The sequence below is a fragment of the Momordica charantia genome, assembly GCF_013281855.1.
Source record: "Momordica charantia cultivar OHB3-1 chromosome 4 unlocalized genomic scaffold, Mcharantia_2.0 BLBB01000004.1, whole genome shotgun sequence".
In the NCBI taxonomy this organism is placed as follows: domain Eukaryota; kingdom Viridiplantae; phylum Streptophyta; class Magnoliopsida; order Cucurbitales; family Cucurbitaceae; genus Momordica; species Momordica charantia.
Window position 1 is genome coordinate 19,965,698 of NW_028275162.1, and position 70,531 is coordinate 20,036,228.

The following is a 70,531-nucleotide window of genomic DNA, read 5'->3' on the forward strand; positions in this document are numbered from 1 at the left end:
TATTTGATTTTTTTTCTTTGAGGAGATAGATTTTATTATTTTCATTTAAAAAAATGTTTCAAATATCATTTAACGGAGAAAAAGATCTTCCATCCAAACTACTATGTTAGAGGTGATTTCTCACCAGCCATGTGTCAACATCTGACATGCTCAACGATAGTGAGTCAATACAGTGACTCATACATGATATGCTCAAAGGAATTGTAGCTCAAATATTTGTAAATGTCAAGTTGATTTATTGGAGATGGTCGCGACCTATGTTCCATACTAAGTCGACCAAAGTCTTGCGTCTTGACCGCTTGAGATATCCGCTGAGCCGACCACAAACTTTAACCTTGGTTGCTTGAGTTACCAGTCAAGTGACTTATACTTACTTATGTAGGCACAAACCTCCAATAGAATCTACGATAACATGTCACAATTCTCAGACTGTCAGAGAACTGTCGGAAGCCTCGCCTATTAAATAGGACCTCCCGCCTCATTTTCAGATACATAAAACTATATTCTCTCTCGAATATAGATTGTCTAACTACTAACTTGAGTGTCAAAGTATTTACTTTATTTTACCGGTTTTTTATTTGCATTCACTTCGACTCTTTCAAGAGAGTCAGCTTGTGTTGGGACGGTGGATCAAAATGCTACAAAATCCAAATAAAATTTTAAGTTACTTTACTTTTAAAACAAAAATATATATATATATATATATATATATATATATATATATATATTTACTTTTCCACACTTTTCCATATGAACCAAAGAAATGAAATGGGTTTTGCTTTGCCCAAAAAAAGAAAAGCATTATTTTATCCACAATTTCAATTAATGAAGTAATCATGATTTTGTTAGAAAATAAAGTACTATTACATAAAGGTTTATAATTTGATCATTATTGTTTTTCGTTTTTCTCCAATTTCAATCTAGCTCTCATTTTTATGTGATGGGATAGTTGATGGATTTAGCTTTTTTTCAAACCATCTTATCCTTTTCCCCCCTTAATGTTATGTTGAATTTTATTTTATTTCTCTTACATTTTACGTGAAAATATTAGAAAATTAAAGGTTAAATAATTTCATCTTGTTAATCTGTTAAAATTTTTTACTGGTTGGTATATGGGATTACAAAAGAATCTCCTGCTCTATTTTAGTGTTCATCATTATTGGTCTTCTTTCTATGGCCTTTTAGGTAAGATGAAAAGCAACCAAGTCGTAGAAAGCTGTGTAGTTTAGTCTGTTTTTCTTTTTCATGGAGAAAGTAAATGGAATCTCACCAGAAATTTTTCGACATCCATGAAAAGTGGGAAGTCATGAAAGGCTACCTTAGGCACATTGGTCCATGTCTTATTTGTCATATGATCTATAGGTTTGTTCCAGCTACCAACTTTATGATCATTAGATCAAGATTTGACCCGATGCAAAATCATTTAGACGCTCCCATAAATTTGCAAATGATTTCAACCTTCCATTGTAGCGGCTAGCCTGAACTTTAATTTTCCGATGCCCATCGCGATAAACAATAATTATATTAATATGTTATTGTTATGGTTTATTAATGATTTAAAAATTATTCACAAACAATATTGTTTCTGATGATTATATTTTCTTTTGATAACTTTGACATATTGTTATGACTATTTGCTTTTTATTTTCTATTTTCAAAAATTAAGTTTGTAAATACTATTACTACCTACCTGTTACTTAATTTTTTTTTTTTTTAAAAGACATGTTACTTTATATTGTGATCTACTATTTGAACAAGTTAAAAAAAATCTAAGCTATAATTTGAAAATTAGATAAATAGAATTTGTCTTTAAAAAAGTAGGGGAAAATTGTGAGAAAGCAAATTTGATTTTGAAAACAGAAAACAAAAATCAAATCTTTTGGACTGCCATGTTTCAATGGACGTGATTTATGACAATTTCAATCAATCGAAATAAGTTTGGAATTGTTCCACATGTGATTATAGGTTAAAAAAAATATTTGGCACTATTTACCAACCATATTATTATTTGTTGAATTTCTCAAGACCACACATTATAAAATTTTGGTAATGATCATATTTTTAAGTTGGTTAAATTTTGTCACGAACACCCATAATTTTTTTCTTTCATGACATAATCCTAAAATATAACAATCTTTTTAGAACAAACGTGAAAGATCAAGATTTGAACATTTGATTTCAAGAAAAAAATAGTAGAGAAAGTGATAGGGATTTGATTCTTACATTTCTAAAGGTATAATTTATAGGAACTACTTAGTTTAGTTTTTTTTGAGGTAGTTTGAACATAATTCAATAAATAAGATCCATTATTTTCTTTGAAGTTGAAATTTCAATCTCCCACCCCATATTTATTATACTATTTAAAAAAATTTAAATCATACCTACGAAGAAAGATAGTTGAAAGTATAGAATGAAATAAAACAAAATTTATTTTCTTCCTTCTTTCTCAATTTAAAGATTAACTTGTGACATACCGTTTCCCAACCCAACTCAAAATTAGAATATTTTTTTTCTTTTGAGTTTTGCAGGTAGAGGATCAAACTATCGACATTTAAAATGGTTATAATATCTTATAGGAACTTGTACTTTACACACCGTGATAATTTTTGACTGACTTTTTTCTCTATAAGAATTTGTACGTTATACCCGTGATAATTTTTTTAATAAAAAAACACCATGAAATTATCAATGAAACAAAAGAAAGTAGAGAAAAGTAGTGGCTATTGTTCACCTTTTTTTTTTTTTGAGAGAGAGATTGATGTTTGATCATTATTTTACATATTTGTGTGCATAGTATTCCAAATGGATCACACATAAAAAGCCATGAACATGAAGGTCCCCCCATTTGTGTGAAAGAGAAATACACAAAGGAACAATGAAATGACCCTTTGTGCTTAAGGTCACATCTTGTTGAGCCAAATTATTCCATCTTCCATCCTTCCAATAACTCTCCCCTTGCCATAAGGCCCCCATTCTTTCCTATATTTGCATCTTTATCCTTCCTCTTTTTACACAAACACCCCTATCCAAATATTCTTCGACCAATTATTTACTTAAAATTATATCGTCTTTGCTCTTGTTCCTGCATTTTTACATTATTTCTTCTTCGTTATTATACTTTAAAAATTTCTAAGTTGTTACTGCATATAAACTTTTGTGGGTCTTGTTGCTAATAGGCAAAAAAAAAAAAAAGACATTGTTGACCTCACAATATGTACCTTGTTAGTCTCTACATTAATACCATCCAAATTTTACTTTGTATTTAACACTATGATCAATAATGAATATAAGATTTTTAAAGTGTAGAAACAACTAACTCGATTCAGAATTCAATTAATCAAAATATTTTTGTCAAAAAAAAATATCTAGTAAAATCATTTGTAACTTTCTCTTGGGTCATAGGTTTAAAATCTTTATAATTTAATCAAATTATAAAAAAATGAAAAAAGAAAAAGAAGGGAAGAGGCGTCCAAGGGTATGATAGTAATTGCAAAAAGGGCAAAAGTTCATATAAAGTAGTGGAGAAACATGCAAAGGAAATATGCGGCAATTAAGGAGGGGATCCCTGGAGGATGCTTCGAATATTTATGATTAATTTTTTTGAAAATAAAATAATATTTCACAATTATAAAAATGCTATTAATTGTTTGGAAATAATATTAAAAGTTTATTCTCGTCTTTCTAAAATCATTGTTTGTTTTTTAATACTAAAACATATTTAATTTGGATAGCGATATTTCTAAAATTAAGAATTTTTTTTTTTGTTGAAGAGGGCTTCCTCGAATATTCTTAGAAATAATAATAATAAAAAAACAAAGCGAACGAACAAGATAATAACATATGTGTCAAAGCGAGCATAGCTCAGCGATAATTGACATATACTTCCAACCATGAGGTTGTGAGTTCGAATCCCTCCCCCAACATGTTGTACTAAAAAAAGATAATAACATATTTTAAAATTAAAATATTAAAATTAAAAACCACCAAAATATTTTTAAATTTACTTTTCACATATTTTATATTGTGCACTTATTTATTTTTTATAGCCATTTTAAAAAAGTCTTATTTTTATGGAATCATCAATTTAATTGTAGTTATTTTTCTAAAGAAACCTCAAAATTCGATCTCCAACCCATACACTTAAAAAAAAAGAACCATGGATCAATTTTTGTTCATTTTAATCCATGTATCTTGAACCATTTATTTTAGTCATTGCACTTTAAAAAAGTGATCTATTTTAATCTTTTTCACTTTTATATTTTTATCTCATTTATTTCAATTAAAATTTTACCATAACACTCTACTAAATTTCTTGAAATATACACAAATTTAAATTAAAAGATTTTTATTACTCTAATATGTATATTAAAATGTTTCAAATATGGATACAAGTAGTTCATTTTTAAAGTACATGACTAAAACAGACGTCTTGACACCAAATATAAATAGATTAAAAATGAACAAAAATTAAAATTACAAGAATCAAAATATACATTTCAAAAATACAAGTATTATAGTAAACCAGACCCACCAAAATTATTTAAACCTAAATTCAAATTAATCTTTTAGAAAAATTCTACAATAAAAATTGTTCCATAAGAAGACATTGTGAACAAGTGCCCTTCCCCCTCACTAATAAACCATTTCCCAAAAAAGTAAAAAAATAAATAAAAAACAAATAAATATAAAACTTATTTGTCTCTCTTTGACCATCTCTCTCTCTCTCTCTCTGGTTTCTCTCTCTATCTCACTGCTCCCTTTCTGCCGCTGTTGCAGACTCTCTCTCTCTCCTCATCTTTCTCTCTCTACAGATATTAAGGAAAAAAAGAAGTTACGCTTTTGCTCTCTCTCCTCCCTTATCACACAGATTAAAGAAAAACAACGCAGAATTTTGTTTTCTTTTTTCTTTCTCTCTCTCTCTACTGTTTGAAAAGCCTATATTTTGCTTTTTGATTTTTTTTGATTTCCCCCTTTTCTGTGCCGAAGCAGCAATCAGATGGATTTTATTTGATATGGGGTTTTTGATTTTGGTAATAATAATTTAGGGATTTGTTTATTCGTGTGTGATTTTGCTTTGCCTTTCTCCATCTTCCTTCTTCTTTCTCTTTTTCTCGCTGCTTTCTATAACTCCCATTATTAGACTTCCACTTTCTCTCTTTGTTCTCTCTCTTTCTGATCTGACGGCTACGATCCCTTTGTCCTCCAATCGTACGGCTAGGGCACCCCTTTGTCAGCCCACCCCCGTTTCCCTCTCTACGTAAGTTGCCTTTGCCTTTGCTGCCTCCTCTACAGAACGAACTCGCACCAAAAAGAAAAACATTACTTGTTTTCTGTACCCAAATACGCCTTTTCCTTTTTCTTCTTCTTCTTTTATTTGGGTTTCGTTTGCTTATCGATTTTGTGCGATTGATTATGGATTCCATTTTCTGCGCCGATTCCTTGTTTGTTCTTTGTGATTGAATCTTTATTTCTCTTTCGTGTTCATCAGTTCTAGAGCTCTCTCGCGTGTTCTGCTATTTTTCTTTCTTTTTGCTGCGCGATTTCTGGGCGATTCTCTAATGGGTTTTAATTTTACATCACTTTCAATAATGGGTACTTTATATTTTCCAAGACATGCAACGGTTTCAATTAAGGGTGGTGTTATTTCATGGTGGGGTCCCCCCCCTCCCCTTTTTGCTTTCTTTCTCTCTACAGTCCCATATGATTTTTCCTTTTTTTTCTTTAAGGTTTTTTTTAATCATATTATTCTTTTTAATTTCTCATTGACTTCTCCACTGCTTAATTGCACTTTCACACTTCACCCTGGCCTGCAGGTTTCTAATTTATATTTATGTTTTCTAGTTTTCACTGTTTTAGATTTGTGCCATGTATGTGTCAGTTTTGTTCTCTAACTCATTTAGTAAGCAATATATTGTTGGGTCTGATTCACTTTTTTTTTTTTAATAATTAAATTATGCCATCTCCTTGGATGATGCTCTGGGATTTTTCCTTTCGAAAGATATATGCAAGAGGTTGAATCAAATTCTTTGTGGATACTGAATGAGTTTCAGGTTTGAGGATTTGTCTTGGATCCCTTTGTACATCTTCATCAATCAATTCCATTATGATATATTAGGCTGTGGAGAGGAAGGGATTGAAGGGCCAACATTGCAGGTTATTTTATTGTAGTTTTACGTTTCTGTTGATGAGGTTGCATTAAAAATCTTTGACCACTGCTCATCAAATCTCTACTCTGATCACTTAACAAGGGCTATGAACGCATAGCCTTTGGCATAGGTTATTTAAGGCATTATTAGGAAACAGTCTGTAAAGTTTGGAGCATTGTGTGGGATCATATTTGTGGAAAAGTGGTTTTCCCTTTCGATAAACAAGTTTGACTTGAGATTTGAGAATCCCTTTTGGACTTTGAAGGATAGGTATCCAATTGATGGGTGGAATATGGAAGTTGTTTTGATTGGACTTGATTGGAAGTTCATTGTGAGACTATTGTGATTGGTCATGAATGTCACAATCAGCCAAAGGGAAATCTGTAGGGACCATTCATTTGGATGGGCATAGAGGATTAGATTTCACATGCTTCTATGGAATGTTTTCTTAATCATATCACCTAATGGCTCTTTCTGCTCACCTTTTTTGACTGGAGCACAATGATCTCATTAATTTCCTTGTGTGAATATCTATAGATTCTGTAATGATTTAGAGTATCAGATTTTCATTGCTAAGAAGGTCTTTCTTTAATCATGTGAACTTCATCCGAGGAATAATGTTTCTATTTATCTTTAGAATGTCTTTTTAGTTTTTTCCTTGTCCAGTTATCATATTTGCCCACCATTGTTGGCTTAATGAGTTTCATGTTTATCCGTGATTCATTAGTCGGTTTTTGTTAATCAATATATGCCACTCTTTGACATACCTCCATTGAATTTTTTTTGGAAGGTGCCATTTTCAGCCTTTAAATCTTTGTAACAGTACTTGTTGCTTCTTTACTTGTTAAAGGGCTAAAAAGAATGGACTTCATTTCTAGAATTATGTTTAGTCTAGTCTAAACACAAAAATAAGTAAGCAGGACCAGAAGTTTAATTTGAAAATGATGAGATCATATTGGGAGGTAAATATCAGAATTGGAACTTGAAGGTTTTCAATGTGTAGTATGGTAAATGAAAGTTGAGTAAAATTTAGTTTTTCCAAATAATCTAGAACGCACATGTCATTTCTATTATTTTGGAAGTATATGATTTGGAGTTGAGTGTTTCGAGCAGCTGAATACTTTTTGATTGTCCAACCAACTTTTGATTTCTCTACTAATATATTTTTATCATTGAGGCGGGCATGTATCACCAAATTGTATTCTCTAGTCGTACTGCCTTACCTATTTATAAGGATGGTATTTCTGTGTTCTGACTAAACTTCTGCCTGGTGTTCTTAAAGGTGCTTATGTTCTGTCACTTTTATAATGCCTTTTTGCCCCTTTCATGTTCTAAGCTGCCAATCACTGTACAAGGAGGCAACCTTTGAATCCTTTTACTTGTAATTCTTTAGTATGTTTTGGTTTTAAAAAAATGGTTACACCATTATATTTATGATTTGCAGTTAGCAAGCTGTATAGTCTCAAGGAATGGCCATGGAGCCTGATGGACCTAAACGAGCGAGGAGAAGAAATCATTTTGTTCAAGAAAATGGTGACTCTAATTCATTAAGCATGGGTGAAGATCTTGATCCCTGGACTGCATGGGCGTACAAGCCTCGCACTATTTCGTTGTTACTTATTGGTGCATGCTTCCTTATGTGAGTGTTTTGTGCAATAGGTAGTTTCTTATCATTAAATTCTTTTGACTAAGTTTTTATGCATTTGAAGTGGTTTATTTCAAACTTTTTTTTAGCTTCCTAACTATAATCTGAACAGGATCTCTTTCTCCGTGAATTCTTGCTTCCTGCTCCATCTAATCTGTGTTGGTCAATTATAAAAATGTGAACTATATGGGCGTACAAGCCTTGCAATGTTTTGTTGTTACTTATTAGTGCATGCTTCCTTATGTGAGTGTTTTGTGCAATAGGTAGCGTTTCTTACCATTAAATTCTTTTGACTAAGTTTTTCTGCATTTGAAGTGGTTTATTTCAAACTTTGTCTTTCGCTTCCTATCTATACTCTGAACAGGATTCTCTTTCTCAATGAATTTGTGCTTCCTACTCCGTCTAATATGTGTTGATCAATTACAAAAACGTGAACTATATGATTGTTACAGTGTTATTTTTAGAGGTTTAAATCAAATGATGACCTCTTAGTGTTCAAGAACTGCCCAGCTGATCATTGTGATGATGAAAGGTGTTGGATATATTGTTAATTTAATACTGAAATTTTACGCACAGCTGAAATTTGGTTTTAGATGCACCTGCTGTGTATTGCATGAGTTGTTTTCTCTTTTGCAATAGTTGATTAATTATGTGATTTTGCCGTCCTCCTTTTGGGTTAGCAACAGAAGTTTTTTATTTTCTTCTGGTTCTAATAACAAAATTTCCTTCTATAATGTTTAGTCGTTCCCTCGAATTGAAGCTTCTCTTTCATTTATTTTTGTAATTTGTACTTCGTAGCATCGAGCAGTAGATGTCGGGACGTTCATATTTGTCCATTGTTAGCTAGTAGGATATACATATAGCAACCGGCATCATTTACTGCAGTTTATAACCCTCTATTTTAATTTAACTTTCTATAGACGCCTGCTAATTGAAATTTTTTTTATTGCCTCACTTAGTTCATGTTACCTTTGTTACTTATTTCTTTATTTTTGCTCGCTCCATTAAAATGAGAGATTTGTAGTTCTGGAATGTATTAACATCTAAATGTAAGCACAGAATGGATAGTGAGAGATAGGGAGACTATCAACATCTGGTTTCACTTTATGCTTGGAAAATTGTTATGGCCTCCAAGATATTATATTGTTCTGCTGTATTTCACCCCCTGTTTTATTTGAAAAAATGTAAATGTTTCTAGCATTTTTTGAAGGAAACTACAACACATTTATTTTTCATGATTTTCAAACTTCTGTTTTATTTACCTTTTTGCTTGTCCTAACCAGCTGGGCCAGTGGAGCCCTTGATCCTCAAAACGCCACACATGAGGATAGCGCTACATCGGTTAAAAGGTTTGTGCCATATGCACAATGTTGTGTTATAGATGTTTTGTTTCCTGTCATAAGCTCATCCTACTATCTGCTATTTCATGTAGGGGTGTATGGGCAATGATTTCAGTATTTCTTGCCTATTGTTTGCTCCAAGCCCCATCGACGTAAGTGGTTGTTTTTTATTGAGTATATGAACGTAGGATATTGATATTCTCATCTCTTGTATTGTACATAAATAAAATCTAATGATAATAAAACTTGTTCAAAAGCTGGAATGTTAAGGAACTCAAAAGCTGGAATGTTAAGGAACTCTAGATTTCATTTGTTCCGTTATGCATGATAAAGCTTATCCTTCATTTGCGAGTCGTTTACTGAGAAATTTTGTTATTATTGATTCTGGTATTTATTTTGATAACAACTTGGGTATGGTTCAAGTAGTGAAGTTCTGATGAAGTTTTTTCATGATACCATTTTTTTGCACCCCTCACAAGTGAGTTTATTTCTTGCAGGATTTTGATTAGGCCACATCCAGCAATTTGGCGTTTGGTACATGGAATGGCCGTCATTTATTTGATAGCGCTTACTTTTTTGCTTTTTCAGGTCACCTATCCTTTAAAGTGGCCCTTTCCCCTTATTTTCTTTTCTACTTTGATATTTACTGTTATTCCTTAATTAATCTGTAAAACAGAAACTTAATTGAAAACATTAGCTTTTTTAGTTTTCCTTAATTTTGTTTATACGACTTCTATATGTTCTTTAAATTGAAAATTGTCAGGTTGAGAGAGATCTAAAATTTAGATTGGAGTTGGTTGATTTACAGATTATTTATCTTTTGGTTGTTTAAAGGTTTTATAGAAATTGTCTATTGTTAATGTTAACATCATGACATAATTGTCTTTCAGAGTCGCGACGATGCTCGACAGTTTATGAAGTTTCTCCATCCCGACCTTGGTGTTGGTAATGCCCTTCATTTTTGTTAAACTGTTATCCGCGATAACTATACACACAGCGATGGATATGTCGTGGTCGGAAAGTTTTCCATTTTGATATTCTTGAAGAATTTAGTTTTTGACTAACATAGTGCACAAGTCATTATCAACCTATTATTTCATGCAGAGCTTCCGGAAAGGTCATATGGTGCTGATTGTCGCCTTTATATACCTGATAATCCCAGAAGCAGGTTTAAGAATGTTTATGTATGAAATCTTTTGCCTATATACTCAAAATGTACCGCTGCAATATTTTTTTTTCTGTGTCTACAATACTGAGAGATTCATCATACATGCCTTGCTTATCTTTACTCCCAGGAGACGCTTTTCGATGAATTTGTTCCAGCTCATATCATTGGATGGTGGGGCAAGGCTATAATGATTCGTAACCAAGCTCTACTTTGGGTATTATCGATTGGGTTTGAAATGATGGAGGTTTGGTTTTTCATTACCTTTGAATTTTGTCCTATGATCTTGATCGAAGCTTGGCCTTTTAAGTTTCCTTTGTCCAATTTCTTGGTATAATTGTAACTTAGTTCTCTTGATTTTCAGTTAACCTTTCGCCACATGTTGCCAAACTTCAATGAGTGCTGGTGGGACAGTATCGTTCTTGATATTTTGATTTGTAACTGGTTTGGTGAGATCTTGTTTTTTGTTTAATTTATGCCCAAATTCTTCTTCTTTCCTACCTCCCAAATAACCATATTGCATCAGGGTAATAATTAGAGATTTTCCTTCTCTGTCTGTTATCTGATCTTTCGACCTTCGACTTTTTGTTGGTTTGAAATTGCTAGATTTCTGGAAATTGAATCTTCTTAAATAGACAAGGATGGTTCTAGTTTTCTCATAGCGTGCTACCAACTAAATATTCATAGTTACCTTTTAAAACAAATACAGTTTTCTGATTTCATGTATGACTAATTTTGCAGGCATCTGGGCAGGAATGCGTACGGTTCGGTACTTCGATGGTAAAACGTACAAGTGGGTCGGTCTAAGTCGTCAACCTAATATTATTGGAAAAGTATGCTTTAAACGTTCATCATCAGTTTGATATGAATTCTTCATAAGTTTTTCTTACCAATTATTTAACTTTTATAAGAGTTATTAGTTGTGCTGATGCTATATCTCTTCTTCTAGCTCCTTCCCCACTTCCCGAAATAAAAGGAAGAAAAGGAAGAAGAGTCAAAGTGAAGAATCAAATTTCCGATTTCAATTGATTTACGAAATTTGGAATCATTGGCATTACTATGTCTATCAAAATCCATTATCTTTCTCTTCCCTTTCATGGCATGCTAGTTTAGGAAGAGAAGAGATGAGAAGTCTTACCATGAGATAAAAGTACCTTTGAAACTGCATCAATGCTTTGCACTTGTTATGGGCGTGCTATTTCTCCATTTTAGGTCAAGCGGACACTGGGGCAGTTCACACCAGCACAGTGGGACAAAGACGAGTGGCACCCGTTGCTTGGTCCATGGCGTTTCATCCAAGTTATCAGTCTTTGCATCGTCTTCCTGACGGTAGAGCTCAATACATTCTTTTTGAAGTTCTCTCTCTGGGTGCCCCCTAGGAATCCTGTGATCATATACAGGCTAGTCTTGTGGTGGCTAATTGCAATCCCGACAATTCGCGAGTATAATTCCTACCTACAAGATCGGTATTCTCTCCATCTCTACCCCTGTGAATTCATATTCCCCCGTACAAATTCATCTGTCTTGACTAATGATATATATTCCAGGAAGCCCGTGAAGAAAGTTGGCGCATTTTGTTGGCTCTCGCTTGCAATTTGCATCATTGAACTTCTTATTTGTATAAAGTTTGGACATGGTACATATTTCGATATCTTTGACCTCTGTAATGGTTTAGCTTCAAGCTTGTTGACATTCTATAAGTAATGTGAACTTATAATATAGAGTTATTGCTTAACCCGCTGCCATTGATGGATGATATTTATATTCTTTATCAGGTTTATATCCCAAACCAATGCCCCTTTGGCTGGTACTCTTCTGGGTCACCATCGGGGCTGCGCTCGTATTATTCATTCTAATTTGGTCGTGGCAATTGCATAAAAGTTTAGCAAGAAAGAAGCAATGATCTCGGCAGTGGCGGTAGATTATTCTTTGGTTTCTTCCTGGTCAAAAGGGGGATTCTCATGTAAATATTTTATTACCTACATTGATTGTACATGATTTTCCTCTTAGAAAAGGGTCTAATTTCCCAGATGAGCAAATCTTCTTCTTTTTGGGAATTCTGTTTCCTGAGTGGAAAATTTCCTATTCTTTTCCTAGATTTTAGGATGCAAAGGTTACGGTTGGTTTTTGCTTTATTCTTCTGTCTTTTCTTTTTTCTTTTCTTTTTTACCTTTTTCTTTTTGTGGGGGATGTGGGTGTGTTTCTTGGGTTTTCATTTTACCTGTTTATTTAGTTTTGTATGTTTTGGATCCATGTTTGATCTTTATATATTTTTGTGCTTTCTTAAAAAGTTAGTTTTGGTTCTCTCCAAAGTTCTCAATTGATATTTGTAGTTGTAAGGCTAAACTTACAGGAAGAAAATCAGAATGCTCATCTTCAAATACATCCATGATGGATCAGCTTTCTTTTCTCCAAATGATCATCAATATATTACAACTTAAATTCTTTCTTCTGTATGTTTCTCATTGTTCTTGAACTCTTCAAAGGTTCTATTGCACTTGCAGGAGTATTTACATCTGATGAACTCCCTTGTGATGCAGAACAACAAGACTAGGAAAAATCTTGAACAAAATGAGAAATTTCACCTAAAGCAGCCTTGCTTATTGTCTTCAGGAATGTTGCATTGTGGTGCTTCGTCGTCTTCTCCGTAAAGAGGCACGAGACTGCTATAAGTGAAATTTTTACTGTGTGGGAAATGGTATATTGGTAAGCTTCTTCTTCCAAGTGGTCCTTCCCCTCACTATCTCTTCATTCTTAGCTTCCCCTTCAATCTGTAGAAGATGTGTATACCTCAGTATACCTTTGTCAAAAGATCCCAAGAGCCCACCAGCCTTGAAAATCTCTGATGCCAGGGAAAACCCATTTAGTAGACTGATTTCATTATCTTCTATCTTGTCCACATCCCTCAGGATTCCATCTTCTTCTGGCTCACATAGGGATTGAACTATATCTGAGCTCCCGCATTCCCTTCTATACTCTAATACGATACTGGAAAGTTGATGCGACTCCAAAACATGGTCGGGTATCGTCTGTAACAGGCAAATGAAGAAGTGTCAAAACTTCAAAATGGATTTCCTTTATCCCACAATGATAAAGTATCTGTCCCCAAAAGTTTTGTAAAGAGTTCATACCCCCCCCAAAAAAACTTACCTCTAGCATCCATCTTAGATACTTCACATTGTTGACATGGTGGTTCATGTCCAGATCACTTCTCTTTGGCTGTAAATAAGTAAATAGCAATTATCAGCGTTCTTTCTTAACTCTCTGGTGGTGACCGAATCGTAGAGTTATTGGTGTTTTTTACCTTCAAGTGAGAGTTCATGTACTTGGCTTTGTCATCTAACTTGGAAATTTTCTCGGGGACATCTTCTTTGATTGCCTGCTTCTCTATAAACCATGGTGAAATCTCTGCCCTTACCTCTTCTGGGATTTTCGAGAGACGTCTTGTTTCCTGGTTCATCATCACCCATGTGCTGTTTTATGTTTAACAATTTTAGTATCGGACGAGATGACAGTAACTGAGTAAAATTTTTGAAGAAATGCATCTAGATATCCAGCTCTTATTACCTTGTACCTCGAGCATACACATGACCTGTGGCTTGACTTCTAATTAGCCAGTCTCTCCTCATTCCATTTTTACCCGATGCCCCAACCCATGTATCAATTTCAACAATCTCCCCCCTGCAGAATGTATCCCTATGCGAATGAGTGACATTTCATGTAACAAATTGATCCATTCGAAATCGAGATCCCCCACCAAAGTAGGAAGATGATCACCTCAAGGCTCAACAGATGCAAACTGACGAATCAATTAGTTTTCTAAATTTTGCTTCCGGAAGCTGTCATTGGAGTAAATATCAATCTAAACCTAAGGATACCAACTTATTGAACAGGTAACACAATGTTCTTTGTATTAGTAGATTTAACCTATATGGGCATACGTCTTCTCCGTTGGACAGGACATCAAAGAGGCCGGACCATTTTATCAAGGAAAAACCACAAAGCAGAGAGACTAGATCACAACTATCTATTTGAGTCACTACAAACTTTAAGAGAACATACCATATCGGATAGTGGTCGACCTCGACGTTCATTCGTGAAACAACCCAGATAAGATTGTTCTTCATCATGCCATGGGTGGCCCCAAAACCATTGCTGAGGAGTCCAGACATCCAAACATGGTTCAGTGCTGTTTCCTACAAGAATCACAAATGATTCCAAGCGATTAGAGTAAAATTCCCAACTCAAAAACTTCTCTCAGGCATTTCGTCGAACACAAGTGGGGCATCGCTCACCTGCAGCAGGTTCATAACGCTCTCGAGAGTCGCAGTCTTATCAGGACCAACTTCATATGATCTGATCACAACAGTCTGTCTATACCCAACACCCCCCTCAATGATCAGCCCCTGCCGATGAGGATCAACCAGCTGCTTCTTCGTGGGAATCTTGAGGCGAACATCTTCTTCAATAACACACCCATTCGCCGCAACAGAGGCGAGCAGAGTTCTGGAAGCTCTTGCCGATTGGGTGAGGAAATCAGCCTCTGAAACGGACCCAATATTAACCCCATTAAGTTTTATGTACCTTTGCTTGTGAGAAGAATCGCTCCCTTCTTTGGCGGTGGAGCACCTCACAACAAAATAAGGAGCAGGGCAAGAGAAGGAGGCCATTTGCGGAGCTTCTGAAAGGGAGGAACGGCCATGGCGATCTTATAGTTGCAGATGGCGGACATGCCTAAGGAAGAAGAGAACAAGTAATTTTGTTTCAGTTCATATCAAAGAAAGGAGAAATGGGGTATGAAATGGAATCTTAGTAGTGATCGACAATTGAGTGTTAGAGGACAAATGGGTTAGTTTGGATTTTGGAAGCTTTTGTGTTGAATTCAAAGAGAGAATTTTGTGATTATGGGTTTGATCTTTGGAAATTGGAAGGAGCTGTGCGGTGATGGTGGGAAGAAACAGAGGGAGTTTTGTTTTGACCATGGCAGATAATACAGACCTTGGTTCATCAACCCATTTGTTTGTTTTTGCAACAATTCAAGATTACCTTATATTCCACAAAGGGTGAAGCCAAAAATATTTGAGGAATCAAATTTTTAATATCTTATTTTGGTGAAAGTATTAAGGAGTGTTTATTTCGTGGGAATCAGAGATTTCCGTTGGATGGGTATCTGGATTCTCACGTTTGTTTTGTGGGAACGTAAGATATCTAGAATAGATTCCTATATTGAGAGCATCTATTTTTTATATTTTTGCCCTTCATTTTCTTCTCCGTATATTTTTTTTATCAATTTTTTTTTATTTTTTCCTCAAAAAAATCTTTATTTTTTAATTTATAATTAAAATAAATTAATGTACTCATCGTCTAATAAACAACTTTATGCTATTAAGTATATCTGTACACTAGATTTACATGTAAAATAAACTGCAATTAAATTATATAATATCTCCATTTATTTTTAATATTTTGAAGGAATTACATTATTAATAATATTTATTTATGGTAAATATATAATTGTGAAGCAATATTTTCTTTTAAAAACCAACATACCTGTGATATTTTTCCTCTTGAAATATAATGTTATGATAGGATAAATAAATTTCACCAACATAAACTATATGATTATCTTTTTGTAAAACTATTAAAGTTGAAAATGAAATTTATATTAAATTAATATGAATTATTTTGTTCATATAAAATTACATATAAAAAATAAATATATTAAATTATTTCAAATAAATCTATTAAATTATTTCAAATAAATCTATTATATTAAATGAATTTATAAATTATATAAATATTCGTGAGGCATTTGTGGAACATTCTATAAATTTAACACATTCCTACAAAACAAACGTAGTTATTTGCTGGACATTTAAAATTCCGGGCATCTGAAATTTCAGGCATCTATTAATGTCAGACATCTACATACCAAAAAACAAACGACCCCTAAGTTTGGCAACTTTAGATATCTAGACTTTGAAAAATATTAATTGGGTTACTAAGCACTCGTTCTCTAATGTTCTTATTTTTTGTTTCTCGTTTTCCTTTTTTAAATTAAAAAAAATGTAGAATTCTGTTTGACAACAGTTTTTTGTTTTCTAAAATTTTAAATTAAGAAAAAACAGTAAAAGTTTCAGGTGAAAATTAAATGTTCAAACTTTTTATGTTATTTTTATCTTTTGATATTTATTAGGTATTTTATAAGTAAAAATGAAAAAATAATACTTTTTTCCATGCTTTCGGAAAAAAAAATAGAAATAGAAGGAAAAAACTTGATTTTGTTGTTCACAATTTTAGACTAGTTTCTTAAAAACAATAAACAATAAACAAAAACAGTTACGAAATGTTTATGTTATTCAAAGATTGGAAATGTGAAAAACAAGAAGTAGAAAAGTTATTAAATAGGGTCCTAAATTTTCAATTTTTTGTCTAATAAATACTTCAATTTTAAAAAGTGTGTGATATATCAAGAATCTATTGGACACAATTGAAAATTTATAGATCTCCTAAACATTTTTTTAAAGTTTAGCTGTATATATTATACAAAACTTTAAAAGTTCAAAAATTTATTAAATATATTTTTTTAAAGTATCTCAAAAAGTTCAACGAACTATAATTTAACATCTAATTTATTATATATATAATCTTTCGATTCTAAATAGTAAATATTTAGGAACAAATTAGAATGTTTTGAACTTACCTTATCCCCTTCCTTCTCTGCTCCACCCTCCTTATGGTTAAGTAATCTACTTTCTTGTGTTTGTTTTCTGGTCTAGTTCTTTAGAATTTATGTGTTTAATTGTTTTAAAACAGTCTTAATTATTTTTAAGAACTTGGGATAATTATTCACAAATTCATAAGGAATGTGTAACTTTATTTATTCTAAAAATTAAGTTATTATAATATGTTCTATTGAATTATTATTTTAATACGTGTATATTTTAAACGGTTTCCTCCCATCTCATAGAAATTTGATTATGACATATTTGTCATTTTCTTCTTCTTCATTTTATTACATGTTAATATATAATATTGGTTTGAATCATAATCTAATTAATGAACTTTTACCATAATTAACCTTGCTTTTTTAAAAAATAAGGTATGTTGGATGTATCATTTATGGAATAATTTTCTAAACCAATCTTTTTGTCTTTTTTGTCTTTCCTAATTAAAGATTCCTGAGCTCTATTTAAAAATCAATTAGGATCCAAAAACGTAGTTAGGTATATTATAAACTTTTGTTATATTTCTTATTTCTTATATGTGATCGTTAACGTACAACACAGTCAAATAGTTATTTTTTCTTGTTTTCTTTTGATTTATTCTTGCAAATGACCTATCTTACGAAAGGAAAAAAAAAAGAAAAGCAAAACTAATACTTTTTGCTAAATATATTTTTTAGTCCCTAATTTAGATGTGTTTCTAATTTAGTCTCTATGATTTAAAAAGTTTTAATTTGATCTCTTATGTTTTAACATATTTCAATTTAGTATCCCACAATCAGTAAATATTAAAATTGGTTGATGATGAATGGATTTGTCGTACTTATCAATTGACGAGACGTTAAAAGTGAAAAGAAATGTCATCCATGAGAGAAAAGTTCCTCATTTTTACTCCAAATCTCTTAGAAATTGGTAGAAATTTTGAATTTTCTTCTTTTTAATGATCTTATTTTCTTTTCTAAGTTTCGAGTAATTTGCTAAATATTATGTCACGTAATTTTATCATCATTCAATTTTAACATTTACCAACAGTAAGGAACTAGATTGAAAAATGTTAAAGCATAGGAGACCAAACTGAAACTTTTTAAATAATAGAGATTAAATTTGAAAAAAACAATCACTCAAACAATAAAGACTAAAACATATATATAACTTCTTCTTTTTTTCCACTAATCACGATTTAGCAAATAGTGATTTTAATGTTTCACAATAACATTAAGGGTGTGTTTGGAAGTAAGGATAGAATGAGTAATTTCAAAAATATATATTTAAGTATAATTGATTTTTCAAAATCATAATTCAAGTCATACCTTAAAAATCAATTTAAAATCATTTTAAACTTTAAAACACGTCCTAAGTCTTACGAGTTGTTGAATCACCATTTCTAAAAACAATTTTCTACAGTAACCCCTAAATCGAATATATATTGCCAATTGAAATGTGGCTAACGAGAATATAAATATATATATATATATATATCGAACAACTCGATCTCAAAGTTGTTTTTTTAGTACAACATGGTAGATCAAACTTACAACTACTTGATTGGAGATATATTAATTACCGCTGAGCTATGCTTGTTTTAGCGGTCCCAAAAGTTGCTTAGTTTGTTTATTTAAACTTTATATCAAATTAAATAAACTAGTTTTTAATTTAATAAATTGTCCAAGTCAAGAAAATCAATGTGTACTGAAAAGGAATCGGTGGCTTAAAAAATATAGTAAGACAAATAAAACTTGGGTAACTATGAATTATATTACTCTCTTGCAAATTCATGCCACGTATGAATGAAAAGAAGTTAGATTGGTTTGGTATTCGAATTTTAAAAGATAAAGAAGTATTAATTTTTTTTTCTTTCTCATTTTCTCGTCAATTTCATTCATATATTAAATATTTTTAAAAACCTTAATTTCATTTCTATACTTCAGTTTTTCTCATTCATCTTTGAAAAATTGGCATACGACTGCAAATTAGAAGCCTCGTTGAAAAATTCAACAAAATGATGCACAATTTACCCATCAAATACCAAAAAGTCATGGCAATAATAGAAGGTTTGAAGGTGATTGATGAGCAAAACGATAGAATTGTGATCAATTCCTCATTTTCACCTCAATTTCATTCATATATTTTTAAAAACTTTAATTTCATTGGAATACTTTAGTTTTGTCTCTTTCATCCTTGAAAAATGGACATACGATTGCAAAGTGGAAGATCACTTACTAAAGCATAGTAGAAGAATATGATGCACAATTTATCAATCAAATACCCAAAAGTCATGGAAATAATTTAAGATTTAAAAGTGATTGAAAAGCCGAGCGACATACCCCTAGATAGAATTGAATTCCTCATTTTCACGTGAATCTCATTCATGTATTTTTTAAAACTTTAATTCATTTGTATACTTTAGTTGTCTCTTTCATCCATGAAAGATTGATGTATGACTACAAAATTGGAAGCCTAACCAAACAACTAGAAACTCAAAGTGTATCTTGGATCAAAGTAATTGGAAGTAGAGATAGGCTAGATTATCTCAAGGACGTAAAGGGAGCACTAATTAGGATGGGTAGAAGAATACAGTGCACAATTTACACATCGATATCCAAAAATCATGGCAATAATAAAAGGTTTGAATGAGATTGAAATGCAAAGCGAGACACTCTTCTATATAGAATTGAATTACTCATTTTCACATTAATTTCATTCCTATGTTTTTAAAATTTTTATTTTTATTTTTATTTTTCTAATTTTGTCTCTTCCAACGTAAAAATTAATATGCCATTGTAAATTGGAAGCCTCCAAATTATGTAATTGAATAAATCCACCTCGAGATGTTGCGAATCGAGGACTCCACCAAACAACTGAAAATTCAACCCTACATCTACGATAATAATATAAAGAGAGCACTAATTAGAACAAAGAGAATACAATTAATGTATAATTTAACCATTTAAAAAACTACTTTCTATCTCAATCATTCGCATGGCATTTCTTCTTTTATATAATCAAAATCACATACTGTTATTTTGAAATTTTCACAAGTGATCCTTTATACTATTTTATATTTTTATTATCAAAATTCATCCCATCGATTTGATTATCTCAATATTGAATGAAGGGAACTTTTATTCTCTCGTGGAAGTTCAACTCTTTTGTGAAGCTTTAAATCAATGATTATCTCAATATTTGCCTCTCTTTTACAAAAGAGTTCTAAAGAAAAAGATGGTTCAAACAAAGAAAATGAGGCAAATATTTGAAGAAAATGGAGTAGGCTAATTCATTGATTTCGTAGTTTTAGGTATATATAAGCAATTAAAATTTAAATATACTCTAATCTACTGACAACCAATGCCTGAGTGTCAAGTTTGAAATTATTTCTTTTTCCATTAATATTAATAACCACATGTTGAATGTCGTGAATAAAATTAATATTCAAGTCCACGCTTGAGAGGGGACATGTATGTATGTATATACGTATATTACGGAACCTTCTCAATCCCAATCGAGCGAACTTGTTCCATGAAATATTCTCTTCCTAGCATTGTCTGCCTGTGATAGTAAGAGATTGAAAAAAAAAAAGAGTTAAACTATAGGTTCAGTCCTTTAGCTTTTAAAGTCAAGTTTGGTACGTTTTTTAACTTCAAAAATTATCTAACAAATCTCTAAACTTTTAATTTTATATTTTATAGGTTCTTGGACTTTGAAAGTGTCTAGACAGTTTTTAAATTTTACACACTTAATGACATAAAATAAAAAAGTCGAGATTTTATTAGGCATAAAATTCAATCTTGTGTGTAATAGAACCATGAATTTTAAAAAATGTAGAATAAATTACAAATCTATTAGACACAAAATCAAAAGTTAAAGAATTTTTAGTAGAGATTTTCAAAGTTCAAAGACATATTATACATAAAATTGAAAATTTAAGAACCTATAAGACACACTCTAAAGTTGGACTTGTTAGACACAATACTAGAATTTCAAGGACTAAATTTGTAACTTAACCAAAACAATAAAAAAAGAGAATTAACTTTTACCCTTCAACTTGACAAGGTGTATCATTTTTACCATAATTTTTAACTTCATCAAATTACACCCTAAATTTGGATAATTGTTAAAATCTTTACCTTCAACTTGAAAAGGTGTTGCAATCTTTACTTTCATTCGAACAAGCGTTGCAACTTTACCTTTGTTCAAAAAGTTGTTAAAAAGAAAATACTTTCACGTGCGTTTAATGAATATAAAACATCCGTCAAGTGGAAAGTCAATAAGATTTAAGAGAAAGAAGACAATAAGAGCTGATTTTTTTTCTATTTTTGAAATCGTGAGTTTTTCCAGAGTTATTCAAGGGTCGCTTTACTGCCCCACTTGATTTTTATTAAAATTTGGTGTAAATCTAGGGTCAAATGAAATTGAAATTTTACGGTGAAAATTGAAACACTTTTTAATCCGTTTAGAAAAGATAAAAATGATAAAAAGAGCTCGAAATAGCAAAAGAACACACAAAAACAAGAAAGCCAAAGCAGCGCAGAGATTGTAGGAGAGAAAAATGAAGTGTGAAAGGAGAGGTAAAAACCTGCTTTTCCCAATCTGTCAAAGTGGTGATGATGCAGAGCAGAAGAGATTGGAGGAAAGCACCAGCTTGGATTCCTATCCAAAGCCCTTCCCCTCTTAATTCTAACCAAAATCCCAACACAGCAGCAGTAGGAATTCCAAATAGATAGTATGATCCAAGGTTGACATAAGCCCCCAACTCCTGCCATCCACATCCCCTAGCCACACCTAATCAATAACAAACACACCCAAAGTAATCACAACTCAACCAAATACAATTCCAAATAGAAAAACTTCTGATCGCTTCGTGCTAGTTAAACGAGGAAAATGGGAGGTGATATCTCAAGGACTAGTTTGGTAACGTTCTCATTATTTCTTGTTTCTTGTTGTTGTTTAAACATAAGCATTCGGTAACCTTTCATGTTTTTCATTTCTCATTTTCTTAAGAAAACTTTTTAAGCTTCGGTAGAAATTTTAGAAATAAAGAAAAAGAGTTTATTTGGTATGCAATCGAGATAGATGAGGGCCCAACATGAGCTTAACTCAGCGACAATTGACACATGTCTCTAACTAAGAGGTCATGAGTTCGAATATCCCCACCTCTACTTGTTGTACTAAAAAGAAAAAATATCGTAGATAAGGATATGAGAAATGGACCTGAAAGGACACCCTCCAAGCTGTTCAAAATCACAGCTAAACTAAGTATAGGAGCCATTGCAGCAACATAGTCCACCACCTCCTTCTCATTGCTGAAAACATAGCCAACCACTTCACGGTTGCCATAAATAATTGTGCTCACTGTCACTGTTTCCACCACAGTAATAAACATCACGGTGCACACACAAATTCGAGCCGCTTCAGTATTTCCTGCCCCCAATTCGTTTGAGACTCGAGTGCTGAAAACCACGATATAAATATTGCTAATCACTATCATGATTTTGCTCATTGCATCATTAATGTCCACCATTCAAAGAACTGTTTATTGAACATGTTGAGAACAAACCTTGCTGCAGCCCCAAGTCCCTCGGCTACTGTGAAAATGGTTGTCAAGATTGACAAGCTGTACAGATAATGTGAAGGGAAATTTGCTTATTATACATGCCATTTGGTAAAGTAGTCAGACAGATAAAACAGCAGAGTTGCCAAATTGTACCACAACAGCAGAGTGCTTACCAAACAGATAAAACTGAAGTTTCAAGCTTAGGATTTGGTAAGAACCCAGAAAGCAATGTAAGAAACTCATATGACCACCATTCAAGGCTGCAACAATAGTACTCAGAAATCAGAAAAGACCAAACACGAGATTGAAAAAATTCTGAAGAAAGGAAAGAAAGTACAGTTTGTTCATGACCAAATCATAACAGCAGAAGGAATGGCCAAACAGAAGAACTCTCTGGTTCCCCGGAACAGCTCCATGGAATTTGGGATTCTAATTCTCACACAGGCAGAAGAAAACATAACATATAATCCCAACAAAATTACATTTAACCAATATGACATACCGATTGCTAAAGCTGCTCCAACGTGCCCAAGTCCAAACTTGAATACCAAAACCCAACAGGAAGGTATGAAGAAAACTAAAGAAGCAATAGAGCTTACAAGCAAGGGGAGGATCAAACTCTGTGCTTGCAAGAAACGCACAAGAATTTGGAGAATCACATAAGCAAAAAGTGCTGGAATGAGCCATGTGGAAAATCTACCAGCTTCATGTGATATTGAAGGGTCTTGGCCAATAAGTATCAGAAACTTTCCCATGTATAACCACATGAAAGAAATGGGAATACAAACTAAGGTCAGAGATAGAGTAGCACTGTAAGTATGGATTCCAAGATTCTGATATTGTTGAGCTCCATAAGCTTGCCCGCACAGGGTTTCCAGGGCACTAGACATTCCATACTGCTTGGCAAAGACATAGTTGAAAGTCCAGTCATCTATTCAATAACAGAGTATAATAAACATTTGAATTTAATTTAACAGCTTCAGCTTTAGGACTTAAAAAGGGTTTTAAATTTCTTCTGGTACTGTTAAGATTACTTTTGAGTTTAGTAACAAATTATGATAAATTTTTATTTAAGAGTTTTTAATGTAATTTTATTATGTACCAGTTTTATCATTTCTTGAACATAATAAGTAAGGGTATTTTTGTCTTTTTGCTATGGTTGATGATGTGACATCTAGAGTTTAGTTGGGAGGCTATCTATCCTATCAGTTTTAGCCAACAAGCTTTTTTCCGTTTCAAGTTTATTCGGGAGCTTTCTTGAACTTTTTGCAATTTGGTCATGTTTCTTTGAATTGCATGTCAAGAATATTAAAGTAGAATTGATCATCCTATCTTGTGGAGTGTTCGATTCTCGGACAAGAAATTTATTCTTTGTCTCGAGAGCTTTGATCTCAAGACCATCTGTGTCTAACGCCTAAACTTTAGGGCTGAAATCGAATCGATTCGAGGATTTTAACATTTGTAAGTTAGGGTTCGTACAACCAAAGGTTCCCAATTCCATTTAGCAAGGATTTTCACATCAATAATGTTCTCCTCCAGCAACATCGGTAGCTCATTCGCTGGCTCTCCTGCTAATTTTCAAGCCCTCAAATACGTTGAGTGAGGGAAAGTGAGTCAAGCACAAATTTAAACGACTAAATAAATCATAATCTATCAGTTATCATCTTTAAACTTTTGGATCTAGCAGTATAAGGTGTTAAGAAGTGGAATGATCCGAATTATCCTTCCTAACCTATTAGAACAAAGTTTAGAAATTACTAGTAATAGCATGAGTCATGAAGATGTTTTTCAAAGTCCACTCCACCAAACAAACAAGAACTAGCAAAGAAAATTAAATAAAACAAAAAGCAATATCAAAGAAATTACCAGAAGACTGAAGCCGGAGACGGCAGAGAGGGAGACGGCAATGGCGGTGCTAGAGAGAGAAAGCTGATAGAGATGGCCAACCATCATAATCGAAATCACTTGCAAGAAATACTGCGAAAAATTTGCAACAATCAAAGGACCTGCTAAATATCCTAATCTCTTGATTTCTTGAACCGAGACGCCCCATTTTTTGCTCAAACCTAGACCTTCTTCTCTGCCTCTGCCTCTGGCATCTTCATCCCCTTCCCTCTGCTTCTGCAAAAGAGCCTCCTCCATGTTTTCCGACAACGTAACCGGAGATACAATGCCCGGTAACTTTTTCCGGAGTCGCCTCTTCTGGTGAGAAATGGAGAAAAACTCGAGTGTTACTGGCGCAACGTGGCTTCTACTTCCATGGCGGACGCGTCAGAAGAGAATCTGTTACTCTTCAACGATTTTTCGAAAATCTCTATTTATAGGAATCCTCGCTTTGAATTCTCTTTCAATGTTCACTGAGTAATAATTTTAGAAAAAACTAAAAAAAAAAAAAGAGTTTGAAAAGTCTACCAGCAAAATTCTCGTAGATTTATGTTGTTTTCAGATTGCGAGCCAAAATGAATTGACATATTCGATCAATAAAATTTAAAAATATTTTCTATTAAATAGCTATTTTGTTTTTTTACTAAATCTCTTCTATTAACGTTGCGGAAAAAATACGAAGAAATTGTGCTAAACAATCTTAGGTTGACATAGTCAATGAGATATGACCATTTTTTTAGAAATTATTAATTTAACACGTGCATTGCACGTAGTATTATAATTTTATGGCATGATATATTAACGTTAATTTTAGTTATAAAATAGTTATGAATCAATCAAATACTACCATCATTTTTATTTATAACAAAATAAATTAAGTGATTTTTTCGATATATTTTGATAATTATTTATTATTTTCAAAATTTAGTAACACATATTAAAATAAAATAACTTACCATTTGATGGAATAAATTAATTTATATATATTTACAACAACCTCATGATTAGATAAACGTGCATTAACAGTTGATCAATTATGTTTTGGTTGGCCTTAAAAATGTTGTTATTGTATGTCTAACAATAATGTTCGTAGAAAGTATATCATAAAATAAAATGATAGGATAGTTATTTTTTCTTCATGTATATGAGAAAATAAAAAATTAATCCTGTCGTATTTAAATAAAACATAAACCTAACCATTTTTAAATATGTAAAAATATTTAAAATAAAAAATAATGATATTAAAATTAACTATAAAATAGTCCGAACTTAAAAATAGCAATATTGAAGAACAAAATCAAGATGATTATCCTATATTTTCATAAAATATATTTACTTCTTACCGATGTTTGAGATAAAACTGATAAATGGTTGCAAGAGACACAAAATGATCAACTATTGCTAAACAACGTCACTCTACAACATAACTCTGTAACTCGTGATTCAGGCAATCCAATCTTCCATGTGTAAGGCGGAAGCCCCCAAAAATGGTTTTCAAAAAATGGGTGATCAAAAGATCGAATCACTATGCGTATCTTGGTGGTCGTGACTTTTGGTGGTCTTTCTTTTTGGCTTACTCCTCTTCCTATTCTATTGATCAGAAGCATCTAGCAGCGCCACGCCGGTTTAGAATTCGATTCAATTCTCAGGGCTAAGGCTCTCCTTATCCCCCTCCCTTTTCTTCTTTCCTCCCTACCGTGTGTGGGCCACACTTCTGAAAGGCCCTACAGGGGTCCTTCACATACTTGTGTGAGCCCCCCGCCCGCTCACGCTCCTTACCAACAACCCAGCGCTTCGTTGGAACACACAATAGGTTACTGAAAATATTAGTATTCTATCACTAAATCTAGAAATCATGATGAACTAAAGAGAAAAAAATATGTATAAAGAAATGGAACAAATTAGTGTAAAAATGAAGAAGGAGAGAACCACTTTTATGGTCCCAGGAAGTAGAAAAGTTAAAAAACTTTTCATATTCCACCGTTCAACATAATTAAATGTAAAAAATATAATTTTAAACTTAAAAGGCAAAACTTTTGATATTCTAGAGAAAGAAAATTATAAATAAATAAGGGAAAAATAAATGAGAAAAGATGGGAGAGTATCACAGACATAAATTAAAGAGAAGAATAATTTTGAAGAATAATTTTGATATTACAAAATAAGTAAGAGTTAATATTGTCTCGTCCCTACTTTTTAATATATTATAGATTTGTTATTCTACCATTTTCTTATGTCATTAGTTGTGGAATTACATCATCTTGTCCCTTCCTATTCTTGTGAAGTATTTCTCAGTTGTTTTTTCTTTTTTATTTTCTATTGAGTTAATTTTTTTAACCAGCTTAAAATTAAAAAAAATTTCTTCTCTAAATTTTCGGGCTACTTTTGCTCGGTGAATTTTATTTCATTTTTATTTATTTACTGTTTTTGTCCCTATTAAGTTGAAATTCTTCCAACTTGAATCTTTCAAATTTCTTCCGATAATAACGTAATTTTTGCGTTGTTAATTTTATTTCATTTTTTAACTTTAATTTCTTTTTTTTCTTTTTTCTCGTATCTCTACCTCCTACCTCAAGTTGGAAAAAAAATTAAAAAAGAAAAATAAGATATAGATATAAGTAGATGTAGAGATGCAAGTATAAATATAGGTAGCAGTACAAATAAATATAAAGATAGAGATAAAATTGAAAGATAAATAAAGAATCAGAATTGAAATGATAGTTGGAAAAAAATTGAAAGAGAAAAATAAGGAACCAAGAAAAAAATTGAAAATATGTTGCAAATATAAACTATTGCTATCACTACCTTTATTATTGCTACCATTATTGTTATTATTATCGCTATCTCTACTGTTATCGTTATCGCCAAGAGATGAAATTTGAAGTATTTTGCTAATATAAATTATTGTTATAGCTACCGTTGTCGTTATTCTTTATCGCTATCACTATCATTACTGTTATCGCTATAACTAACTAAAAGAAATAAGTGAGGGGCATCAGAAATAATTTGTCGCGATAGAACGATATCACCGAGGTCGGAATTAATAACAAGTATTATAGGATCGGGTTATATCTCATTAACGCCTCCAAATTTATATCATTCCTGCAATTCTCCCAAAAAATATTGATGTGTCACGTTTAGCTGTACTAACTTGATTATGGATCTATAGATTAAAACATATATCATCTCTACGATAAAAAAAATTATCTTTTAGTCGAATTATCACCCAATCATATGTTAAACTATGAGTTAACTTATTTACCTGACTTTATTAGCTTATTGTATAAGAGTTTTAAGTCTCGAGTATAAAGTAAGAAAAAAAGATTGAGGTTTTTTTTTTTTTTTTAGTTTAACTCTTGTGTATAAAGTAAGAAAAAAAGATTTGAGTTTTTTTATGGGTGAAAATTGATATTTTATGGGTGAAAATCGATTTGACTTATATCCGTAAACTTTTAACTAAATCACAGTAAATTTATCATTTTTAAAATAATAGGGACTAAATTAAAAATCTTAGCTCAAACGGTCAAACTATTGAGATTAAATTAATAATTTAACTTTTAATCTCACAGAAAGCCCTTTACCAATAACATGAAAGGTAAGGCCGACTATAGAGCTATGGTTTTATAACGATAGAGATTAGATAGGCTCTTTCTTATTATTAGTGAGATAGGTTGTTTGAGTGCATTTTTTGCCCTTTCTTATTATTAGTAAGGTTTTCAAAAGGCGTAGATAAGCTACCTTTATGAAAAATCTTTTAATTTAGGAGTAAGGGAGCACTGCCATCGACTCTAATACGCCCTTATTTGAGTATTATTGTCAATAGCTTTCGCGTTGCTCAATCCTCTTGCTTTATTCGAGAGTAAGGACATTTTTTTCTAATAAGGCTCACTATTGACACTCGCGTTTTTTGGTTTCCCTAAAATCTTTTGAGAGTTGGTAAAGACTCACCCCAATTGAATTACAAGGAAAAAAAATCATTTAGGGTCTTTTGATAATGTTCATGTTTTCTGTTTCTTGTTCTCATTTCTCATTTTCTGAAAAATAGACATGTTTGATAATCCATCTCATTATCCGTTTCTAAAATTTGAGAAATATTTTTAAAACATAGATTAAATTTTGGAAACTACAAAAAAGTAGTTTCGTTTTTACTGTTTTCGTTTCTAAGCCTAAACTTAAGTAATAGAAGCAAAATGGTTGTATAGTTCAGTTGGTGAACATGCATGCAAATAATCCAACTCGTATGGCTCATTTCTTGTAATAGCAGGTTTTAATTTCTTATATTTTCTATCTTTTATTAATTCATACTTTTTTTTATGAAATATTTTCTTTTTTTAAATTAAAAATATTTTGAAATTATATTCTTTATTTAAATCTAATAATTTAGACTGCTGTATCAAAGAAATATATATTGTAAATTGTATTTTTTAATGAATTATATTTCTCGAGTATATATTATATCTTTTTAAATTATATCTACTAAATTATATTTTAACTAAAGATTTAAAAATTTAATATTTATTTAAGTATATATCCTTAATCAATGTCATAAGTTCAAATTTCTACTTGTAGAACCATAAATTTTGGGTCAATCATAAACAACCACGTCATTATCTATTTTATTTAGGGATTAATTATATATTAACCCTAAATTAAAATTAAACATAAATTGACAATTAAAATATGTAATTGGATCCTATGAGAATTGAGCTTGAAATCAATTTGGTTCACATGGTCCAAAACCCAATTTACATATGAGACCATTAATATTTAAATTTAAATCCATTTAAAGAATTTGGCTGGGCCCAAAATTATCCAAGTCCGGTCCACCAAGCTTATGAAAACCTCTATAAACAGAGGGACCTCATTCATGTTAAGATTTAGATTTTCAGAATTGGGAGAATTCACATTAACCTGAAAACTTTGAAAACTTGAAGACTTTCAAAGAACATATAACTTCGATCCAAATTCAAGAACATATAATTTCGTGTGAACACTACCCATAAATTGTTGTACTAAAAATAAAAATAAGAAACAGAAAACAAACATATTTTTTTTATTTCTTTTTTTTCAAGTTAACAAATGTATTCTTATTTATAATTCTAAAAACGAAACATAAAACAAGAAATAGGAAATTGGAACATTACCCTTGAGTCAGCCTCATCATTGGGCCGAGTTAGGCCGGTCCAACCTAAAGAAATAATGGCCCAAGCTTGGCCCAGACACAAACCCTACGGGCCTCAAGTATTGTAGCCCGACCCAACCACTCAAACCTAAGTTCTTAGCCCAATCCATGGGCCTAAGTTGATGAGCTAAAGTTGGATCGAGTTTGAATCGGTCGTTTGGATCGGGCTTGGATCGACCCGTATATTAATATATTTCTTATTATTAAACTTTAAATTTTAAATAATTTCCAAACTAAGTTTTTTTTTAATTCTAGAATATGTATTTTTATATATTTTTTTGTTATTTTTTTTTAACTTGAAACAAAAATTTTGCGACGAACAGAGGTTAAATAAAAGAAAAATTTAAAATTTAAACATTTTGAATTGAAACTGGAAAGAATTTGAGATTAAGAATTAGAAAGAATTTGAGATTGAGAATTAAAAATTGAGTGAAAAAAAAAGAAAAGAAGGTTGATATTTATAAAAAAATTTGTATTAAAAAATTTTAAAAATTACAACCTAAATATTAGATAGGTTTAAATTTTAAATTTTGAATTTTAAAATATCATGGAGTTGGAACCTGTCAAATCTTTTTACTTTTCAAAACAAAGATTTAAATGAGATATTGAGAAACTGGGGAGTTTCTTGTGAGATGTTCCTATTTAATAAGATGGAAAGTTGCATGTTAGCCTACCTACCATACCTATGTGTTATTTATTGTTTATAATAAATAAATGATAAAATAATATATTAATATTACATAATATATAATATTAATATTAATAAATATGGGATCGGACCTTTGGACCGACCCAATGGGTCGATCCAAATATGGCTCAAACGGGCCAGCCCATGGATCAACTCAATTTGAAAAACAAAGATCTAGAGATAATATATTGTGAGGGCTATTTTGAAATTTTAATTACATAAATATCTTTAGTTTTCAAAATTTACACTTTTAGATATTTGCAGTTAGAATTTTATTTTAATACCGTTTCTACCCTTATTTATTGCCTTTTATTTTATTATAATTTTTAAATTTTAAAGATTTGAATACTTAATTTGTAATTATATTCATTTAATTTTTGTGGGTCCCATTCAAAATTTCAACCTTTAATTCCTCAAATCTCTCTTTCAAAAAAGATTTTTTTCTCTCACCAATTAACAACTTCCAATTTTTAAATGAATATTTTTGCTGCCGATTCGATTTTCTCGTTTGCTGTCGATTTTCTCCACACCGTTTTTTGTTCACCGTTGTCTTCGTTTCCAATGTGCAAAGACGTCGACGACCAGACCTTCATTTTCCATCTTCAGGACTTTTATGAACAAGGTATTTATTTCTTTTGCACGTTTCCAATGCCGTTCATTTCTGTAGCTGAATAAAGTTTCCGTCAATGTGTTCCTCGTCTCCTGTCCCCTTCTGTTTTTACCATTGATACTTATTAGTCTTCCGTTAAGATTGGTATATATAGGGATACATTTTATGTATGTGTACAGAAAATGGAAGTTCAAAACATCTCACAGTCTTAGTATTCCTGATTATATTCGTATATATGGGTATATATTGTATATGTGAATATATCTTATATGTGTATACATATATCTTATAGTTTTGTAGAAAGGATCCTCCATACCATTGTAATTATTAGTCTTCCGTTAAGATTGATATATATGAGGATATGTTTTGTTTATGTGTATAGAAAATTGAAGTTCTAAATGTCTCATATTCTTAATATTCCTAATTATATTCGTATATATAGGTATATATTGTATATGTGTATATATCTTGTAATTGTATATAAGATATAAACGCATATATCCTATAGTAATGTAAAAAAAGTCCTCCAAAATTGAAGTTTTAAACGTTTCATGGATGAAGCAAAAAAAGTTCTTAATTTCGAATTTGAGAGATTTTTGAACGAGATTTAGAGATATTTTAGGAGGTTATGATTTCAATTTTGGAAAATTTAGGGTTTTGTTTTTAATATTTTGGTGTTTTAATTTGTTTTGGAAAGTATCATTAACGTGAGATCTATATTATAACCTTCCAATTAATCAATTTTAGATATTAAAATGAATTTAAAATTAATTTATAAATACATGAGGCTATTTAAGTAATTTATATGATGGATACCCTTTTAAATAGAGTTGATATATACATTTCATTCTTTTATGTAATTAAGATCTTTAAATAACCAATCAATGTTCTAATCCCAAAAATCTATATCCAATCCAATTTATAGATGAGCTGGACCAGACCAATCAAACGTTGACCTTTGGCCAGACTTAGATCGAGCCTAGATTGGACTTGAGCCGATTTTTAAGCTTTGAATCTGATGATGAGGCTGACCCTTGAGTCTCTAAGGAATTAAAATATTCAACACGTAAAATCCAAATCAGAAGGATACTAGTGGTCCCTACCTACACGCATACCTTGAGAACTGATCAATGTCCCCAAAAAAAAGAATAGACTGAATTATAAATTTCTTCTTCGGTTTCCTTTTTCCTTTGGTTCTTAAATCTAAAAATTTGTAATTGTATTTCTAAATTTTTAATTAATCACCTACTTGAAAACAGTTCAACTCATTAAAAAACATGTCTGGATCACATGTTCTACTAAAATAAAATTAATTAATCTAATTTTTAATTTCAACCATCGATCGATTTTGAATACTTTATTTAAAAGCATGCCATAATGAATTTGTTTGGTCCAATTATCTAATTATATATTTGTCACTTCATATCAAGTAAATTAATCTAATTTGTACAATAAACATTATCACATTACCATTTAGTTAACTAACAAAAGTGATAGCAATACTTTTTTATTTCAAATTCATTTGAATGTTCTCCATAGCAAATCCATCCAAGCTTGGTAGTCTTGCTAGCCCAACCAGACCAATATCCATAGTATAGGCTTGATTTCAATTTAGTCATTTAGTCATTCTATCACTCAAAACTGTCTAATTATCAAGCAACCGAACTAACATCTAAGAAGAATGTGCAATTTAATAAAATGATAACACTTGTTACCTTTAGAAATGGTTAGAAAGATTTAACCAAACCATGGAGATCAAATTCCAAGTAAAATTAAAATCGAACACACCCTATTAGTAGAAAAAACAAAAAACCAAAATTGATTTGAAATTATCAAAAATTTCAATTAAATAACAGAAAGATGCAATCATCTTTCCTAAATTCTTTAAATCATAATGCACATTCTCAAACTGGTCTATCTCATCAACAGAAACTATGTATTTTCTACCACACTGCTTTAGCTTACAAACCATAAAGAAAAGTAGGTAAATATGGATCATGCTCACCTCGAACCTTAATTCATGCCGTGACCGAGGGTGAGGGCTGAGGTTCAGAATCAATGGCGTCCAGAGATGGATCTTCTGCTGCTGATGGTGATGGTGGCAACTGCAAGTTTCCTTCTTCTTCGTTGTTGATGGTTTCAGCTGAATGGTGGGGTGGAGAAGACTGTTGTTCTCCTTGATCTCCACCATCTTCAGAGTTCTCCGGATGAAAATTGATTGGGAACTTTGTGACTCTGGGCTTGTCAGCCAGAATGTTTCTTTGGATCCTATCGATCTGAACTTTTGGGGGAGGCTCTTCACGAAGTTGTTCATCATCATAATCGTTGTTCACATAATATCCTACTCTTATAAATTCTTGCCCCATGTAAGAACATGTTAATAACAGTACTGTCACCCCTGTGATGTCTTCCTCCCGGATTTTTGATGGATCTGGAGGGTCTGCCTGCAAAATATCCAACCACAACAAAACCAATAGGGACCATTCAGATTCCAGTTTGTGCAGAAATTAGTCTAAGACAGAGTGAAATTTGATTCGGATATAACTATAAATCTAAGTGTTTGACATCTATGGGAGGACGTATCTGTTTTTCATATGTTGTGTAAATGTTGATAACATAAATCTATTACTAAATTCCAAGACTGCAGATAATAGAATGAAATATTAATTGGGTTTGAACACAAACTTTCTACTTGACACCATATTAAATTATCACTAAATTTCAAAATCTTAAGTTAACAGGCTACGGGTTAAAACATACCAATGTCCTGCAATATAAAGACTAGTAACCCATGAATTATACAACTATTAAAGAATGTTAGAACTTTGTTCATTAATACATATAATTTTTGTTTTCATCAGTTTCTCTAGTTTTCTTTTCTAGAGTATTCTGTGAGAGTCCTATTAGGATTAATTTAAGAATAGTATTAGTATCGTAGTTAAGGGCATTACAATAATTATATTGTGGTGAGTTTGTTATAAATAGGGGTAGTAGGAAGAGGAGAAACATATATTGCAGAATAGTATTGCGTGAGGAACTTGAGAGAGTTCTTTGAGAAAGAGATTGTCCTCTCAAAAGGCTATCGATGTTGTAGTTTCTGTTTGAGATTGCAATATAGTTATCTAGTTAGGTTTTTGTATTTGGGATTCTAACATATTCATCGTCCAGATTTTCATTAATACTTCTACCGGGACTTGTAAGATTTGAGATTGTAATATTTCGGGCAACATTGATATGTAACTCTTTAGAACCAAAAGAAGGTAAAGAACTCAGCATATATCACCTGAAGGACAAAACGATAATTGCCAACATTAACGGGTCCAACAAGCACGCTCTCCAAAAGTTGGTCATAGGTTTCATCCTCGGCAGATCCGACATAGGTGAGTTTCCATTCCAGATCTATAGAATAATCAAAGAGATAGCATGTTACAAGAGTTGGTTTCTGAACGTAGTACTACTTAGTCATAAACCACAATAGAATACATCGATCCAGACAAGTAATTATAAATATTAGTTGAAAAAGAAATGAGAATACTAAATTTAAGTACTTTTTTTCTGGATAATTATCTCTCAAGGGAAAGGTGTCAATCGCTTTAAATTCACTTTTTAGATCATCTTCTTAAAAATAATGTTTTAAAAAAATTTGAATTTTTTTTAAATGCTCTATATTTATTACCAAATACTTTAAATTGCTTTGTCTACAATCACTTAAAAAGATATACTTAAAGGCAACAAAAAAATTAGTAATTATTCCTAATATACTTATAGAAGAAGTGTTTCTATTTAAAAAGTACTTTTTTCAATTCTCGTTCCAAACCCACAGATTAACAACTTTTGAAAGAAGAATTAGGGATACTAATGTTAAGGGCCCAGAAGGGAGACTCTTTTTGGTAAAATCAGCTATAAATACAAATACCCCTCAAAGAAGATCTCAGAACAGATCAGTAGAAAGAACAAAATTCTAGCAGAAACTGGCAAGGCCCAGGCATTAAAATCTAAGCATGAAAAAGCACATCATAAGAATACAAGTATTTCGTTACAAGATATCAACGGAATTTTAAATGCGTACTATATAAAGGATATCAGGGGCATAAAGTTTTCTTCCATAAAATGTAACTAAAGAAATTATTGCAGATAAGTCACTAAAAATACATAAATGTCGATTTTACAGGACAAATCACATATCTAATTTTAGGGTTCTCCTACTTTTGCAAGGACCGATCTTCCTTTCAACTTAATCTTAAGCTATTCGGTCCCTCAAATGCTTTTCCAGTTCCAATTTAGTCCGCGAATCCGGTAAAAATATTGAAGCCAACATCTAATTATCCCAATATCAACTGTTTAAACTATTCCAAAATCAAATTACATATCTAATTTTAGTGTTCTCCAAATTTCGCAAGGACCAATCTTCCTTTCAACTCAACCTTAAGCTATTCGAAAATCAATCCCTCAAATGCCTTTCCAGTTCCAATTTATTCCGATGAATCCGGTTAAAAAAACTCATCCCAACATCTAATTATCCCAATAGCAACTGTTTAAACTATCGTTCATAGTCCAACAACATGGATTAGCGATGACATGATACGATCTAACGAAATGAAAAAGATTACCGTCTTTAAGCGGAGTCAAGCACTCGTAAGAGATTTCGAACTGAAATGGATTCAGAAACGCGGCAGGGTTATCCAAAACGGTGACGTTCGTGATGTTGACGGCACTCATCGGAAGAAACCGGAACGCAGCTGTGGTATCGTTGTTTGAGTTTCCACAAATTGATGGATCTTTGCCCTAATTCGAAGATCACACATCGACGAGTGGACAAAACTTGATCGGAATAATGATCGCCGATGACCGGCAGTGATGAAGTCGAAGATAGATCCAAAATGGGAAGACGAAGAACTGAGTTCGTCGATTATATATCGCCGCCGCTGGAAATTTTGGAGGGAAATGCAGTGCCCAATTTGGCGGGAGATTTAGAGTTTCATTGTAAAGCAACAAGCAGACATGGTTTTTCTTTTTATGAAAGAGAAATATATATATATGTATATAAAATCAATTTTTACCTTAAATTTCATTAATCAAAAAAATTTCGGCTTGGTTCGATTGTGGATTAGGAAAACCAAAAAAATTCAAACCGAACCGGTACCGACATATATTATATATATAAGGAAAAATCCTAGAAATAGTCAATTCCTAGCCTCCTAGTCAATTCTTCCTATCCCTCTCACTCCCGAGGTTTTAAATATCGATGTCAATAGAAATGTCGAGATCTCAATTTCATGGAAATATCGATAAAATATCGATATCAGTAGATATTTATATAAAAGTTAGAAAAATAAAAAAATTGTAATAAGTTAAAAATACTTAATATTAAAATTATGTCTATATTAGTGGCATTTTGTTGATATCTTTCATATTTTGTTGATTTGTGTGTACTGTGATGGAAATATTGATTTACTCCTCATGTCGATGTCGAACCCATAGATATGTAGACATGTCAATGGAAATGTTGACGTGTCAACATATATTTAAAACTATACTCACTCCATTGTTGCTTCGAAGATCGTGGCTCAATAATTATTTATCTTTCTCAAATATAAAAGCCCTATAAGCCCAAATCGAAAAAACGAATCAAAGAAGACTAAATTGATCGGTTCTTTACTTATTTCAACATTGGTTGGTTTGGTATTTTAAAAAATTGAAGTCGTTGGTTCGGTTCTCGATTTAGGTCAAAGCCAAGAGATCGAACTAAATCGATGTGCACCCCTACTAATTTTATAGGTTAATTTTATTTCGCCCTAAGAACAATATCACAACAAAAAGTCTAATGTTATTTTTAAATATCAATAGTTGTCGGGTGAGGCCTAAATATTAAGATTGTAGAGCCCCTAAGAACAAATATTTTGAGTCGTCTTTCATAAAAAATTCATATTTTTCTTTTTCAACGTTTCCATAAAAGTGAAAACTTTGAAGCTCGATAGATAAATACATGAGAGTTGAATTATGAGCCGAGATAATAAAGAGCATAATGCAAATTGGAAATTAATACAATGAATTTCAAAGATATCAAATTTCTTTTGTTTAAAAAGTCACTAGTAATAGTAGGATTTTGTAGAAATATGTAAATTGTGCCTCTAACAAATTTATTCCAAAATAAATTGACAATCGTTGGGGAGGGGTACCAGCAGGGAGCAGCACTCTTACCTTGTATTCAATTTCCATTGCATTCCCCTTTAATTAACAAAAAATAAATAAATATATTTGTCAAAAGAAAAACAAAAATAAAATATCTCAAAACTCACCCATTTTTTTTAGTCAACAAGGGATATGAAATCGAACTCAAAATCTTTTGGTTGAAAATTAGTACATTAATCAGTTGAGCTATGTTCGATTTGGCCTCAAAATTCACCGATTTTAACAAAAAAAGAAAGTTGACTATTTTTCACTAAATATAAGTTTTTTTTAAGTAGTTCTCCATTTTATAGTCTATTAAACACATTTAAGAATTTTTTTTAGTGATTTTGAAAAATTTAACAAAAATTGCGACATTTATTCAAACTTTAAGGTTCAAATTTAATTAAATTTATAGTTCAGAGAAAAAATTAATTCAACCGACCAAGTTCAACGATAAAAATTTGAACTTTTGTCATAAATATATCATTTTTGGTTAATGTTATAGAAGTTTCAATCTTATTTTCAATTTTAAAAGTTCTTAGGTGATCTTTTAAAATTTTGGTATTGTATGAGTAACGATTCCTTAATGTTAGTTGAATCTTTTTCACCTATGCCTAACTTAAAACCCTAATCGTTCTTACTTGAATTAAAAGTTCATCTAACAACTTAATTGCAAGTCATTTCAAGCAGAGAAAAAAAAGAAGACTAATTACGAAGTACACAAAATGAAGGCGATAATTAAATTTCACACTACCATTTAAGAATATGACCCTTTTCATAATATTGTGTTGGTGAAATTATCGTGTTAACTTACATGAAATGAGGTTAAAGAAACAACGTGAACTAAATCGAGTCAAGATGATCGGATCAGACTGCTCAAACCTATTGGAGCAATATGAGGAAGAAGACATTGTTGTGTCGTGGAACCCACTACCTTGAAAGCAAAATTCGCCACCACGATGCTGAATCGTTAATTGCCAGTTGCTTCCCAAGGTTAACACAACACTCGAATTCTGGCGTGCACTCGCCGAAAAACGGATTGGAATCAGCTCAAAACAAACTTGAAAAACAGAAAGTGGAAAGAGAATTGAGAGAGAATTAGAAAGGAGAAGAATGTTATCCATAATGGTGTCTTGTAAATGAGAAGATGGAGGGTATATATAGGGTTGGATGGCAAGCACTTTTTCTCATTTTATTATTTAAAATAATAAAAGGTAAAATACTCACCACTCAAAATAAAATCGTTCACCAATTGACCGACCTTGGAGGAAATGTGTTTACAAACTCCAAATGAAATCCCAACTGTTTTACTAAGTTAAAATTGACTTTGATTTTAATGGGCCCAGTAGTGGAGGAGGATCAAAGAAGCCCAAATGCCATCAAATTATTATTTTTCCCTTTTGATATTCCTAACAATCCCCCACAAACGACAAAAGGAGAAAATATAAAAATAGTAAAATTCTGAACAAATATAGGAATAAAACTTAAGTATTAATATCTTACGATTTGAATTAATGTATAGTGAAGTGAGACAACAACCTAAGTAGTGAAAGTGAGTTATCTCTTGAACTTTCAATAATTATGGTTGAGACCCCCACAACACATTTTAATCCTTCATTTCGATTCCGCAATATACAACAAGTGCTTTTTAATAGCCATGCACATAGAACCTTGGGTCACGTGAAAGCTCTTGAAAGAGACCATAAACTCTTTCGTAGAAGGCGACCTCACCCTTACAATCACGTTAGTGCTTCATAAAGTTTATCAAAAACTGAGCTATGAAGACTTTGTAAATAATCCATCAAGTCTATGAATAGACCACCCAAAGACTGGGCTATGGATTTACGTTACTCATCAATAATCCATCAAGTCTACGCATAGACCACCCAATAAGGGCTATGGACTCACAATTAATGTATCAGGGGTTTTAGCCCCATACATGCCGACAAATCAAGGATTAATCTCCTTGTTAGGCCTTTTGTGAGAGGATCTGCCAAGTTCCTCTCGGACCTTACATACTCTAAGGGTATTACCCCGCCTTTTAGTAACTGTTTCACAGCTCCATGTCTCAAGCGTATATGCCTCATCTTGCTATTGTACACACTGTTTTTGGCAATCCCTATGGCAGTTTGGGAGTCACAGTGTATGGACACTGGCACAAATGCCCCCCACAATGGCATGTCTCCAAGAAGACTTTTGTGCCATTCAGCCTCTTGCCTTGCTAGTTCGAGTGCTATGAACTCAGACTCCATGGTGGAACGTGTTATGCACGTCTGTTTTGCTAACTTCCACGATATAGCTCCTCCACCTAAAATAAACACATATCCACTAGTGGAGCTTACCTCATCGTTATCTGTAACCCAGTTTGCATCACAATATCATTCTAACACAGCAAGAAATTTGTTAAAATGCAAACTATAATCCATTGTCTCTCTTAAATATCTTAATAAATGATGAAGAGCATTCCAATGTTCTTTACTAGGATTATGTGTATATCTACTCAATCTACTAACTGCATATGCAATATCAGGTCTAGTGTAGTTCATTAAAAATATAACACTACCTATGATCTTTGCGTATTAAGATTGAGATGCATTATCACTTTTATTTTTCTTAAGACTTATGCTCGCATCATAGGGTGTTCTAACAGGTGGTTTATCAAAGCAGTCAAATTTCTTCAACATTTTAACAATATAATGTGATTGACATAAAGAGAAACCTTTATCATTTTTCTTTATTTTTACACCAAGAATTACATCGACCTCTCCTAAGTCTTTCATTTCAAAATATGAAGACAACAATAACTTGATATTATTAATGACATCTAAGTTTGTACCAAAAATCAGCATGTCATCAACATATAAGCAAATAATCACACATTCAGCTCCAAGACTCTTTGAATAAACACATGTATCACAACAATTTACTTTATAGCCATTGTCTACTAAAGTACTATTAAACTTTTCATACCACTGTTTGGGAGCTTGTTTTAGATCATGGAGTGATTTTTTAAGCTTGCATACTTTATTTTCTTGACCAACCACTACAAGACCTTCTCAGGTTGAGTCATATATATCTCTTCTTCTAAATTTCCATTAAGAAATGTTGTTTTTACATCCATCTGATATATTAACAGGCCATGAATAGCAGCAAGAGCAATTAGAGATCTAATAGTGGCTATTTTGGTTACAGGAGAATATGTATCAAAATAATCAATACCAAATTTCTGTGTGACCTACAACCACTAATCTAGCCTTGTATTTGTCTATTGAAGCATCTGGTCTCATTTTCCTTCCAAAGATCCATTTGCTTCTAATAGGTTTATTTCCTACAGGTAGATCTACCAAGTCCCAAGTTTGATTTAGAACTATGGAATCTAACTCACTTCTAATTGCATTCTTCCATAAGCTAGAATCTATTGAATTGATTGCTTCTTGGTATGTTTTATGATCTTCATCTATTAAATACATGCAAGCAAAATGATCATCTATCTTATCACAATTTTCAATCAAAAAGGTAGTTAAAAATTAGTTCCAAAACTTTTATTAGTTCTCTGCCTTTTACTTTTCCTAGGTTCAGGATTCTCAACATTAGTCATAAGTTCTATCATAGAATCATATGTATGAGGAACAGACGTAGGCACTAGTTCTAAGTCTCCACTAGATTCACTAACATATTTTATCATGGGAAATATATTTTCAAAGAACACAACATCTCTATATTCACAAATTGAATAGTCATTTAAGTTCATGAATCTGTAAGCAGAACTATTTTTAGCATAGCCAATAAATACACAATCAAAGGTTCTAGATCCTACTGTGGGTTTTTTGAACTCTGGATATGCTACTTTTGCCAGACACCCCCACACTCATAAGTAGCTTAGGTTAGGTGAATATCCTTTCTATAGCTCGTATGGTGTCTTATCCAATTTTTTGTGAGGAACTCTGTTAAGAATGAAACAAGCAGAGAGGGCAGCTTCCCCCTACATATTATCAGATAAACCAGAGCTCAAAAGCATAACATTCATCATTTCTTTTAGAGTTCTATTCTTACGTTCAGCTATTCCATTCTGTTGGTGAATAAGGAGTAGTAACTTCATGTACAATATCATGCAATTCACAAAAATCTTTAAGAGAGTTGTCACTATACTCACCACCCCTATCAGATCTTAACCTTTTTATCTTTCTATCCATTTGGTTTTCTGCCTCAGATTTGAATTTAAAAAACATGCTGCTTGCTTCATCTTTAGATTTTAGAAGATACATTTTAGTGTATCTGGAGAAATCATCAATAAAAGAAATGTAGTATTTTTTACCGCCTCTACTAGTGATGCTCTTAAAGTCAGCTAGATCTGAATGGATTAATTCTAACAGCTCAGTGCTCCTAGTAGTGACAGGTTTAACAAGTTTTTTTTTTTTTGCAAATTTTGCCTCTACACATATAGGACATTTTCCAGTTTCATGTAGTCCAGAAGCATTGATTAAATTTAAACTTTTAAGTCTTTTAATCGATGCAACATTTACATGACCTAGTCTACCATGCCATAGATGAATGGATTCAACAATATAAGCAGAACTAGAATTACTTTCATTCATTGTACCAGAAGCAATCATAGTGTTAAGAACAAATAAACCATCAGCCAGATACCCCTTATCAACAAAATCACCATTATTTGTGATGATAACCTTGTCAGCCTAAAAAACAATCCTAGGTACCGCCCTGTTGAGTAAACTTCCAGATATCAAGTTCCTACGTAGAGAATGAACATACAAAACATCACTTAAAGATAAAGTTTTGCCAGATGTGAGTTTTAGAAGAATCTTCCCTTTTCCAAGGACTCCAGCTGTAGCTGAGTTACCCATGAAGACAAATTTGTCGTCAGTGGAATCATGAAACTCATGAAAGAGGTTTCGGTTTGAGTAGAAGTGTGGGGAAGCTCCAGTGTCTAGAACCCAATCGGACTTGTTTTCAACTAAGTTTGCTTCCACAACCACAGAAGCAATGATGTCGTCCGTCTCAACAATGTTGGCTTGTGGAGCATACTTTTGTTCTGGCTTTCCTTTCCTCTGGTTGCACTGGTAAGACTTGTGTCCAGATTTCCCGCACACGAAACACACTATCTTTGATTTTTCAATTCTTCCACTGGGACTCTTGAATTGAAACCCCTTCTTTTGGACTCGTTCCTCGGCAACCTGTTTTCCTTTACCTTTGAACCTGTTTTTATTTACACCAGAAGATTCAATTAGGTTAGCTTTAACTGAATTGACAAGTTGAGAAGAGAGCTTATCCTTTTGCCTATTGGCTTCTTCTGTGCGCATGTGACTAATTAATTCTTGTAAGGTCATATATTTCTTCTTGTGTTTCAGATGATTGTGATAATCACTCCAGGAAGGCGAAAATTTTTCGAGCAGCACATTTGCCTGGAGGATTTCACACATTTTCATGCACTCAGATAAAACGTTAACTACCAAATTCTTGTACTCATGAACTTGATCCATAATTGATTTGTCATCCGCCATTTGAAACTGCAGCCATTTGCCAACCACATATTTCTTTCTCCCAGCATCATCTCCACCATATATTGACTCTAAAGTATCCCAAATAATCTTAGCAGATTTTTTAGCAACGAAAAGATCAAATAACGAGTCATTCATATGGTTGAGGAGATGCCCGCGGACAGTCTTGTTGTCCTTCTCGAATTTATCGGTGGCGGTAGCAGCGGCGGTGGTAGTGGCTCCAGTGACAGCTCCAGCTACATTTTCGGTGACTCTGGCAAAATTTCCGACGACGGCTCCGGCGACATTTCCGGCGGCATCTATTGTGAAATTTCCAGTGGCAGCTCCGATGAAACTTCTGGCGGTGACGACAACGTCGGCGGTAGCGTTGGTCAAGACGTAGTCTACCTCCAATTGCTCGAAGAAGATGAGCAACTTCTGAGACCAGCGGCGGTAATTTGATCCATCTAATGATTCGAGTTTGGACAGGTCGGGAAGTACCTTGCCGAATCTTACTGAAGCCATAGAGATTTTGCTTCCAAATTATATATCACGAAGACGTTGTTGTGTCGTGGAACCCACTGCCTTGAAAACAAAATTCGGCACAACCACGGTGGTAAATCGTTAATTGCCAGTTTCTTCCCAAGGTTAACACAACACCCGAATTCTGGCATGCACTCGCCGAAAAACGGATTGGAATCAGCTCAGAACAAACTTGAAAAACAGAAAGTGGAAAGCGAATTGAGAGAGAATTAGAAAGGAGAATAATGTTATCCAGAATGGTGTCTTGTAAATGAGAAGATGGAGGATATATATAGGATTGGATGGCAAGCACTTTTCCTCATTTTATTATTTAAAACAATAAAAGGTAAAATACTCACCACTCAAAATAAAACTGTTCACCAATTGACCGACCTTGAAGGAAAAGTGTTTACAAACCCTAAATGAAATCCCATTTTAAGAGTAGAAATAATTCAATTTCTTTGGATAGATAACCTTGAGAAATGGTTGCGTAACTCCTCCAAGAGTTCATCTTGTGTATCTTGCCTCTTTTTTTGGGTTTAGTTCAAGATCTTTGATAAAAATCTTCTTTCTCACCTTTAGCTTCACTTTATGGCCATGTTCTTGCAACCTATTTTTCGAATGTAAGACTCCCTTTTAATCTTGGCTTCCAATTGTAGTTCTTCATGGGAAGTTCAATTTTTTAATGTAAATGACCTCTTTTTCCATCCTTCAACTTTAAAGTCTAGTTTTCTATGGAAATGTTGTCTGACAGCCCACTTTGTGAAGTGAAGGATCGAAAGATTTCCTGTGAGAGAAATGAGACATTCTCAATCTGAAGACGATCTTTGTTTCGAAGTTTTGTAAAATGCAATTACAACTTTGCCCCAATGTAGTATTGCTTGACTTTGCCCCAATTTAAAGATTTGTAAAGAAGACCTTGAAGCCTTTGAAACTGACGTTCATGATCTATATTGATTGGCTAAATCGTTAAACTAAAGAATTGTCATGGTCTTAAACATTTCATTTTTTCTTTATTTTTATTTTTCTTTTATTTTTATTTTTATTTTTATTTTTGCTTTTATTATCTTTTTTTTGTCAGACATACTCTTTTTACAAGCAAAATAGGGTACAATCACATATAAAAAAGTTGGTCATGCATAGTCACCTTTACTGCTATTCCAAATTATGTCTTTGCTGCTGCTCCAGTAAAAATTGCTCTCAAACGAAACTCATCAAAGGAGACTGAGATCTTGAGACTATTTGTAAAGTCGCTAATTTCCCAATTCTCAAAACTACTATCTTCAGTCATGAAATCACTTTTACTCAAAAGAAGATAAGAGACAAAGAATTGAGATAGGAGAACAAGATGAAATAGAAAGTGAAAGAAGGAACTATTAGTAGGGAAATTTTTGAGCAACTACAAGTACCAATTGATGAAGCAGTAAATCATAAGAGCCTAATGTTATTTTATTACCTTCAAAGTTCTCAAGGTAACACTAGGTGGATAATTTAGATGTTTACCACACAATTAGATGTGGCAGACTTAGCAAAAGGCTTTTTATGGTAAGTAGACAAATATTGATATTCATCACAAAAATTGTATGTGATGGGCTGAGCAAAAGATTTTTTTTTTCAGTAAATGGTAAACTCTCAATATTGACCATATTTACCATATATCGGTAGGCTAGGCCCAAGGTAGATTAGTCTCAATCAATATTTGAAAGGAATAAATATTTGAATGGTAGATCACCCTTGAATTCTTAGACTTGTAGCTTTGTTTCAATCAATACATCTCTTATTTTTCTTCTTGTTCCACCAAAAACTTTAAATAGAGCATGTAAGAACAAGTTGGGTGAAAGTTTTAAAAATAATTTAGGGCATGTTTGGTTGGAAATCTGAATTCTGTTTTTTGTTTTCAAATTCACTGAATCAAATGGATTCAGCGAATACGCGTTTGGCAGGATTTTGGAGATTCGTTTTTGAAAATTGTTTTTGGATTATGTGATCCAAACAGTAGAAATTCTAAAAACGACTTTTTATGTTTTTAGTGTTTTCAGATTCAAAATTTGAAATTTTTAAGATACAGAATTACATAAAAAAGATAAAAACTTTGATAAATATATTACTTCATATTATAAACTGATTTTATGTTTATTAAAATTAAAACATGTAAAATATAAGGTATTCTAAATTATATAACTTTGTAAAATAATAATTATACAAAATTTATTAAAAAAATGTTAATAAATTAATTAATATAAGTTTAGATTAAATTAAAATTTTGTTTGTAACTACTCCTAGTTTACAAATATATTACTGAATACACATTGAAAATTGCGATTCAATTATCAAATATGCTACCAAACACATATCTGAAAACACTGAAAACATAGAATACAATTCTGGTTTTCATTGAATCCATTGTTTTCAAATTTTTATTTTCTGATCACCAACCAAACACACTTTTATATTCCCTCCTATGGGAAAAAAGTTGTAATTTTTTTTTAAAATTAGTATGTGTATAAATCATTTTTAAATTCTAAAAACTAAAAATAACCATTTTTTAACAATGGGACGACCTGACTCGTCCTTTGCCAGCCATTCTCCAGAGGCAAAGAACCACTTCCCCACCCGCCCTTTGATGGAGGTCGGTCCCTTAACTATTTCAACTTCGCCTTTCCTTGCACACATATAATACCGTCCTGGCTTCTTAGCTATTCTCTTGGCTTCGAAGCACCCAAGAAGCTGCTCAACGCTCAGCAGCTCGACCTCGTCCTCGTCTCGGGCTCGTAACCAAAAAAGGATGGTCAAGGCAAAAATGACACCCCATCCGTTGGGGCCCACTTGAGCAGAAGTCAGTCCAGTTCGGTTGAGGAACTCCTGGGCAAAAGGATGAAGGTGAAGTCTGAGGTCGTACTCAAACATTTTTAAATAAAAAGTGACCCATCTCTCGGGAGGATTGTCAGCTCTTTCTCGTTCCTCCGGAATCCTAATGAGGATGTCATTTGGAATTTTAAACCCCCTACGGAGGGGTTCGAGATAGTGCTCGGGCATTTTTAAAAGGTATTCCAAACCCTGGCCCGATGCGGAAGCATCACTATCTTCCCCATCATCAGAAAATCTAAAATTCTCTATCTCTTCCAGTTCGGACTCTAACCTACGAGCTAAGTCCTCCCCAGAATCATTAGACTTGGGAGGGGAACTGCTTATAGACTGATCTGCGCTACCTAAACTATCACTACTGGAGGGGGAACACATGAAAACCACCATATTCGAAAGTAAGAATAAAATAACAATGACTGACCTACGGAGGGTTCGAGCTGGTTTCAGATCGAACTCCGGAAATTCAGGGAACGTAAGGTTTGACCTGAAGTCTTGAAACTATTTATAGCTAATCGGAAAAACCTCTACGCCGTACACGTGTAACAAACGAGCGGCCAGGATCATCTCGAAATTCGTAACAACGGACTACTCAAGTGCTCCGACAGCCTGGCAGATCGAAACATCTTCCACAACGGTCGTATTTTCTCTACGGATTAGAAGTCTCCACGTGTCCAAAATTGAGTCGGATAACTTCTCTGCCAGATCGAGATCGGACCTGACAGAGAGGGGGCCAATGTTTGAGGGTAAAAATACCTTGGACACGTGGAAGACGCTCATTGGTGTTCAAGGAATAAAATATCTCAGGTCCACCTCGAGCCTGCCGAGGAGATTGGGTTCGCCTATTGACAGGGCTAAGTGTAGAAAGCCTCGGTTCGACCTAGACGGGTTCGATCTGCTCAAACCCGACAGGTTCAACATAAAAAAGACAAAGGTAACCGCCGGTCGTGAGTACTGTTGGATCTGCCACCTATAAATAGAGGGTCTCATTTCACGCTCAGGTATCGAATTTCACCTCGAACTTAATACTGAGTCCGACCTATACTGACTTGAGCGTCAGAGAGTTTGCCCTCTTGTGCAGGTTCACTCGTGAGTTCAGGTCGAGCCGGGAACCGGGTTCGAGTTAAGTTCGTAAAATCCGTGTTGTGCAATTCTTTACATAAACAGGTATGAAGGAGAAAAGGTGGTGGTGGTGGGATATGAAAGAAGAAGAGATGAAGTGGTGGTTATGGAGGAAAAAGACAGTTTTAGAGAGGGAGAGAAGAAGAAAATGTGAGGGGTTTGTAGTGAGTATTTAAGGGGGGGATGATTCTCCCTAAAAAGAACTTAAAAAAAAACTTTAACGAGGCTCATCTCTCTGTGTGTGCCCTTTAAAAACACAATGCTCCAACAATAACAATGGGATGCTTAGAGAAAATAGGGGAAGGAAAGGAAGGAGAAGATGCACGTTATGTGGGAGGAAAAAATCAAACAAGAAAAATGGTTAAAAATCAAACATTTTGTTAAAATAAAATCTTTATTTAATTAAAACAAAATCTTTTTAAAATAAAATTATTTACTTAAAAACAAATCATTTTTATTTATTTTTTTATTTTAATAATAAAACAAAATCTAAACAAAACCATTTTTTAAAATCATTTTTATTTATCTATTTTTTATTTAATAATAAAACAAAATCTAAACAAAACCATTTTTTATTTTCTTATAAATAAAATTAAACATTTAAATAAATCTAATAAAATTAAACATTTAAATAAATCTAACCTTTTTAATTTAAGTTAATTTAAACTTTATATTAAAACTAATAATAAAGTAAACTTATGTTATTTTTTAATTAAAATAAAACTTAATAAAGTAAAATACAATAATATAAATTAAAATTAAAAATAAGTCGGACCAAATACGATGTCTACAATCGGAAAGACTTATACTTCAAATGAAAATTGTCATATCATTGCAAAAACACGAGAGATCATTTATTTTAACAATTGGATCAAATTTGACTGAGTGTGGTTTGTAACAAAACTCAAATGCTTTATAATTTTATTTCAATAATGTTTTATGTGTATTATATTATTATAAAATTAATGTCTCATGTTGATGTAAAGTAAATCAACAAAATATATGCTGCATCTCGCATCGCATACCGGATATCTCATATCTACTTGAGAAAGAGTCTCGGATATCGCATATCGAAGACACCTACGCTCCCCAAGACTACAGAGCCCTCATTATGGGGAGGGTAAAGAGCTTCCAACGCAAAGTGGCCTTTCATTCCCTTGTTTCGTCGTGGCACACCCCCTACACAAGCACCACCCGGCTCAGGGGGGACCAGAAAACGCCTTGGAGCGAAGCCGCTTTACCGAGTTTACGAGGGGAAGGAGCGATAACTTCCAGAATAAGCATGACGCAAGCCTCCGTCTATGTATCGAGCTCCTACTCCTACTCCTTCTTCTCCTTCATCGTCATGGGTCCTTTTGACAGAACATTCTCAGCCGCTTTCGAATCAAGATCAAATGATTTTCTTTTTCTTTCAAGAGGCCGGCCATAGGTTTGAATCCTGCCACCTTTCTTGTGAATCATCCTGTGGTTACCGGATGATGGGAATAACAAAGCAGAAATTTGGAAATGAGCACGAAATGTCAATATATGAATTGTTTCATTATTCGTTATTTCCCGGTCTTTTCGTTGCATTCACTTACAACAAGAAGAGTTTTGACTGAAGCCGAAAAGTATCCTAAAGGAATGGTAGCACCACAATCCACCTAGACGCGGCCATCATAAATGGTTCCGGCGACAGCGTGGGTCTAAGCACGGGAAATGAGCCATGCAAGAGACCGTTAAGCAGAGCCTTGTCGGAACATCGGGTTGCCTAAATTGTCGGATGATGCTATGCGGGGTCGATGCTTGCATACGCACAGAGCTGCTATGCGTCGGATATGTTTACTACCTAATACTACGCAGGCTCATCAAACAACGCTTTTTATCTTTCTTCAGGATTTGGCCCGAACTGTTCGGCAGATTCCCACGCGTTACGCACCCGTTCGCCACTTTGTTCTCAACAGTTCCCACCGCTTTTGAAAGGCGAGACAAGCTACCTTTAGCTAGGAGCCTCTTCAACCATTTCATTTTACCAAGTTCAATGTTAGTCAGATTAGTCAACATTTCTATGTTTCGATGCAACAACAAGATGTTATTTGTAACAAGTAGTTTTGTTGGTTGGTTAATTGGTCACATTTTATTCATGAAATGGGTTGGATTGATATTAGTCTGGATACAGCAAAATAATTCTATTAGATCTAATGTACTTATTAGATCTAATAAGTGCGAGGCGTCCCTCTCGCAGTAGGGTTCCAAACCTCGCCTCGCTCTGTTGAGGTCACGAAAGTCAACGCACATGCGGACTCTGCCGTCCTTTTTCGGGACAGGAACTATGTTGGCTAACCATTCGGGGTATTCCGATAAATATAATTTATGAATTTGATAAAAGAAGTTTAAGTATTAGAATTTAAAGCTAATTGTTTGAAAATTTAGAGATAAATATGTTATGAGTAGAATCAGAGTTGGTCATATCACTCTCTCGTCTAAACATACATGTTTGGCCTCTAGTTCGAGTAGACTGAAGATGAGACGAGCTAGATAAGGAACCATACAAAAATCATTTCTAACTAACCTAGCGAAGTCTAACTTGACCTAAAACGTGGATGCCACCTGCGTAAAATCCATACCAAGTGAGTGCTGAAACAACATAACTATGTTTTCCAAAACTTTCCTATACGAGACAAGTCTATTTCTCTCCGGGATATACAATTTCTATATGACCTTACTAAATTCAGCTTATGACCAACTGAGCTTAAGTGCTAATTTAAGCTTCTGATTGTACAAGCACCAGATCAGGCAAGGATTCTGCTCGAAAGTCATCACCTTGACTAATTGGATGTTGAAATAAGCAACTGATCATTCACCTTGTCTAGATTATGCATCAACAAAATATATGATAAAATGAAATGACATAGATTTTATTAAAAAGTAGATTTAGGCTGAACGAACATTCTTAGAAAACCAAAGAGTGTTTAGTTCACTGTTTTGAAATGGGAGGTAGGATTAGCTAAGAAAAACTCATGTTTATTTGATAGTTTGATAAATTTAGATTTGCTATCGATGGGCTAGCGGAGAGTTTATCAGTAGACATTATTGAATAGTACATTTTGATGAGAGATATGAACAAGAGCTTCTAGAAAACTAGTCTTTTATGAATTATATGAAGCCAGTAAGTAAACAACGAGTTCATGGGTATTTGAACCTGAGTATTCGGGAAAAAGCAGAATATTTGATGGAATAACGGGAAATCCTTTTAATTCCAGTGGACATTACACACTTGTTATACAACAACTCCTTAGAGGAAACGCCAAACAAGGTGGACAATGGGTGGGAGAAATGCATTTGTCATAGTACTTCATCTTTACTTTCTATGATTGCATTTTGTCTTTAGTATTCTCTAAAATGCATTAATTTTTACTTAAACATATTAGTTAAATAATAAAATTAATTAATTGTAGTTTTAATAATAAATAGATAAATGAATTTAATTAAAACGACAAGTAATAAATAATTAACTTATATATCAATAGTTGTTTTTTTTTTCCTGGTAAATTTTATGAGCGAAAGCTAAAATGAGAAGAAAGAACAAATCGGCTAAATCGGAATCATACTTGTCATTTAGTTCAATTTTAAAAGTATGAAATAACAATTTTGTTTAGAAAATTGCTCATGAAATATAAATAGATAAGAAAAATGCAAGTTAGATAAAAAAAAATTGATACATAATTCGACCACTACAACGCTAGAAAACAAGTAAAACTTTGCCTCAAGTCAACAGTGAAAATGTATATAGAAAAAAAAAGAAAAAAGAAAAAGTCAACAATGAAAAACATCAAATATGACCCTAAGAACCGGGAAAAAAAAAAAAAACTCATCTGGCCACACAGCTTTAAGAATAAAAAGATAAATTGACGGGATTAATTTGACTGCAATTTAATAAGATTGAAAATTTAAAATCAAGCTTTAAGAAAAAAAAAATTAAAGTGAAAATTAACTTTTACAAACGTTAAAAAATATTCTCATTTACTTTCCATAAACTACAAAAATTGAGTTTTAGGATTTAATTTTTTTGTTGAAATTTAAGTTTTAGAGAATTTTTATTCAAGAGTTCATCTCCTACTTTGATCTCGTTAAGATTTGGATTTATTTGAAAAGAGTGACTTTTAGAAAATTTTAACACTAACAAAAAGTAACAATTTCAAAAATTTATAAAAATAAAATTAACTCATTTTCTATTCGGCAAAAAATTGATTTGGTTTTTCCCCTAAAATAAAAAATGTATTCACCAAATAAAATAAAAGGTAAAAAGTGTATGTTTCCCAAAAAAAGAAAAGGAAAAAAAAGGGAATATCCAATTTGGAGCACTGTAGGTGTGCATATAGTGGCGTTGCACTCTCATTTTCAAACCCTAAGCTGATCGTCGGAAGCCCTAAGCGAGCCATGGCTTCACGCAGACTTTTTTCTTCTCTTCTCCGATCGTCGGCACGGCGGTCCTCTTCCAGATCTCCGATCTCCTCCTCCAACCCCCGGATTCCGCTCTCTAACACTTCACGCGCCTCCCCCTATGGCTTCCTCCTCTCGCGTGTCGCTCAGTACGCAACCTCCGCCGCTGCCGCTTCACCGCCGTCCCCGCCGGCACACTCGAAGCCCGACGCTGGGAGGAGTGGGAAAATCACCGATGAGTTCACTGGGGCCGGCGCGATCGGCCAGGTTTGTCAGGTGATTGGAGCCGTCGTCGATGTCAGATTCGACGAAGGGCTGCCCCCAATTCTGACGGCGCTTGAGGTGCTTGATAACTCGATCCGTTTGGTGCTGGAGGTGGCGCAGCATTTGGGAGAGAATATGGTTAGAACTATTGCTATGGATGGGACGGAAGGGCTCGTTCGAGGACAGAAAGTGCTCAACACTGGCTCCCCTATTACTGTAAGATATGATTTTGACTCAGCTGGTGGGGTACTGATTTGATGAGATTTGGGTTGATTTTGTTGGTTCTTGTTGTCTGTTACCGTGTTTTTGTTTTGCATTGATTGATTTGGAATTGAAGTTTCGTTTACTTGGGATGCTGAACTGGAAGTGGCTAACAATTTGTAGATCCTCATCCTCACCACACTTTATGCTGTCCATTTTCTATCATTGCTTCCTAAATTGTTTTTAATCACCAAGGCCCTACGGATAAATGACATTAAATAAACTTTGCCAAAAACCAGTTCAGTTTCGCCTACCTGGAAACTACTACACCTACAAATCTATTACTTCTCGATAGGAAGAGCTCGCATGGGTATTGGTAACTAGATCCATTGATATTTACTGTTATGAGTTTTCTGCGTGCGACAGCTGAAAATTTCCACCCACTATCATTTCCCAATCTGCTTATTTTGCACATGAATGCTGGTGGAAAAATAATTTCGTCTTGGCTTGTTTTTCAGATGGGCATAGTATGCCAATAGGTATACTTGACGTGAATACATTTTCCATCTTTACATGCCTAACATAATTTTTTTTAGAGGCAATTAGTGCGTTAAATCTAATATTTGTGTCTATATTTTTTTGCACTCGCAGGTTCCAGTAGGTAGAGCTACCCTTGGACGTATTATTAATGTCATTGGAGAGCCTATTGACGAGAAAGGCGAACTTAGTAAGAACCTAGAATATACTATCTTACTTGTCAATATTTTTGTAATAGCTTGATATAAAATTTGACAATGTGAAATTGCTTGAACAGAGACCGACCACTATTTGCCTATTCACAGAGAAGCCCCAGCCTTTGTTGAGCAAGCAACTGAGCAGCAAATTCTTGTAACTGGTATTAAGGTAATTTTTCTTGGTGGGAGCATATTTTGTTATATTTTCTTGTTCCATTTGAACTCAGATCTAGGTTACATCAGTGGAGTCAGGTTTCATTACTGTTTCCATGTCTTCCAGGTTGTTGACCTTCTTGCACCATACCAAAGAGGAGGAAAGATTGGGCTTTTTGGTGGTGCTGGTGTGGGAAAAACTGTGCTTATCATGGAACTTATCAACAATGTCGCAAAAGCTCATGGTTTGTTTTTGTTACAACAATGTGAAGGCGTGGATTGGATGTTTCCATCTTCTTGACGTTACATCTAATGTCACCTTCTATATTTTAACAGGTGGTTTCTCAGTGTTTGCTGGAGTCGGAGAACGCACTCGAGAGGGTAACGATTTGTACAGAGAAATGATTGAGAGTGGTGTCATTAAGCTTGGTGATAAACAGGTAATTTTGGGGGGGGGGGGGTGGGTTACTTTCGTTACAGTTCTTTTGTTTATTGCATCTTAGGCTCATGAGTTGTGCTTTCTTTCTACAATACTTTAAATCATTATTTGGATTGAACCTGTCTTGAAAAAAAATCTTCCGTTTAATCAGGCGGATAGCAAATGTGCTCTTGTGTATGGTCAAATGAATGAGCCCCCTGGTGCACGTGCTCGTGTTGGTCTTACTGGTCTAACTGTGGCTGAACACTTCCGTGATGCTGAAGGACAGGATGTGCTTCTCTTCATTGACAACATTTTCCGCTTTACCCAGGTAAATTTGTTAGAGCGAGTTAGCTACCAGTAAAACATGTCCATTAGTTGTATCAGATTGATTATTGGGATAATAACTCATAATCATTGCTTATTCCTTATACCATCTTGCAGGCTAACTCTGAGGTGTCTGCACTGCTTGGACGTATTCCATCTGCTGTTGGTTACCAACCAACCTTGGCTACTGATCTGGGAGGTCTTCAAGAACGTATTACCACCACTAAGAAGGGATCTATTACTTCTGTACAAGCTATTTATGTGCCTGCTGATGATTTGACTGATCCTGCTCCTGCTACCACTTTTGCTCACTTGGATGCCACAACTGTGTTGTCGCGTCAGGTATATCTTAATGATTCTTTTGTGTATGAAAAATAAAGATTTGTTGAATTTTGTTACTGACTTTCCTAGTAAATTACTATGGTTATTCTTTGAATAGATTTCGGAGCTTGGTATTTATCCTGCTGTGGATCCTCTGGATTCTACATCTCGTATGCTTTCTCCTCATATTTTGGGAGAAGATCACTATAATACTGCTCGTGGAGTACAGAAGGTTCTTCAGAACTACAAGAATTTGCAAGATATTATTGCCATCTTGGGAATGGATGAGCTCAGTGAAGATGATAAGTTAACTGTTGCACGTGCTCGTAAAATCCAGCGGTTCTTGAGCCAGCCTTTCCACGTTGCAGAAGTATTCACGGGGGCACCTGGCAAATACGTGGAGCTGAAAGAGAGTATCAACAGTTTCCAGGTACCTTCCTGTTTCTTCACTTTATTAGTTGACATGCATCGTATGATATATCAATTTCCTTGCCCGACTCTATTTGAGGTTTTAATTTCTTCACCCTGTTATCATGATGTTTTGGATTCTTATGTTTTTCACCTTATTTTAGGAGGTAGCTCAGTTGCTCAGGTTTAATAAAAAATTTGATCTGTAGCATAGTAAGTTGTTGAGCCATTTTTATTTCTTGGTCAATTTTAAGTTTGTCACATTCTTTTGAATCCATGTCTCTGATTCACACTCTCGAATCAATTTATGGCTGCTTTGAATAGACTCAGATGTCTGAGTTGTACGCTTACGCTTATTAAGGAATTTTGAATATTTGTATTATATGTGAATTTAATTGATATCAGATTTAGAAAATTTTCTATCTATTTGTGGGAAATATTCTCGTCATAGGTAGAATGAGGAAGCTCAGCTTATGGCTTCTAACATGGGTTTGCTGACCAGATTATGTGTTTGGTAATTTGGTTACACAAGTTTAAAAAGCCTACATAAATCAGCCCAGTTTTGGATTAAAAAAATCCTTAAACAGGGCTTGTCTGAGAATAATTTCAAATTTAGAGTAAATCGCCTCTTTCAAGATGATTTTGTAGGCAATAAAATTGTTCTTTTTAGAGAGACGAGAGAATGAGTTTCTCAAGTAAATTGTTGAGGACATGTATCTTGACACTAAATGAAGTACATTTTTTTGCGGGGAAAATCCCCCATCTCATCTAGAATGTTTACAATGCGTGTAAAATTCATTATTAACGGGTGGTCTCTTCTTCTCCCTCTTGCTTGTCAGGGAGTTTTGGACGGGAAATACGACGACCTTCCTGAACAATCGTTCTACATGGTTGGAGGGATTGAAGAGGTCATTGCCAAGGCCGAGAAGATTGCCAAGGAATCTGCTGCTTAGTCGTATTTCACAACTCTCCCCATTTTTCTCTTTATAATTGTGAAGATCAATAATCTAGGCGACGTTGGCAAGTGTTCTGTCAACAAGGAGATTTTCATTTATAAATTTTTTTAAGAGATGTCTTGTACCAGGTTCTTTCCCTTTTGCCATTTGAGTGTGTTGAAGAGAAATGAAGCCACTGGCACTGGCCTGCCCCTTGTTTTTGTTGTTGTTTGAATAAGGGGGAAAATGGACTTAGGACTCTTTTGTATATTTGATTTTCCCAATCAATTCCAAAACATTGGATGCAGTTCAGAATCTATGTTTATTGCTCATAGTCATTCCCATTCCCACAATGTTTGGTGTTGCGAGCAGGAAGAACCAAAGAAAGAGGAAGAGGAACTCAGTGTTGCCACAGAAATAAGATAGATACTCCTGCCAATGTTATTATTATTGGTTGTGTACAACTTGGATTTTTTTGGAATTTTGATGGTTCTCTGTCCCTAATTACAGATGAGATTAGGAATAATTGAACTTTGAATACAAAATTTTGAAGACAAAATTGTGTTGATCTTTTAATTAGATAAGCTTAATATATCGCCAACAGAGTGGATTTCGGAGTGTTTGAGGTAGGGGTGTTAATTCCCCCGGGTGTGGGCGAGGGAGAATTTTTTTCTGTGACCTAAACAGGGACGGGGAATATGTTTTTTGTCTCCACTCTCCGACCTTGACCCATATGTTTTATATATTTATTTGTTTTTTTAATGTAGCTTAAAAAAATCTTAAACCATTCCTTTGATGTTTATGTTACAAGATTTAAGAATATTTCCTTTTAAATTAGGATTTATTTTTCATATTTAACTATTTAAATGGAGATTATTTTATAGGGAGAATCAACATTTAATTGGAAATTTCTTTTAAAAAGTAAATGGAGAATAATTTCCTATGGGAACTCGATCTCTGTGGAAAATTTTCATCCGATACATGTCAATTACTACTGAAGTTATGCTCATGTTATCAATGTTGTATTTAAAAATATAGAGGTGAAAATGATGTTTTACCGATTAATTTTTAAATGGAAATATATATTTTATCATGGCACGCTTGCCAATGTCAGAAATAGGTACTTCTATCCTGTGAAATTATCAAATCTCGTAGAGCATAAGCTAAATGAAACATTACTGCATAATTATCCATTTAAATTTCGTTATTTCCCCTACTTTTTAAGTATGTTCTCTAAGTCACCAGTAAAATAAATAAAGCGCTGTTCATTAGTAAAAAAATTCCACACAATAACTTCCACGTATAAAATAACTTTTTTTTTGTTAGTTTAATAAATATAGATGAATATTGAACTTTTGACATTTGAGTTAATATATATTTGGATAAAATACATTTTTGTCATAAATTTGAAGTTAGATTTCAGTCCTTGAATTTCCAGAAACTTTTAAAAATAATTCCAAAAAATCTTTAGAGTTAACCTTGTTAACAATATAGAATGTTGATCTGACATAGGTGAGTTGAAAATTTTGAGATGATTTAATAATATTAATTATTTTAATATTATTTTTACTTTGCATGTAATTTTCTTTTCTCGCTCTCTCCTTTCTCTCCTCCTCCTGCTCCTCCGTGGCTACCTTTCTTCTCAAATTCTCCCAATTCATCGGAACAAGACTTCCAAAAACTCAATTTGGACGCCCAAGACCTGCCATTTCTAGAATTGCACATTAATCTTTGTCTTCTGTTTTGTTTTTTCCCCTTTTTTGTGGATTTGTGTTAGAGATTTCTTATTCATTGTCAGAAGGCTTTGATCTTCTTCATATTTGTCTCAAATCTTTTGGTTGAGTAGTTATGAGGAGAGGGAGAGGGCGGTACAGACAATCGCAGCAAGAAGCGTGAATCCTAGATCGATGATGTTTGTCCAAAAGCAGAAGCAACATAAAAAATTATGGCGACTGTAGCGGTGATTGCGTCAACGTTCCATTAGTATTATTAACGAAGTTTAACTCCAAAGACCTTTTAGAACGGTTTGCTTCTGGAAACTTTGGAACTAAATTGAAACATAACTTTAAATTTAGAGACGAAAAGTATATTTTACCGTTAAATATTTTTTCTATTGAACTATTTTAGAATGGGTGGAAATAACATTAGCCTTCAACGAATCATTCCCACGATTAGGACGAGTAATTTTCTCTCACTTTTAATTATTTGAAAACTTGTTGATCAAGACTTTTGTGGATGGAGAGAAAAACTTTCATGACTTTAATGTGGGGTTTGGTTGAAAGCAATTCAGAGAATTACAATTCAAATTAGTTGACTTCACACGATATTTAGTTAGTCTATTTATTACGAAATTAACTTTTTTTTTCTTGGAGTAAATATTACGAAATCAACTTTATTGTTTAGATGTGTGTTTCTAGTATAAATTATAATATCTTTTAACTTTTAAACTTTACCAATGTTTTGTTTTCAAATTGGGTATAAATATCAATCTTAGTCGCTAGTCATTTATTTTTCTTAAAGATTAAAATAGAAACTTGATATGATTTATGTTTTGTTCATTTGCTCGATGTTTGATTGTTTATCAAATGTCTAATTAAGAGTATTATATGGAGCAATACGGTACATATGACAATAAGGGTATGGACCGTACAAGAAGAAGGGCAACCGGGACTATTGACAACTGGGGCTAGCCCATAATGTAGGGGCGCCGGCCCACTGGAGAGCCGACTCCACCTCGGCGCCGAGCCCTTCTCGACCTTTCTCTCTTTCTCGGTCTCCGTGCCAATCAAATGATATTCGGGCCTAAGCCTCGATTAAAGGGCTAGTAAGTGTCATGACCCAATGAGCCTGGCTAGAGAGGAGTAGGATTGGAGTTCGTGAAATCCTAAGAGGAAGATCAACCATAAATAAGAGGGAAGCACCCATTGAAGGTACATTACACTTTGAAGTACATTACTTGCTTAGTGATTTCTCCCATAGTTAAGACATCAGATCCAGTGTGATAGAACTCACACTAATTTAGGGTTGTTCGGTTTTGTAGGTATCCGGTCCCTTGATAATGGAGTTTGGTGCGTATTTTAGAGTGAACCGATCTACCAAAATCCAAGCATCAACAAAGAGATATTAAAAACAAGTATAAATTAAGAGATTTTAAGAAGGCTACTTAGATAAGGGAGAAGACATCCCTATATCGAATAAAAAATATTCATCATATTTCGATTAAAAAAAACAGTTATAATGATTTAGGCATTGAGAGGTCGTATTATGATGTCATTCATAAATTACAAATTGTAAAATCTCATCGATATTATAAGAAGTATAGGTTTTTCCTTCTTTTTTTTTTTAATATAATAAATATAGCGAAGTGAGAATTTCAATAGCTATATACATGTTCGCTTAAGATTTAGAATTTGAATAAATCTTGCAAGATTACATTATTACAAAATAATGATAATCCCAAATCACAAGTAAGTTTAAATCTTATTTTGTCCTTAAATTTCACAATTTATCATTTCTTATGGCACACTTTCAGACACTATATTTTGACAACTAAAATGTATTTAAAAAATTATTTTTATTAATTTTGTTAAAGTTTTATAGTTTCTTTATTCAACAATCTTGAAAGTAGATAATTTAACATCATCTTTCTCTTTGGTAATAAATGTCTTATCTAATTATGCCGAAAAAAAAAGAAAAAAACGATGTAAAAAACTTGTTTCTATTTTTAAAATTAATAACACAAATTATTATAAAAGAAAATATATTGACAAAGATCATATCATCAAAATGGTAATTAATAAAATAAAAGTAGAGTCTAGAAAGAGTAATTGGAAGTACAAATACTAAAACTAAAGTATAAAAGATAAAAGATAAAAAAAAAAAAAAGATTTAGCCTTATGTAATGAAAAGAAAGAAAGAAAAGAGAGAAGGAATTTCCAATTTCCTTCGTGAAGAAGAAAATAAATAAAATTAGAAAAATAAAACGCAGACCAGAGAGAAGGAACCAGAGGAATTCTCGTGCCTCCATTTTTCGAAGCTCAGAATTGATCGAACTGTAAAAATGGCGGGCTCGGCCTCCTCTTCGTCGGCCGGCACCAGTTCCAACATCATGCTCGCCATCTTCGAGAAGAAAACCACTCAACTCGACCTCTACCGGCCCCTCCGCAACTTCATCGTCTTCAATTACTCCGAGCGCGAGGCTCAGAACCTCGAAGACGACCTCCAAACCCTCAAGAACTACCGCTCCGATCTCGAGCGCCAATCCGATCCCTCCCCCACCGCCCGCCGCGATCTCCTCCAGAGCTACTTCAAAGCCCTCTGCCTCGTCGAGACTCGCTTCCCCATCTCCCCCGACAAGGACCACATCAATTCCGTCACCTTCGTCTGGTACGACGCCTTCAAGCAGAAGCAGAAGGCTTCCCAGCTGAATATCCACTTGGAGAAGGCTGCGGTTTTGTTCAATTTGGGTGCCGTGTACAGCCAGATTGGGCTCTCCTTTGATCGCGCTACTGTTGAGGGGCGGCGCCAGGCTTCTCATGCGTTCATCGCGGCTGCTGGGGCGTTCGCGTTCTTGAGGGACAATGCGTCCACCAAGGCGTCGATTGGTACCTCCACCACTGTGGATGTGTCGGTCGAGTGTGTGGGGATGTTGGAGAGGCTGATGTTGGCCCAGGCGCAGGAGTGCGTCTTCGAGAATACGATTGCCAAAGGTAGCACTCCGGGTGTCTGCGCCAAGATCTCTAGGCAGGTGAGTGTGCAATTTCGTTGTATCATATCTATTGCTCCTTGGAATTTCTGGCTGTTAATGTTGCTAAACAATTGTCAGATTTGGCAATTCGTTCAATTACCCTACCCAGTTAGAGTTAGTTTGCTGCTTCAATTTTGCTAAATTTTCCATACTTGTGGAGTGAATTAACCTCTATAATCGTCACTTGAAAATGTAGCTTTACTTGGCGAAAACAATTATATCTTGGCAATAGATCTGCAATGGGTTGATTAAGTAGATGAATTTAGTGCACCTTTTCTTGTTATTTGATAACTCCTGATCTTAATGTATATGTCATCGGTTGTGGACTGTACTTTTAGAGGTTTTTGTGCATTCTGCTTAAATGATTTCTGATCTATGCATTGGCAGGTTGGCTTGTATTACGAGGAAGCTTTGGCAGCTCTCAATGCTGCACCTCTTAGCCAGCATTTTGACAAGGCCTGGATAACTCATGTGCAGCTGAAGGCAGCTCTGTTTTTTGCTGAAGCTTGCTATAGGTATGGTTTAGAGTTGCATGAGAAAGAAAATATTTCCGAGGAAATTGCTCGGTTGAAGAGTGGGGTTGCTGCTTTAACTGAGGCTAAGAAGTCATCAAAGGGTGCTGCAGCACAGCTTCTTGATGCTATGAATAAGTTAGAGGCCAATCTTAACCGTAATTTAGAGAGAGCTGTGAAGGAAAATGATAGAGTCTACCTCATGAGGGTTCCTAATCCTAGTACTCTACCTCCTCTTCCAGCTTTCTCCATGGTGAAGTCAATGGCAATGAATGAAGTGTTGGATGCAAGCAAGGAAAAGATGTTTGCAAGTCTTGTTCCAGATAGCAGTGCAAAGGCTCTTTCTAGGTACACTGAAATGGTTGATGACATCATACGAACACAAGCTGAGAAATTGCAACAAGCAAGTGAGCTCACCCGAGTAAGGCTCAAGGAAATGGACCTTCCTGAATCTATTCTTGCCTTGGAAGGAAATTCTTCCCTGCCGGCAGATATTAAAGAAGATGTTGAGGCAGTGCAAATTAGTGGGGGCCCAGTAGGTTTGGAAGCTGAGTTACAACAACTCAGGGATCTAAGAAGAGTAAACAGTGAAATGCTAGTGCAGATTGAGGAGCTCCTGCAGAAAGAAGCAATAGAGGACTCCCAATTTCGAAGCCAATTTGGGACTCGGTGGACTAGGCCTCAGTCCAGTACACTGACAAAGAACATACAAGATAGATTGAATAGATTTGCAGGTAACTTGAAGCAAGCTGCAGAAAGTGATGCCAGGATCGAGCGTTCAGTGAAAGATCACTCAGCTCTCATGTCAATTCTTGATCACCGTCCGGTATGTTCTGTTCATAATCTTTTTCATGTTCATTTCTTGTATTCACTTGCCTCCTATTTCTCAGTTCTTGGTTAGTGCCTGGCTTATTTTCTGGCTCCATACTATCACCTGTCCTCTTTTCAATGGAGAAATGAAGACCTCATTGAATATGTAGCTCTTGCATTCTTTTAATTAATTATAATATTTGGTGAATTTACTATTTTGTTATTACATTGTGGCAAGAGCTTTAGATTCCGGAAGTTTTTATTTTATTTTTTATAATCATGTACCTTCTTTTTGTAAATAAAATATATCAACTTCCTTCTAAAGTGTCGAATATCTTTGTCTCAATTGTGATTACTAAAATGAGAAAAGAGATTTGCATTGCTTATGTTCCCTATAACTTTTTGGTTGATTGCTTTTTCTTTGAGAAGTGCTACTATTCTGGAAAGTGTTCTTGTCAATTTTCTTATGGTTTCTCTTTAGCATTAAATATATCGCTTCTTTTTCATTTGATGTCAATTATTGTTATTTCTGGAGTATGTGTAAGTTTTTAAGTTATTATTATTGTTGCATTTGAATTTCAGGTTGAGTCTGCTATCCCAACTCTTGCTAGGCCGATAATGTCTTTGGATGCCAATGAAGATGCTATTGTTGGTGGCCTAAAGCAGAGCTTGGTACCTTATTCTTATTATTCTTTTTTACGCTTTCTATTTTTCCCTTCCTGATTCTGAATTATTTCCAAGTGCTTTTGCGTTAATAATTTGTCCCTGGGTATCTTGACTACTAAATTTTTTAATGTTAGACAGTAGCTCTCAGTTTTAGTTCTGGTAGAAGTTATGTTGCTGGAAACCATCATGGTATGACCTAGTGGTCAATAAGGGCCAATGTAAATAGCAAAAGATTTAGAGAGGGAATGTGTCTACCTAGGATTTAATATCCTACAAGTTATCTTGTCAACCAAATATAGACGGTTGGCCCGTGATTAGTCGAAGTACAAACAAGCTGGTCCGGACACACGGATTTCAAGAAAAAAAAACACGTAGCTGGTAATTGCTAGATGTAAAACAAAGGTCTTAGATTAATATTTCAGTTTGTCAAATACTTGAGTTTTGTTTCCTACTCATATATGTGAATGATTCTTCTGTTTGAGTTACTTGATTGTTTTTCCTTATAACAAGATTTTGAAGTTGGAGGTTTGGAGTTCTCAGATGCATACGTGGGTTTAGGGAATAATGAAGTGTATGGCCATAAAAAAGTGTGCCATTTATAAAGTATGAAGAATAATGTCAAAGATCAACCACCTTGAGTGACCCAATCGTCAAAAGAAAAAATTGTACCCGTCTTTGAAAGTTATATGTTGAAACCATGTAGCTCCTACCTAGGATATCATATAAGTTTTCTGATGCCAAATATTGTAGGGTAAGGTGGTTATATTTTGTCGTACCCATCTTTGAAAGTTTTATGTTGAAAGTTGAAACCATGTAGCTCCTACCTAGGATATCATATAAGTTTTCTGCTGCCAAATATTGTCGGGTAAGATGGTTATATTTCAAGATTAATTCAGATTGTTTATATTGTATGTTGCTTAAACACCCACAGTTATGGAAAAAAAGCCACACATTTTGAAAACTTTGAAATTCATGTTGATGCATAAAAGATCTAATTTTATTTACTCATGGTTAACGTGTATTGTAAATGTTGCATGCTCAATAACACAGAGGCAGTTGGAAAATCTTGGTGCTCAACGAGCTGGTCTTGAAGACATGCTAAAAGAAATGAAGAGGAAGGTATAATTTCTGCACTTTATTCCTCAACATTTTTGCCTTTGAGTCAAATTGTCTGCATTAGAGATGATCAATTCCTTACGTCGCTCTTATCTCAATAACTATGATTTCACATTGTACGATATAGAATAAGAAACTTCACTAAAAGAAAGAAGTAAAGCAAAAGATTGGATGAGAAGTACAACTTAAACAATGAAGCAAAATTCAACCAAGCGGCATTTTCATCATAAATGAGTGTGTATGTCTGAGAACATGTATATAATGAAGGAATCTATGAAGGGGAGGACTGACTAGGAATCAAGCCTAGGCTTGGGTTAGTGAGATATGAAAAGTACTCTCCAACTAACCCCAACCAAAAGAAGCGGAGAATGATAAAATTCTCTGGAATTGGAAATAAGAAGAAAGCATCTAGATGCAGAAGCTCTATCCTCTTGCAACCTTGAATCCTCAAAAGCAGTTCTATTCTTCATTTTACAAATTTCTCACAAAACAAGTTGAGTATTATGATGCTATATAATCAATGCCATAGCGTTGTTCTTTCAAGAAGGGTAAAAGTCATCTGAGATGGAACTTTTGCCGAAAGTAGATATACCCAGCTCAAGTCAAGTGCCCCCTGACATTTGTTTCGTGGACTATTGGTACAATAGCATTTAATACATGATTTATGTTGTTCCCACCATATCAACCCCAATTCTGATTTTGCACTACTATGGCCTGCTGTCCAGTGAATTGAAGATTATTACTTGTTCTTCTTGATAATTCTGTTGTACTACTACAATTTTATTTTATTTTGGTTGTTCTCTCAAATCTCAGTATTTATATGATAGTGGTAGCTTGTGGAAGCATCTGGTAGCTGTTCTAAGTTGCCAATAATTTTGCTTTGATGTATTTTTAAACAAATGATGACCTCGTCCCTTTTATGCTGCTTTAGGATGATATACTACCAAAGTTGATGACATCAACTGGGTCCTACGAGGATCTTTTCAGGAAGGAGATAGCCAAATATGACAATATCTGCGAGGAAATTTCTCGAAACATTGAGGCCCAGGAACAATTGTTATTGCAGATTCAGGTCCATTCTCAACCTTCTGTCTTTTCATGTTTTTAGAATTTTCTTCAAGCTGTTTCATGATGCCTTCCAAGTTCGAACAAGATACTTTATTGTGAATGATACCTTGTCCAATTGTTCTACTCCATGGTAAATAACTGAGGCAAGGTGGGTGAAAACATGTTTTGTAACCCTATAATTGTACGGCTCATTTTCTTTTTATGAATAAATTTGCAATTAGCACCCAACTTTTTCAATTGAAACCATTGTTTTATTAAAGTCCCGAAGATAGGGAACTTCTATTTTCTTTAAGGTCTCTTATTAAGCTTATTATAGAATCATAATAGCTTCCATTTTAATAATTGTTGTGAATTGTGATCTTCGATTTATATAAAATGTCAAGTTCAAAAATATTATTCTCTTGTAAACAAATATCTATAAAGTTAAAGGTACTATTTTCTAATACTTGTGGAAAAATTTATTTTGTGCTTTTAAAAATTTTGTACAAAATTGATTTTTCATGAATAATTATGATTATTAACAACAAATTAAAATAATTATGTTAGAAAAATGGGACGATATCTTCCTCTTCTTCTCTCTCTTTTTTTTTTTTTTAATTTTTAATTTTTAAAAAATGAAAAGTATACTGATTTGTTATTTTTCTATAGGTTATAGGTTAACCTTAGATTTTTAATTAGAATAAACTTTTAATAAATATTGTATTAAGTTTATATGATTTTAAAGTTTAAATGTGGTTTTGGTTTCCAAACTTTTATCTATCTTTTTTAGTCCTTAAACTTTAGAAAGTATGATTTTTGTTCTTAAACTTCTATTCGCTTTGCTATTTTGGTTTTTCGAACATTTAAAATCTCAATTTTAGTTCTTAATAACAAATGAGGTTATGTCACATTTGATAGGGATATGGTATGGGCTAAATCTGTAATTTAATGAGAGCTAGTAGATTAAAATTGAAATTTGAAAGTTAAAAGGGATAAAAAAGGAAAGTGGGTAATAAATTAAGAATTAAAATCAAATTTCAAAAGTTCAGGCTCAAAATTGAAAATTTGTAAAAGTTGAGGGACCAAAACTATATTTAAAGTTATTTTAAATAGCTTCCAGTAAAAGGTTCCTACTTGGTATCACTATGTACACTTCTCTGTTATCAGTTTCCTTGTGATGCCATATTATAAGGAAATTGATGACTAGGCATGCACTTGTAACACTGTAAACACAATTTTAGTGTGTAGAGTATTAGAAGGTGACATGGCACATGACTTCACAACCTCCAGTAATGTAACCATATGCCTTATGTAAATCTAGGGCAGAATGCCTGCTCCAGTCTCCTAATTTTGTATGATTAATGTGGTAGACAGTTACTACATTTTATTATGGGAAAATTGCACATACCACTCCTTAGGATAGTTATTACATGGTATACCTTTATAAAAATTAAACCTTCAAACTTTAATAAGTGAAAAAATTGGACCTCTGAATAGTCAATTGTGCCTCAGAAGACCGCAGTGGTGCAGTGGTGCGTTCTTTGCGAGAGTGTCTCAGAAGACCTTAATCATCTGTTGTGGACTTGTCAGGATCTTTGGTATCGTTTCTTTATGTGTTTTGGGATATCCTGGGTCCGTGCTAGGGATTGTAGGGCCATGATGGAGGAGGTTTTTCTATATCCCCTTTTTCGTGTAGGGGTTGCTTTTTATGGCAAGCTGGCTTTCTAGCTATGTCATGGGGTATATGGCTTGAAAGGAATCATAGATTGTTCAGGGGGTGGAGAAACCCGTGGATTATGTCTAGGATTTCGTTAGATTTAACACTTCTTTATGGGTTCGGTTTCTAAGCCCTTTTGTTATTATTCGCTAGGTCTTATTCTTTTGGATTGGAGTCCTTTTCTGTAAGGGGTTCTACTCTTTCAGGGCTGTTTTTCTGGATGCCCTTTTGTTGGCTTTCTGAAGCTCTTGTATCTTTTTTCTTTTTCTTTTTCATTTTTCTCAATGAAAGTATTGTTTTTCATAAAAAAAACATTCAATTGTAAAAATTAAACCCTCGAACTTTAATGAGAGAGAAAATCTCACTCCTAAATTTTCAATTGTAAAAATGAAACCCTTAAACTTTAAATTATACATTTCCCATCATATGTTTGTTTGTTTTTTTTTGTTTGTCTGTTTTTTTTTTTCCGTTTATACTTAGATCTGAATGGTAAATGATTCTTTGTCATTAATTTTCAGGGCCAGAACAACGAGTTTTCTGCCGTGTTTAATCTAGAAGACTTCAAAGGTATGTTTTGTTTGGTTGAGGATTCAACCAATTGAACGATCTTTTCCTTTGAACTGCACAAATTAGAAACTATATTTTAAAAAAATTTATTTCATGGTTATGGATGTGATTTAAGTATGTGAACTCCCATATGTGTTCTTTGTTGGTTAGTGGCAGGCTATGGTGGGAAGCTCGTTTTTTGGCTATTTCGTGTTGGTAGGAATAGCAGAGGTTTTAGGGGGATCGAGAGGCCTTGAGAGAGTTGGAGTTTGTGATGTTGTTAGGTTTAACTCTTCCATGTGGGTGTCAGTTTTGAAGGATTTTTGTGATTCAGTTAGGCATTATTCTTTTGGATTGTAGCCCTTTATAGGTCGGTCTGGTTTTGTTGGGCTCGTGTTTTTTGTACGCCCTTTGTATATTCTTTCATTCTGTCAATTGAAAGTTCGATTTCTCATTTAAAAGAACTAAAAAAATTAGTGGTTGGCTGAGTAAAACCTTTTTTTTAACCATCTCAACGAAACCTTGTCCAATGATTTTGCTTTTTGATAAGACCTTCCTAGTCATTTTGTTGACTTTTTATCCTTCATAAATTCAAGACCGAATTTCTAATACTAGACTTACATTATCTTTGGTAAATTTAGTTTGCTAGGTTCTGTTGTATCTGTGTGGTTACCACAATTTATTTTGTCTCGAAATGGGCAGTATTGGAGTAATCCTGTTGATTACCAAACTAACATCCCCAAATAGGTCCCCAGATTTATATTCTTAAGACGTGCAATTTGATTTATTACTCCACGTATTGACAAATTTGGTGAAGTTCCGAGGTTCTTGTTATTATCATAATTAATTGTTGCATCTTCCTTCTAGTTATATTTTTTGTGTTCTTTGGAGTCCACATCTGCTGTTGCAGACGTTTCAGTGATTTGATTTTCGTTGCATTTTAGGCTAATTTAATTGCTTCCGTTTGTTCTGTAGCTTATAATTTAGAATGTTTGCAAAATGGTCCACTTGTCTACTGTCTCATTATTTTGTTATATTCTGTTTCTTTTCCTCTGGTTTCATCCCCTTCCTTTCTATTTGTTCCAGCATCTCGTGAAAGATGCTACAAACAGATTCAATCTGCAGTAGCCAAGTACAGAGAAATCAAGGAAAACATCAATGAAGGATTAAAGTTTTATGTCACTCTTCAGGTAATAACTCTACGTTCTTCTCTTCCATGTGTTTCAATAGACTGCAATGTTGCATTGGTTGGTAGTCGAGAATTTTCTTGTTATGCTTTCTTTAAAGAATCGGTGTCGCATCGCATTGGAGAACCTTGAAAGAACGGTATTAACATACATCTCTTTTTGCCTCGGTTTTCCCGAGCTGAAACGTCAATCGACTTTTACTTGACAGGATGCAATCACAAATGTGAAGCAGCAATGCAGCGATTTTGTGATGACAAGAAACATCCAATGCCGCGAAATGATGGAAGATGTCCAAAGGCAGATGGCCGGCCTCAGTTTTCAGGATAGTAAAAATGCAGGTGGTGGCTACAACAGTAACTATCCTCCGGTAGGTCCCCACGCTCAACGGTCCCATGCACCGCAAACGGATGTCCGCCAGCCACCATCTTACTACCAACCACCTCACGAGCAGTCGCCGGCTGGTGGGTATGCTCAACCCCATCCTGCATACAGTGCCCCACAGCAGCCACCTCCTTACCACTCCCCACCAGCTCCTACATCTGGCACTCCCTATCCGCCGCACCCTCAGGCACCGCAGCAAGCTTCAACGAACCACGAGTATGGCCAACCTGCATATCCAGGGTGGCAAGGGCCATACTACAATGCCCATGTTTCACAGCCTGGATCTCTTCCCCGGCCGCCTTATACCGTCCCGAATCCATATCCACCACCTCACCAAGGTGGTTACTACAAGCAACCATAATCGGCATCACGGCCTCCCTCTCGGGTTGTATGTTTCGTCTCAGAAGTGATTTGTTTCAAAACATTTGTTACTGTGTTGGGATGAGTTCCATTTTAGGTTGTTTTTCAAACAGTTTATATCTCTTACAATCTCCGGTGCCTCAGCTTCTGGTTCATTCGTTTGCAGAAGGCATACCTGTATTCTGTAGTTCAGTCACATAAATTTTCTATGTATAGATCATTATTTTCCTTTGAAGTTGTTTATAAGAACAATAAAAATTGTGCTGGAAACAGTTTTATGTATACTTCTCTTCCATTGCTGCAACTTTTTCTTTCTGGATAAAAATTTGAAAATTAATGTGTACCTTCCCATAGTTGCCAAAATGTCTATTTTCAAGTTTAAGCATTCTTGAAGCTAGCTCGTTAATCGTAAGAGATTATAGAAAACCCTTAGTACAACATATGTATTCACGATGAAGGAGACTACGAACCGTATATTTAAGCTTTGAATTACTTTTAGGATCTTAGTAGATTCGTTGGTAATTATTTTTGTGTTAAAAAAATATCTCTAATAATAATGTGTTAAGGCCTAGATATAGAAATTTCAGATTTCAACTCTAATATTGAAAAAGAAAATTGCAAAATGATTGACAAATGGAATGAAGGTACTTGTAATGTGGGATTATGTATCATCATAGGGAAACATAAAATTCTTTAATTATTAAAAATTTTACGTACAACAAGAACTTTGAATTTTTCTATTAAAAAAAAAAGAACTTTGAATTTTAATATTTTTATTAGTGGGTTTAGTGCTGGGATCTTGCAATATAATTATTATTCATGATAGCATAGAAAATAAAAATTAATTTCAGTTTTATGTGTGATGGACAAAGTTTTTTCTTTTCTTTTTTTTCTTTGGCAAAGGTCAAAGAAGACACAATCAAAGTCAATTTGAACAAACCAACGACCCAAAGGAAACAATGAAGCAATTGTTCCTCACTTTCCCCGAAACAATCAATTTATTTATTGGGAATGTGGAAAATTTGGACAACCTAAACAGTAAACAGGTTTGTCTTTTTGAAACAAATATTTTCATATATTTTAAAACAATAATTGATTAGATGTCTCAATAATTATTTAAAGACTATTTAAAATATTAAATATTTTATGTATTCAGCCGTGAGGTTAAAATTTCGAATCCTCACCGATATATGTTATATCGAAAAAAAGAAAAGATTTAAAAAAAAAAAGAATTGATATGTTTCCTATGCCATTTTTTAAACAAACGTAACTTCAATAAACTAAAAAAATTCAAGGGCAACAAACCATCCATCGCGTTTTCAACAAACTAAACTTAAGCGATGATGCACGAAGAAAAAGTTTGGCCAGTAGGTGTGCCGAGCGATTCCCTCCCTACGGCCGTGCAGAAGTCATTTATTCCTACGATCGTATAGAAGTCATTTATTCCCACGTTATATTATGTGATTTCTTCTTTAATTAGGCCCCAACATTTTTTCTAATTAAGTTTAGTTTCTAGGCGGTAGTTCATTGCAAGTAGCAACAAGTTGGTCTCATGAAATGAGCCAATTAGATAAAATAAGGACAAATACGAGTAAAGAAAAGAAAAAAAAAAGAGTTAAAATTTAAAAGAACTTCGTTGTCTATACAATTGTATTTTTTTAGTCCACCTGTCTTTATTTTGTCTAGATATATTCTTTTTCTTAATATCATGTTTTACTCAATCATCACTTGTCAGTTCAGTCAATTAGATTAACTTCCAACGGAATTAATTAAGGTATTATATATTAGCAACTCTTTGTTCAAATCCTTTACAAAATAATACAAAAGAAAACTTGAAACTTTTTAAAATTAAGAGGACTAAAATGAAGGTTTGGGATGGAAACCAATTAGAAAAGTTTGGATTTGAGAGTGAGAGAAAGATAAGGGAGTGGGTCCCAATTGTGAGCCACAAAGAAGACAAAGAAGAAGCAGTCATGGGATTGGAACACCCAAATCATGGCTCTTCCTCTTCCCATGTTCCATGTCTGTTTCGACAAGCCAGACAGGTGGGCCCCACCCATGTCCGCCATTACTAACTCATCTATCAACCACGGTGGGACCCATGTTCGTTCTCGAGAAATTATTGGAAGAGATCCCTACCTACAATGCATG

General features: G+C 33.7%; 6 protein-coding genes across 15 annotated transcripts; 3 read left to right on the forward strand and 3 right to left on the reverse strand.

Moving 5' to 3' along the window:
- The first annotated feature begins 4,741 nt into the window (after window positions 1-4,741).
- On the forward strand, window positions 4,742-12,431 carry LOC111020081 (CDP-diacylglycerol--serine O-phosphatidyltransferase 1). 8 transcript variants are annotated; one of them, XM_022296646.2, is made up of 14 exons: window positions 4,742-5,030; window positions 6,051-6,153; window positions 7,591-7,785; window positions 9,075-9,140; window positions 9,224-9,283; window positions 9,629-9,719; window positions 10,022-10,076; window positions 10,236-10,315; window positions 10,427-10,543; window positions 10,661-10,745; window positions 11,038-11,129; window positions 11,509-11,762; window positions 11,844-11,932; window positions 12,072-12,431. In XM_022296646.2, exons 3-14 carry the CDS (start codon window positions 7,616-7,618, stop codon window positions 12,197-12,199), a joined length of 1,287 nt encoding a protein of 428 aa, XP_022152338.1. In that variant the 5' UTR covers window positions 4,742-5,030; window positions 6,051-6,153; window positions 7,591-7,615; the 3' UTR covers window positions 12,200-12,431. The 8 variants fall into 8 exon arrangements, with proteins under 8 accessions (XP_022152338.1, XP_022152337.1, XP_022152339.1 ...); XM_022296645.2 differs by lacking the exon at window positions 4,742-5,030 and adding an exon at window positions 5,037-5,257; XM_022296647.2 differs by lacking the exons at window positions 4,742-5,030; window positions 6,051-6,153 and adding an exon at window positions 5,037-5,257.
- Window positions 12,432-12,671: 240 nt separating this feature from the next.
- LOC111020082 (palmitoyl-acyl carrier protein thioesterase, chloroplastic) lies at window positions 12,672-15,550 on the reverse strand. Its single transcript, XM_022296650.2, has 6 exons — window positions 14,592-15,550; window positions 14,359-14,492; window positions 13,864-13,977; window positions 13,601-13,769; window positions 13,447-13,515; window positions 12,672-13,325 (listed from the first exon to the last, which is right to left on the reverse strand). The coding sequence occupies exons 1-6, from the start codon at window positions 14,964-14,966 to the stop codon at window positions 12,978-12,980; spliced, it is 1,209 nt and encodes a 402-aa protein (XP_022152342.1). The 5' UTR covers window positions 14,967-15,550; the 3' UTR covers window positions 12,672-12,977.
- A 4,827-nt stretch (window positions 15,551-20,377) lies between these two features.
- Window positions 20,378-24,934, reverse strand: LOC111020042 (protein DETOXIFICATION 14-like). Of its 3 annotated transcripts, none has more exons than XM_022296594.2 (8): window positions 24,579-24,686; window positions 24,439-24,501; window positions 22,924-23,468; window positions 22,746-22,832; window positions 22,576-22,632; window positions 22,230-22,468; window positions 21,595-21,800; window positions 20,378-20,567 (listed from the first exon to the last, which is right to left on the reverse strand). In XM_022296594.2, the coding sequence occupies exons 3-8, from the start codon at window positions 23,460-23,462 to the stop codon at window positions 20,511-20,513; spliced, it is 1,185 nt and encodes a 394-aa protein (XP_022152286.1). In that variant the 5' UTR covers window positions 23,463-23,468; window positions 24,439-24,501; window positions 24,579-24,686; the 3' UTR covers window positions 20,378-20,510. The 3 variants fall into 3 exon arrangements, with proteins under 3 accessions (XP_022152286.1, XP_022152287.1, XP_022152285.1); XM_022296595.2 differs by having other exon boundaries at window positions 22,924-23,503; XM_022296593.2 differs by having other exon boundaries at window positions 24,439-24,934.
- A 7,820-nt stretch (window positions 24,935-32,754) lies between these two features.
- On the reverse strand, window positions 32,755-35,928 carry LOC111020036 (putative histone chaperone ASF1A). The gene is made up of 3 exons (XM_022296582.2): window positions 35,547-35,928; window positions 34,220-34,335; window positions 32,755-33,380 (listed from the first exon to the last, which is right to left on the reverse strand). Exons 1-3 carry the CDS (start codon window positions 35,653-35,655, stop codon window positions 32,955-32,957), a joined length of 651 nt encoding a protein of 216 aa, XP_022152274.1. The 5' UTR covers window positions 35,656-35,928; the 3' UTR covers window positions 32,755-32,954.
- Window positions 35,929-51,479: 15,551 nt separating this feature from the next.
- Window positions 51,480-55,608, forward strand: LOC111020045 (ATP synthase subunit beta, mitochondrial). The gene is made up of 9 exons (XM_022296600.2): window positions 51,480-52,010; window positions 52,647-52,722; window positions 52,810-52,898; window positions 53,010-53,127; window positions 53,219-53,322; window positions 53,473-53,631; window positions 53,745-53,969; window positions 54,067-54,378; window positions 55,196-55,608. Exons 1-9 carry the CDS (start codon window positions 51,528-51,530, stop codon window positions 55,307-55,309), a joined length of 1,680 nt encoding a protein of 559 aa, XP_022152292.1. The 5' UTR covers window positions 51,480-51,527; the 3' UTR covers window positions 55,310-55,608.
- Window positions 55,609-59,228: 3,620 nt separating this feature from the next.
- LOC111020047 (Endosomal targeting BRO1-like domain-containing protein) lies at window positions 59,229-68,662 on the forward strand. The gene is made up of 8 exons (XM_022296602.2): window positions 59,229-60,038; window positions 60,426-61,376; window positions 61,943-62,032; window positions 63,077-63,145; window positions 64,074-64,214; window positions 66,425-66,473; window positions 67,539-67,642; window positions 67,848-68,662. Exons 1-8 carry the CDS (start codon window positions 59,352-59,354, stop codon window positions 68,379-68,381), a joined length of 2,625 nt encoding a protein of 874 aa, XP_022152294.1. The 5' UTR covers window positions 59,229-59,351; the 3' UTR covers window positions 68,382-68,662.
- Window positions 68,663-70,531: the final 1,869 nt, after the last annotated feature.

Coding starts and splice junctions, on each gene's coding strand:
- LOC111020081 (XM_022296646.2), top strand. CDS start 7,616: ATGGCCATGGAGCCTGATGGACCTAAACGAGCGAGGAGAAGAAATCAT. Junction 7,786..9,074: donor ATTGGTGCATGCTTCCTTAT/GTGAGTGTTTTG, acceptor TGTCCTAACCAG/CTGGGCCAGTGGAGCCCTTG. Junction 11,933..12,071: donor TTGTATAAAGTTTGGACATG/GTACATATTTCG, acceptor ATTCTTTATCAG/GTTTATATCCCAAACCAATG.
- LOC111020045 (XM_022296600.2), top strand. CDS start 51,528: ATGGCTTCACGCAGACTTTTTTCTTCTCTTCTCCGATCGTCGGCACGG. Junction 52,723..52,809: donor TGACGAGAAAGGCGAACTTA/GTAAGAACCTAG, acceptor TTGCTTGAACAG/AGACCGACCACTATTTGCCT. Junction 53,128..53,218: donor CAATGTCGCAAAAGCTCATG/GTTTGTTTTTGT, acceptor ATATTTTAACAG/GTGGTTTCTCAGTGTTTGCT.
- LOC111020082 (XM_022296650.2), bottom strand. CDS start 14,966: ATGGCCTCCTTCTCTTGCCCTGCTCCTTATTTTGTTGTGAGGTGCTCC. Junction 13,770..13,863: donor GTGTATGCTCGAGGTACAAG/GTAATAAGAGCT, acceptor AACATAAAACAG/CACATGGGTGATGATGAACC. Junction 13,516..13,600: donor ACATGAACTCTCACTTGAAG/GTAAAAAACACC, acceptor ACTTATTTACAG/CCAAAGAGAAGTGATCTGGA.
- LOC111020047 (XM_022296602.2), top strand. CDS start 59,352: ATGGCGGGCTCGGCCTCCTCTTCGTCGGCCGGCACCAGTTCCAACATC. Junction 60,039..60,425: donor GCGCCAAGATCTCTAGGCAG/GTGAGTGTGCAA, acceptor ATGCATTGGCAG/GTTGGCTTGTATTACGAGGA. Junction 66,474..67,538: donor TAATCTAGAAGACTTCAAAG/GTATGTTTTGTT, acceptor TATTTGTTCCAG/CATCTCGTGAAAGATGCTAC.
- LOC111020036 (XM_022296582.2), bottom strand. CDS start 35,655: ATGAGTGCCGTCAACATCACGAACGTCACCGTTTTGGATAACCCTGCC. Junction 34,336..35,546: donor CTTGACTCCGCTTAAAGACG/GTAATCTTTTTC, acceptor ATTATTCTATAG/ATCTGGAATGGAAACTCACC. Junction 33,381..34,219: donor ATTATCGTTTTGTCCTTCAG/GTGATATATGCT, acceptor GATATTTTGCAG/GCAGACCCTCCAGATCCATC.
- LOC111020042 (XM_022296593.2), bottom strand. CDS start 24,714: ATGGAGGAGGCTCTTTTGCAGAAGCAGAGGGAAGGGGATGAAGATGCC. Junction 22,633..22,745: donor ACTTCAGTTTTATCTGTTTG/GTAAGCACTCTG, acceptor TTATCTGTACAG/CTTGTCAATCTTGACAACCA. Junction 20,568..21,594: donor TGACAGATTGGGAAAAGCAG/GTTTTTACCTCT, acceptor TTACTATCACAG/GCAGACAATGCTAGGAAGAG.